Consider the following 72,089-nt stretch of genomic DNA (forward strand, 5'->3'; position numbering starts at 1 on the left):
CTTATTCATTTATATCAAAGGGTATCTTAGAGAAGTTAGGATTGAAAGAACCTGAAGAGATAGAAGTACCCATTGTGATACCAACCGGTGATATCGTGAAATGCACCAAGATCCATAGAAATGTACCTTTAACCATAGCCAAGACCATATTCTTGTCTAGCCTAATTGAGCTTGAGTTAGGAGATTTAGATGTGATTTTGGGAATGGACTGGTTGGCCATGTTTAAAGCTAAGGTTGACTGTAAGAAGCAGAAGATTCACTTGAAGTCTTGTCTAGGAAAGGTTGTATCGTATCGTCGTTTTGGGAAGCCTATGAGTGTAGGAATCGTCACAGCAATGGAACTCGTGAAGTTAATACACAAAGGGAACCCTGTTTTCTTATGCAATGTAAGAGACCTAGACCATGTAATGAAAGAGCAACCAGGGGATATTGCAGTGGTGAATGAATTCCTGGACGTGTTTCCGGAAGAGATCCCGGGAATGCCGCCCAATCGACCAATCGATTTTACCATAGATTTAGCACCCGGAACTGCACCTATTTCGAAAGCCCCATACCGGATGGCTCCAGCAGAAATGAGTGAGTTAAAAGGTCAGCTTGAGGAATTGCTAGACAAAGGTTATATTAGACCAAGTGCATCGCCTTGGGGAGCGCCAGTCTTGTTTGTGAAGAAGAAGGACGGTAGTATGAGACTCTGTATGGACTACAGGGAGCTCAATAAGGTCACAATCAAGAATAAGTATCCTTTGCCTAGGCTAGATGATCTATTTGACCAGTTGAAAGGAGCAGGAATGTTTTCGAAGATTGACTGGAGGTCAGGTTATCATCAGTTGAGAATGGCAGAGCACGATATACCAAACACTGTATTTAGGACAAGATACGGTCATTGTGAGTTCACAGTTATGCCATTTGGGTTAACCAATGCACCTGCAATCTTTATGGACTTAATGAACCGAGTATTCCATGCATTCTTGGACAAGTTTGTAGTGGTTTTCATAGATGATATTCTGGTCTACTCTAAGAATGAAGAGGATCATGCAGAACACTTAAGGTCAGTGTTGAGTACCCTAAGAGACAATCAATTGTATGCCAAATTCTCGAAGTGTGAATTCTGGCTGGAAAGAGTTGCGTTCTTAGGACATTTTGTATCCAAAGAAGGAGTTGCAGTGGATCCTGCAAAGATAAAAGCTGTTAGTGAGTGTCCTACACCTAAGAGTGTCACCGATATTCGAAGTTTTCTTTGTTTAGCGGGTTATTATAGACGCTTTGTGCAAGACTTTTCTAGAATCACCAAACCAATGACAACCTTAATGAAGAAAGAAGCGAAGTTTGAATGGAATGACCAGTGTGAGGAAGCGTTCCAAGCCTTAAAGACGCGATTGACAACAGCGCCAGTGTTAACTTTGCCAGATGAGAGCGGTACTTATGATGTATATAGTGATGCCTCTAAGAATGGTTTAGGGTGTGTGTTGATGCAGAACGGGAAGGTGATTGCGTATGCATCGAGGAAGTTGAAGCCATATGAATCCAATTACCCTACCCATGATTTGGAGTTAGCCGCCATAGTGTTTGCGTTGAAGATATGGAGACATTATCTGTATGGTGTGAAATGTAGGATATTTACGGACCATAAGAGTTTGAAGTACATTTTCACACAGAAGGACCTAAATATGCGCCAACGAAGGTGGTTGGAATTGATCAAGGACTATGATCTAGATATTCAATACCATGAGGGAAAAGCAAATGTAGTTGCAGATGCCTTGAGTAGGAAATCAAGTCATGGTGTGAATGCGTTAGTAGTTGCTAACGAGCTGTGTAAGGACATGCATCGACTGAATCTAGAAATAGTGAGTGGAGAATACCTTGAGAGTATGATGAATGCCTTAACCATCCAGTCGTCAGTATTTGATGAAATCAGGGAGAATCAGGCTGGTGATGTTAAGTTAGAGCGGATCAAGGAAAAGATTTCGCAAGGAAAGGAGATTGATTTTAAGATCCACGAGGATGGAAGTTTGAGGTATAAAGGACGATGGTGCGTACCTCAAAAGTGTAGTGAACTTAAAGAGAAGTTGATGAGAGAAGGTCACAATACGCCATATTCTGTTCACCCGGGAGGTGACAAGCTGTATAAGGATCTGAAGAAGGTCTATTGGTGGCCAAGGATGAAAAACGAAGTGGCTGAATTCGTGGCAAGGTGTTTGACTTGTCAGAAGGTTAAGATTCAGCATAGGAGACCTCAGGGAAAGGTCCAACCCTTACAAATTCCGAGTTGGAAGTGGGACTGTATCTCAATGGACTTTGTCACTTTCTTACCCAAGTCGAAAAGTGGAAATGACACCATTTGGGTAGTGGTCGATAGGTTGACTAAGTCGGCAGTGTTCATACCAATGAAAGAAACCTGGAAAATGGAACAACTTGTCAAAGCTTACATCAAGCATGTAGTGAGATTACATGGAGTTCCTAAGGATATCGTATAAGATAGAGATTCTAGGTTCCTTTCGAATTTCTGGAAAAGTATGCAGAAGAACTTTGGTACCACATTGAAAATGATTACAGCGTTCCACCCAGCCACAGATGGACAAACCGAAAGAACTATTCAAACCTTAGAAGATATGCTAAGAGCTTGTGTGATTGATTTCCAAGGTGGATGGGAAGATAGCCTAGATCTAATTGAGTTTTCATACAACAATAGCTATCATGCCAGTATTGGAATGGCACCATTCGAAGCCCTGTATGGACGAAAATGCAAAAGTACGCTATGTTGGAGTGACATTAGTGAAACCGTTGTACTAGGTCCCCAATGAAGGAAATAGTGCCCTTGGTCCAAGTATGCATTCAACGTTAAGTCTAATAAATGCGGTTCAGTATTAATTAACAAGTTAATAATTCAGTGAGATCAAGTGAGCTGAATGCCTAGCTAGAGGCCGCTTCAGTTCAAGTGGAATTAATGATATTAATCCACAACTTACTCTTGACTGAACCCGTAGGGTCACACAAATAGTACGTAAACGGATCAAGTATTTAATGGCATTAAATACTCCATCTATGGATATTCGGAATCGACGGATCTTGGTTTCAGTGGGAGTTGAGATCGTCACAAGCAAGAAATGAATACTCCGGAAACGATGATATTGCCGGAAACGGAAATATGGATCGTATCGGAAATATAAATATTATCCAAGTCGTAGATGTTGCCGGAAACAGAAACATGGTACGTATCGAAAAATATTATCGGAAATGGAAATATTGCCGGAATCGGAAATATTGCCGGAAACGGAAATATTGTCGGAATCGGAAAATAATTCCGGAAACGGAAATATTAAATATTTGTTCGAAACGGAAATTAATTCCGGAATCGGAAATATTAAATATTGTTCGTATCGGAAATGAATTCCGGAACCGGGAATTTAATCGGAAGCGTATCGTACGAATAAGCATCGGACGAGGCCTGCCGGACGAAGGCCCAGCACGAAGCCGGGCCATCGCCCAGCAAGCCAAACGCACACCACACGCCCAGCCAAGGCAGCGCCCAGGCCCACCGCAAGGCAGGCCCAGCGCGCGCCAAGGCCACGGATGTGTGGGCCTCGTGGCGTGGGCTGCTACTCGCACGCACGCGCATGGGCGGCCCTCGTGGCTGCCGTGCGTGTGTGTGTTTGTGTTCATGCACGATTCCTAAAGCTATTAGGATTTAGTATATGATTAAATTCCTATTCCTAAAAGGATAAATTAATTAATTAGACTTCTTATAGGATTCTAAGTTTAATTAATTCGTATCCTACTAGGATTTCAATTCCCTTTCCATACCTCTATAAATAAGAGCCTAGGGTCATAATTTATAGATACAATTGAAGTATTCAAAGGGTAAGTTTTTGAAAGAAAATTCAGCCATACACTTGCACTAACCTAGCCGAAAATTCCTAGTAACCTTAAGGGCGATTCTAGTTGGTCAATCTTGAGGCGGATCCGGACGTACTGTGGACTATCTACGGAGGGACGACACTTGGAGTCCTAAAGACTTGTTCTTGTGCGGTTCGGGCGCAGCTAGGGAGGGCACGCAACAAAGTGTATGCATCTAAACTATGCTAAATGATTATGTGTAAATAATATGCTTTCCTGGCTTTATGGTTTTTCCGCATGATTTATGTTTTGTCATATGAATCATAACCTAACACCCAATTGATAGAGGACACTATGAATCAGGTTAGGACTATTCAATCCAAAATCCAAGCCGCGCAAGATCGCCAAAAGAGCTACGCAGATTTAAAGCGTAGGGATGAAGAGTTCCAAATAGGTGACAAAGTGTTGCTAAAAGTTTCACCAATGAAAGGTGTAATGAGATTTGGGAAGAAGGGAAAGCTTAGCCCGAAGTATATAGGCCCATATGAGATCTTAGAACGGATAGGGAAGGTAGCTATAGACTAGCCTTGCCCATGGACTTGCATAGAGTGCATAATGTGTTTCATATATCCCAATTGAGGGAGTATGTTCCGGATAAGTCTCATGTACTGCAACCGGAGACCATAGAGTTAGACCAAAGTTTGACCTTTGAGGAAAGACCTGTCAAGATACTTGATAGTAAGGTGCGTAGCTGTAACGCCCCGACCTCTAATTCAATAATTAGCAGCGGAATTAACCTAATTGGTCGGGACATTACCTGCCGTAACTTCCTTTTCGGAAATTACAAGGCAAACATCAATCATAAGCCTTTAAATACTCCAAAATATATATAATAATCCGTTAATATTATTAAAATGAAACTACATAACTTACTAAGAGTCTTTAATTAAAACTATTAAACTATTAAAACTGTAAGCATAACTAGGTGGATGATAATAAAGTGAAACTCCTCGCCACTACTCGTGTCCATCATCCCCCGCAGTACCTAAAACGGAAAACAAAACGGTGAGCCGAAGACTCAGTAACGAACTATTCTAGCAGCGTAAATTTATTTCAATTCATTTTATTTAATAACACAGGGAGAATAGAATAAGTAAAACATTTAATAAAACATCATATTCACTTCATTCATAAACTTTGCAATTTAACATGCTAGTTGTCGGCAAGTACGAACCGTGAAGGAATTCTCCACTGGGCCTGGGCCCTGAGCCTGGGCTCATCATCGTAACATGGGCCTGGGCCCTGAGCCTGGGCTCATAAACCATGGGAGCCTGGGCTCGTAATCCATGGGTGGACAGGTGTCCGTGGTGCATGCATGACCGGTAGATAGGAAGATGGTAGTTTATATACCGCCAGACAAACCAGGTCTTTCACTTTCATTTTATCATGTTTTATGTAATTTTACCAAGCCTGGGCTTGTATTTCAATTCGAAATCACATAACTCTTTCATATCATAAAACATCATTTTGATCCTGGGATCAAATAAAACATCATTTCTTTCATAGCATTGCATAAACATCATTTTATGAGAAAACTCAATCAAATCATATTATAACGAATAATTCGATCAAATCATAATTCATTCCCACAATCCATAAAACATGTCAAAACATTTAATTCATAAATCCAATCATAACGTCATAATTTCATAATACATTTATAAAGGGATTGCGGGTACTAGCAATAGCCGTTACCTTACTTCCGCGATTTGCTAAGGGTTTTCGTTGGTTCGTTCGTCCTGAGCTCCGAGTCCAATTTCTTTCAAAATATTAAATTATTGAATTAGTATTAAATCGATGAATAATTATAAAATTAATATTTTATAAATCATAAATTTTATAACGAATTTTAATAAAATATAGTTTCGAAATTATAATTAATTGAATTTTTACTTAAAACACATATATATTTTATAATTGATTTTCATGTAAATAATATTAAAATTCCGTTTTTTGTTAATTCAGGCTAAGTAATTTATTTTAGTAAAATCGATATTTGATAATTAAACCTGGAAATAAAATCAATTTATTAGTAAATAATTATATCATAAAAACTATTAAAACATAAATATTGCTAAATTTAAAATCTGAAAATTCAGATTGGTCTTACCAAAGGCCCAAATGGTTAGTTGGCCCAATTAAATAAGGGGTTTGAGGAGAATAAAACAAGGCCAAAGAATCTGATTTTATTTTGTTTGGGGTTTTTGGGTTGAGGCACGAGAGAAACAGGGGAAGAGGGGAGGGGATGCACGACACAGGGAAGGGGAGGGAGGTGGCTGGCTGGGCGACGCGGTCTGACGCGACGGTGATGGTGGGCGGTGGTTCGCGGCGGAGCAGGTAAGGGGATGGGGGTGGTGATTTGCGAACAAGGGAGGGGGAAGGGAACGAACGAGGAGGAGGAGAAGGAGGAGGGAGGTGGCTGGGTGGCTCGGTGTTTTGGTGCGGTTGCTGGTGGTTATCGGAGGGATAAGGTGGTGCTGGTGGTGTGGTGGTTGCGACGCTGGTGGCGCGCCGAAGGAGGGGAAAGAGGAAGCAGGGGAGAGGCAGGGGGTGCGTGTGGTGGAAGGGAAAGGGTGAGGGAGGTGTGGTGGTCGAAGGTGGTTGCTGCGTTGGTGGTAGGTGATGGTGGAGATGGTGGACGGTGGTGGTAGACGGTGGTTGATGGTGGTGGTTGGTTCAAATCACAGAAAAAAAATCAAAGAGGGAGATTGGAATTGAAATGGTGTTTTTGTTGTTGAAATTCCATCAAAAATTCTGAATTTGTAAGTAGCTATACTTGGGGTCCAAGGATTGAATTTGGACTGAATTGAGGGAAAGGAAGGAAGTATTGACTTCCTGGTTTGAGCGTGGGGAGCAAGAAAAATAAAGCTGACATTTTCAATTTTTTTTTTTTTTTTTTTTTTTTTTTTAATAATAAATTCACAATATTTGGCCAAAAATCCAGAATTTGTAATAAAATGTTTAATTAAAATAATTCCTTAAAAATAAATAAATTATCGTTAACGAAATTAAATAATTTCGGTTTATAAATTTATCGTTTAAAATAATTCGTAAAAACGATTAAAATAACGAAATTCGATTATTCGTAATTTAATTAAAACGAAATTAAGTTAATAAATATATTTAATTTTAATAAATCGAATTTAAAATTCCGGGGTATTACATCCTTACCCCCTTAGAAAAAGTTTCGTCCTCGAAACTGGAGCTCAGTAGAACTAGCCATTCATAGAAATCATACAATTCATACTTATTCGTTCTATTAACTATACAAACATGGCAGAATAACATTATAACATAATCATTCAAATAACATATTAAAATTCATACATCTTATCGTTTCTAAACGAATAACTGGGGATATTTCGCTCTCATTTGCGCTTCGACTTCCCATGTAGCTTCAGATGTCAAGTGGTTAACCATTGGAATTACTTTGCTTCTAAGTCGTTTCTCTCTTCGTTCTAGAATTTTAATTGGTTTCTCCTCGTAAGTCAAATCGTTTCGCAACATCAAGGGTTCATGCGTAATCACATGGCTAGGATCAGGAACATATTTTCTTAACATCGATACGTGGAACACATTATGCACTTTTTCCAAGTCGGTTGGTAAAGCTAGTCGATATGCTACTGTACCTACTCTTTCTAATATCTCATATGGCCCGATGTATCTTGGGCTCAACTTTCCTGTTTGACCAAATCTCATTATTCCTTTTGTTGGCGAAATTTTCAAGAATACGTGATCTCCAACCTCAAACTCTAGTGGTCTTCTTCGTTGGTCGGCATAACTCTTTTGCCTACTTTCTGCTGCCATCATTCTTGATTGGATTAAACGAATCTTGTCAGTAGTTTCTTGAATCAATTCTGGTCCTATAACACGTGCTTCATCGATATCACTCCAACATAATGGTGTACGACATTTCCTTCCATAAAGTGCTTCGTAAGGTGCCATACCAATAGTGGCCTGATAACTGTTGTTGTACGAAAATTCAACCATAGGTAGAAACTTCTCCCAGGTTCCTTGAAAATCCAAAATACATGCTCTCAACATATCCTCGACAATTTGATTGGTACGCTCTGTTTGTCCATCAGTCGTTGGGTGAAATGCGGTACTGAAGTTAAGTTTCGTCCCAAGAGCTTTCTGCAATTCTTTCCAGTAGGTTGATTGATACCTCGTATCACGATCAGAAACAATCGAACTAGGCACTCCATGTAATCGCACAATAGTGTTCACATATAGCTCGGCCAGTTGATCTAAACTCGAATTACTCTTCATTGCTAAGAAATGTGCTGACTTCGTTAATCGATCAACAATAACCCAAATAGCATTCATTCCCTTGGTTGATCTTGGTAAACCTATGATAAAATCCATTGAAACTGAATCCCATTTCCATTCCGGCACATCCAGAGGTTGCAACAAACCTGCTGGTCTTTGATGCTCGATCTTGATTCTCTGACATGTCAAACATTTAGCCACATATTCTTCCACTTCTTGCTTCATGCTGCTCCACCAATACACTTGCCTTAAATCCTTATACATCTTATTTCCTCCAGGGTGAATCGAGTATGGTGAACTATGAGCTTCTTCTAAGATTCTCTTTTTCAACTTCTCATCATTAGGCACACATAATCTTCCCTGAAACCTTAACGTGCCATCCTCTTGAATGACAAAACCAGGTGACTTCCCATTTTCCACTTCACTCCTTATTCTTTCTAATTGCAAGTCCTTACATTGCGCTTCCTTAATCTCATCAATCAAAGTTGGTTTCATTACTAACACATTCAAGCAAGCATCTCCTTTGATAAACTTAATTTCCATCTTTTGTAGATCATCTCGGTTGACTCGGGAAAAAGTTAGGATAGAATTTAGGTGAGACTTCCGACTTAATGCATCTGCAACAACGTTAGCCTTTCCGGGATGGTATTGAATATCAAGGTCATAATCTTTAAGAAGTTCTAACCACCTACGTTGCCTCATATTGAGTTCTTTTTGGGTGAAAATATACTTAAGACTCTTATGGTCGGTGAAAATTTGACACGAAACTCCATACAAATAATGTCTCCAAATCTTAAGGGCGAAAACAACAGCTGCAAGTTCAAGGTCATGGGTAGGGTAGTTTTGTTCATGGACTTTGAGTTGGCGTGAAGCATAAGCTATAACCTTCCCGTTTTGCATCAAGACACATCCTAACCCATTCTTAGAAGCATCACTATAGATTACAAATCCGTCAGTTCCAGATGGAAGGGTAAGAATAGGGGCGGTGGTGAGACGTTTCTTAAGTTCTTGAAATGCACATTCACAATCATCATTCCACACAAATTTGGTATTCTTTCTAACTAATCGGGTTATGGGTAAGGCAACCTTAGAAAAATCTTGAACGAATCTTCGATAGTATCCAGCTAAACCCATAAAACTCCGTACTTCGGGTACATTAGTTGGTCTAGGCCATTCCATAATTGCTTTTATTTTCTCAGGATCAACAGATACACCTTTCTCAGAGATAATATGTCCTAAAAATGATATTTCCTTAAGCCAGAATTCACATTTCGACAACTTAGCATATAACTGGTTTTCAATCAACATATCTAACACTTTTCTCAGATGCTCCTCGTGTTCCTCATTACTCTTAGAGTATACCAAAATATCATCAATGAAAACAACTACAAACTTATCAAGGTATGGTTTAAAAATACGGTTCATCAAATCCATGAATACAGCTGGCGCATTGGTTAACCCAAAAGGCATCACAACAAACTCATAGTGACCATATCTAGTTCTAAAGGCTGTCTTTGGGATATCCTCGTGTTTAATTCGAAGTTGATGGTAACCTGACCTCAAATCAATCTTAGAAAACACTTTTGCACCTCGAAGTTGGTCAAACAAATCATCAATACGGGGTAAGGGATACTTATTCTTAATAGTAATCTTGTTTAACTCTCGATAATCTATGCATAGCCTCATAGTTCCGTCCTTTTTCTTCACAAACAAGACAGGGGCTCCCCAAGGTGAAACACTAGGTCGAATATATCCTTTTTCAAGCAACTCATCTAATTGTTTCTTTAATTCTTGTAACTCAGCTGGTGCCATTCTATATGGTGCCTTAGAAATAGGGGTGGATCCCGGAATTAATTCAATGCTGAAGTCTAATTCTCTTGGTGGGGGCATACTAGGTATTTCTTCTGGAAAAACATGTGGGTACTCACAAACAACAGGTATGTTGGTAATGGAAGGTCCAGAGGTATTTAAATCAATAACACTACACAGATAACCAGATAAACCACTCTCAATCATTTTATGTGCTCTCAAAGCATGGACAATTTGAATCGTTGGTTTTCTTACTAACTTATGGAATGAAACTCTATCTCCATCTGGCGTTATAAGGGTCACACTTTGCCTTGAACAATTAAGGTTAGCTTCATACTTAGTCAACCAATTCATTCCCAAGATTACATCAAATTCAGATAGGTCAAAAGCTATTAAGTCTGCTCGAAACTCGACTTTCTTTATTATAATAGGGCAATCCTTATACATGGTTCTACATTTCACAATTTCTCCACTAGGAAGGGAAACACTCATAGCATGAAAGTCACAACATGGTTTCAAATTTAAATACTTTGCAAACAATGGAGAAATAAAGGAATGTGAAGCTCCAGAATCAAAAAGAACATGGGCTGCTAAAGAATGGATAGAGAAGGTACCGGTGATAACATTATCATTCTCATCTGCCTCATCCTGTCTCATCACAAAAACTCTTCCAGCTGGCGGTGGTCGGGGTGGGTTGCGGTTTGAACCTCCTGTGTTGTTGTTGTTCCGACCACGATCGTTGTTAGTTGGAACTGGTCCTCTCGTGGTTGGGGTTACCTGCTTCGGACAATCTCTGATGTAATGATCATGGCTCCCACATCGAAAACAAGTGTTCGATCCTACACGGCATTCACTCTCGATGTGGCCTCTTCTCCCACACTTGGCACATTCTTGCGCCCTATTATTCTGGTTTCCACGATAACCTTGTCCTTTGTTTCCAACATCGTTCCTCCTTTGGTTTCCCTGATAGCCTTGGTTAGGCTTCTTTGCTCCTCCTTGACTCTGGTTTTCATTTCTCCTTTTATACCCAACATTCTTCGCTTCTCGAAGCAGTACCACTCTCTCTACATTAGCTGCGATATCAACCATATCCTGGTATGAAGTAAACCTCTGAGTGGACAACCTATCCTGGTACTTAAGGTGCAGGCCTCGCTCGAAACGGTTCATCCTGGACTGCTCTGTCGTCACCAGGTCTGGTGCAAACCTTGACAACTCCATGAACTTATTTGCGTATTCCAACACGCTCATTGTTCCTTGTTGCAAGTGTAGAAATTCATCTTCTTTTTGTTTCCTCAGGGATGGTGGATAAAACTTGTCTTTCATTAACTTTTGTAGCTCGTTCCAACCAAATCCAGACCCATTCTTTCGTTCCTTGTTAACTTTCCACCATAATCCTGCTTGACCCGTCAAGTAGAACACTGCGAAATCAACTCTCCATTTCTCAGGGCATTGCAGGGTTTCAAACAACTGATCAATGCGACTTATCCAATCCTCGAACTCAACTGGATCGGGCTTACCATCATAGGACGGTGGGTTAAGCGACGAAAGGTTCTTGAACATCGTTGCGCTCTCGTTCCCACTAACATCTTTCTTTTTCCGAGAATCATGGACTAATTCGGCCAACATTGCACTCACATTTTCCAATCGTTCCATCCTTTCCTCATGGCCATTAACATGGACATACTCCTCGTGAGTAATGTCGTTATCATCGTGAACATGATGCTCGTTGCGAGCTCCGTTGGTAACATCGTTGATAGCATCAATGGTCGACATTCTGCATAACATATCTTATCAGATTGAAGCGAAATAATAATATAAAATAATCCCTTTGATCCCGTTCCTACACTCACACTCATATTCATTTTAACTTAGCAAGATTTTAGAACATTCTTTTTAACTCATTCCTTAAAATTCTTCACTTAAAGCCTAATGAATTCTATTCGTGCCAAAACCCGTAAGGTTTAGCACTTATGGTCCAGAACCTTTGCTCTTGATACCAAACTGTAACGCCCCGACCTCTAATTCAATAATTAGCAGCGGAATTAACCTAATTGGTCGGGACATTACCTGCCGTAACTTCCTTTTCGGAAATTACAAGGCAAACATCAATCATAAGCCTTTAAATACTCCAAAATATATATAATAATCCGTTAATATTATTAAAATGAAACTACATAACTTACTAAGAGTCTTTAATTAAAACTATTAAACTATTAAAACTGTAAGCATAACTAGGTGGATGATAATAAAGTGAAACTCCTCGCCACTACTCGTGTCCATCATCCCCCGCAGTACCTAAAACGGAAAACAAAACGGTGAGCCGAAGACTCAGTAACGAACTATTCTAGCAGCGTAAATTTATTTCAATTCATTTTATTTAATAACACAGGGAGAATAGAATAAGTAAAACATTTAATAAAACATCATATTCACTTCATTCATAAACTTTGCAATTTAACATGCTAGTTGTCGGCAAGTACGAACCGTGAAGGAATTCTCCACTGGGCCTGGGCCCTGAGCCTGGGCTCATCATCGTAACATGGGCCTGGGCCCTGAGCCTGGGCTCATAAACCATGGGAGCCTGGGCTCGTAATCCATGGGTGGACAGGTGTCCGTGGTGCATGCATGACCGGTAGATAGGAAGATGGTAGTTTATATACCGCCAGACAAACCAGGTCTTTCACTTTCATTTTATCATGTTTTATGTAATTTTACCAAGCCTGGGCTTGTATTTCAATTCGAAATCACATAACTCTTTCATATCATAAAACATCATTTTGATCCTGGGATCAAATAAAACATCATTTCTTTCATAGCATTGCATAAACATCATTTTATGAGAAAACTCAATCAAATCATATTATAACGAATAATTCGATCAAATCATAATTCATTCCCACAATCCATAAAACATGTCAAAACATTTAATTCATAAATCCAATCATAACGTCATAATTTCATAATACATTTATAAAGGGATTGCGGGTACTAGCAATAGCCGTTACCTTACTTCCGCGATTTGCTAAGGGTTTTCGTTGGTTCGTTCGTCCTGAGCTCCGAGTCCAATTTCTTTCAAAATATTAAATTATTGAATTAGTATTAAATCGATGAATAATTATAAAATTAATATTTTATAAATCATAAATTTTATAACGAATTTTAATAAAATATAGTTTCGAAATTATAATTAATTGAATTTTTACTTAAAACACATATATATTTTATAATTGATTTTCATGTAAATAATATTAAAATTCCGTTTTTTGTTAATTCAGGCTAAGTAATTTATTTTAGTAAAATCGATATTTGATAATTAAACCTGGAAATAAAATCAATTTATTAGTAAATAATTATATCATAAAAACTATTAAAACATAAATATTGCTAAATTTAAAATCTGAAAATTCAGATTGGTCTTACCAAAGGCCCAAATGGTTAGTTGGCCCAATTAAATAAGGGGTTTGAGGAGAATAAAACAAGGCCAAAGAATCTGATTTTATTTTGTTTGGGGTTTTTGGGTTGAGGCACGAGAGAAACAGGGGAAGAGGGGAGGGGATGCACGACACAGGGAAGGGGAGGGAGGTGGCTGGCTGGGCGACGCGGTCTGACGCGACGGTGATGGTGGGCGGTGGTTCTCGGCGGAGCAGGTAAGGGGATGGGGGTGGTGATTTGCGAACAAGGGAGGGGGAAGGGAACGAACGAGGAGGAGGAGAAGGAGGAGGGAGGTGGCTGGGTGGCTCGGTGTTTTGGTGCGGTTGCTGGTGGTTATCGGAGGGATAAGGTGGTGCTGGTGGTGTGGTGGTTGCGACGCTGGTGGCGCGCCGAAGGAGGGGAAAGAGGAAGCAGGGGAGAGGCAGGGGGTGCGTGTGGTGGAAGGGAAAGGGTGAGGGAGGTGTGGTGGTCGAAGGTGGTTGCTGCGTTGGTGGTAGGTGATGGTGGAGATGGTGGACGGTGGTGGCAGACGGTGGTTGATGGTGGTGGTTGGTTCAAATCACAGAAAAAAAATCAAAGAGGGAGATTGGAATTGAAATGGTGTTTTTGTTGTTGAAATTCCATCAAAAATTCTGAATTTGTAAGTAGCTATACTTGGGGTCCAAGGATTGAATTTGGACTGAATTGAGGGAAAGGAAGGAAGTATTGACTTCCTGGTTTGAGCGTGGGGAGCAAGAAAAATAAAGCTGACATTTTCAATTTTTTTTTTTTTTTTTTTTTTTTTTTAATAATAAATTCACAATATTTGGCCAAAAATCCAGAATTTGTAATAAAATGTTTAATTAAAATAATTCCTTAAAAATAAATAAATTATCGTTAACGAAATTAAATAATTTCGGTTTATAAATTTATCGTTTAAAATAATTCGTAAAAACGATTAAAATAACGAAATTCGATTATTCGTAATTTAATTAAAACGAAATTAAGTTAATAAATATATTTAATTTTAATAAATCGAATTTAAAATTCTGGGGTATTACAGTAGCACTCGTACTAAGGATGTTAAGATCGTAAAAGTGTTGTGGTCTAACCAAGAGTCTGAGGAAGCTACCTGGGAAGCGGAGGAGGAAATGAGAAAGAAATATCCCGAGCTTTTTCCCGAGGTTAGTTGAGTTACGGGGCCGTAACTCCTTTTCTTTAAGGGGGGTAGAGTGCGGTAGAATTTCGCGCTTTTTACCTTATTTACCCAATTTATCCTTTAGGATATGCTTAAACCGTTGTTTCCAGTGAAGTTTCACTGTTTATTGTCATGTTGAATTACTTAAAGAGTACAACAACTAAAACTTTTTGCAAAGAAAACGCACTAAAGTCTCAAAATAGTCTCAAGTTAGTTTAAAATTGTGATTTCTGTGCCCAAGTTTCGGGACGAAACTTCTTTAATTTAAGGAGGGTAGACTGTAATACCTCGTATTTTTCTATAATTATAAATATATTTTATTATATTTATAAAGTATTTTGTTGTATTTTTACAAATTAATTTCATTCAATGAGAATTAAATGCGCGTTTATTTTTAATTAATTTAAATATTAATTATTTCGAAAACCGTATTTTATTAAATAAATTCAAGGAATTTATTTAATCGGGAATTGTTGGGTCGTATTTCAAAAACAAATTTAACAAACTTAAAAGCCCGGTCGTTTTGTTTTAATTAAACCCAACAAAGCTTGCAAGGAATTTAATGAACTAAGCCCGAAAGCAAGCCCAACTCAAAATTACCCTAACCTAGCCCACAAAGGAGAGGAACCTATAAATAAGACCTCATGTCAAACCCTCACAACAAAAAATTTCAGAAATCTCTCTCTCCTCGTCCCCTCTCCTTGCGGCACACTCTAACCCACACTCCCTCCTCTTCGTGCGCCCTTGCTTGCAGCGCAAGCCAGCCCCCTCGCCCGTCTCCCTCGCCCGTCTCTCTAGCCCCTCCCGCACCGCAGCGTAGCACTACGTGCCTGCGAGTTGCGTGGTCGTGCTCGCCCTCGTGCATCACCCTCGACGTTCCGCAACACAACAGCAGCGTTGTGTGTGCGGGTTGTGTGCCTCGCCTATGCCCAGCTCGTCGCCCCTCTCGTCCCTTTGTGCGCGCGCGCCCACTGCTGCTTGCGGTGCGTGTTGCGTGTGGTTGTTGTTGCGTTGATTGTTCGACGCACACAACACAAGTAATTATTGTGTGTGTGTTGTCAATTGGAAAAAAATCAAATTTTTTTTTCAAAAATATTAATTTTCAGTTTTAAAGTGATTTAATTATTGTGATTATTTAAATTATTGGATTGTTTAGATTAATTAAAACGGTTATGAACACCGTATTGGGTTAGTATTTTGTTTTAATTAAAGAGATTGGTTTTAATGATTGAAATTATAATTTTCAGATTTTATATGTTTATAAAGTATGGATTTTTGAAGTCAAAACATGTTTTCGGATTAAACTATTGCTAGGGTTTTGGTTTCAAATTGATTGAGCGATTGATTTACATAATTTAATGACAATTTAAATTATGGGAATCAATCTAAATTTTCAGAATGTTTATAAGCTTTAAAAGGTTGGTTTTTAAGGGTTTTAAAGCGAAAAAGTCAATGTTTTTATGCTAGGACTTGAGTTGACTATTTGAGACTATTAAATTGCCAATTAATGAGTGATTTTTAATTAAACTAAGGGTTTTAGTTTCTTAAATAGTTACTGGAAATTTAGTAAACATGGATAATAATTTACTTCTCTTATTTTGTTTTATAGGAGTTGATTTCTAGTTAGTCGTGATTCGCACAATGGCCCCCGTACTTAGGTATTCCAGGTACGTACAAGACTAGGGTGACCACCCATCCCTTGAGGACTTTATGAAGTGTATTGAATGCAAATCATGTGAACTTATATGTGCTATGAATTCATGTTTGATGATTGGGAATAATTATGTTATTATGGATTCATGTTTATTGTTGAGAACAAGCATGTTATTATTATTGTTGAATCTATGTGAACGAGCATGTTATGAATAGAATTATGCTTTATAGATTCTATTGAACTATCATGTTATGGACTTTTATAATCGTTGAATTATATCAAGCATGTTGTTCAAGTTGGTTTGCATGTATGAGTAGTGCGCATGCAAGTTGTTATTATTATTATGCTATATTACAGGATGTCTAGCATAATTATTGAGCCAGTCGAATATTGCCAGTGAGCAATATATATTCTGCCAAAGGGGTAGAATATGTTAGAGAGTCTATGTGAATTGAGTTAAGGACAATTCGTGCTAAGGGCACACCCCGCTTGTTAATAGGCAATGTCGGGTTATCTCAAACAGTGTTTTTGAGAAGGAACAATGGGAGTAATTTCACTTGAGTCTTGTTTGATCACAAGTCCTAAAGAAGTAAAATATTAAAGAGTCATTGTTGAATTGTTATATTATTCAATTGTTTGTATGTTGTGTCTTGAGTCGCCTTGAACATAATATACTAATTAACGTATAGTGTAACCCAAAGAGCTTCAAAACTCTTGGAACGTATATACCTTGAGTATGAACAATGGGGGGAGTCTTGCCGGAAAACTTGTACTCCTAGAATGATACAAGACGCTGTTTCATTCTCTTTTATGTCGTTGTGCATTGGAATTCCTGTCGGTATGGCCTGACTGTCGGTAGTAGCCCGACTTATTTTGGTGTATGGTTGGCTCCCATCACCCTTTTCTTTCCTTTTGAGGATACTTTACTTTACTCGTTCGAAGCTACTTTTTATTAAATTGTGAGTCAAGAGTCGTGTCTCGTGTCGAGTCTTGTCTCCATGTTTACTTGTTTATTTTATGGCTTTTGCATGTTGACTATTTAATTGTTGAGTGAAGCATGTTAGGATAGAATGTTATTCTAGCTTGTTGGTACTCAGCTTTTGCTGACTTCGTGCTTCATGTCTTCTGGTCATGGCCTTTACCTTAATGACCCTATGATGATCCATCAATTGCATTTGCATTGTTGGGGAGTAGATTTTCAATAAAGCAGGTTTGTAGAGATAACTTGCGGGAGAAGTTATCATGGGATTCATGTTGAGAGTTAATCTTCCGTAATTTATAAACTCTATTTACTTTTATTTATAGTCATGACTAATACTACTATTTCAGATAATGGATTTCAAACGGTTTGTTTTAGTTTGGGCCTCAACGGTTCCAACTTGTTTTAATGACCATTAACTATTTATTTAATACGTTTGAAAGTTAGTTAATTCCGCTGCGTAATTCTGGTAAATAGCCTTAGCCGTTATCACGGTGGCGGTAATATCTTGGTAATTCATGTGTTTTAAGTTGGAAAATGTTTTATAAAAAGTAAGGAATTATTAGGGTGTTACACGACCCGACTTTTAATCCAACTCGATTTGACCCAACCCGATTATAACCCGACCCGATATGCATCCGACCCAATATGAATCCGACCCGATACAACCCGATTAAACCTGTTTACAAACCAACCCAATATGACCTTACCCGGTTATATCCCGACTCGATATTAACACGAACAGATATGAACCCTTGCCAACCAACCCGAACCGATCCGTTAAATTTTCAACTCGACTCGATCCGACCTGATAGCCAAATGAACCCGTTTCAACCCAAACCGATAAACCCGACCCAAACCCAATTCGTTTATCCGAATTGACACCCCTAAAAAATATACTTCACATATAGTATGGTTGAAACTTATCCGAATTTATTATATCTTATTTAGTTTTGGCAATATGGCATTGAATAATCCAAATATAAATGCATGCCGCAGACACCATTTAGGCGAAAGTAGTAGAGTAAGTAGAAGCATCCTACTCCTATTGGCAACATCGGTAAGGAACTCATCTGTACTCTTCATTTATTCAACAGCAAAATGCCAAATTGCTATGATACTAAATCCCCAACCTCCCCAAAATTTACACACTCAACCCAACTAAAATTCTGATTTCATGCATCTCCATTTTTAAGTGCGTATTTCTTTTCTTTCTTTCTTTCTTTCATAATTTGGGTTGATTATGTGTTTTTTGTTCTGCATTTTACTAAAATTTGTTGCTTAATTTATGTGTAGGAATTGAAGCATGTACTAGCAGAAGTTTTCATCTTTGGAAAACAAAAATGACGGAAAATTCAGAGTGTAGTTATTGTAAGACATGGGAAGAAGAGATGTACTGGAAACATTTCAACCTCATGCATTTTCTCCAGATTTTAACCCCAAACTTCCATGATCATCTTGTAAGTTTCTTCTTTCTTTCTTTCTTTATTTTTTATTTTTTGAGTAGGTGGGTTCATGTAGTAAGTGATGTTTTTCCCAATTTTCCCACCCGGTCGAATTGTTATTGTGACGTTGATAGTGTAATTTACAGCTAAATCCGGAAGGAGGGAGTAATTTTGTTTCCTCAATTCTAAAATTGTTTGGTACAATGTGTGTTATTTCAGTGGTTTTATGCTTTTTAACGAGGTTAGAGAATTGTTAAATGTAGGAGGTGGATCATGACATTTTAACCTAATGTAAAATCATGGAATTTTATTTTTTTGGACATAGTTAAGATCATGATGTGGTTTTCAGGTTGAGGAGTAAAATATCTTAAAATTCTTTTTCAGATCTATTTGGTTTTACTGTGAAATTAGTTACCTTTCATTTTGGATAATTATGACTTTTGTTTTGGTTTTACTTGTAAGGGGTAGAATTCACATGCAATGTGGCCTTGTGAGACATTGCTTAATTCTGCTTACTCTCATGATAAAGTTTCTAGATTGGATAATCGGATCGGTTTTCGTCACGTCTGAATTACTTAGACGATGATAAAGGTCGCAAGTTGCGACAACATTTAGTTGTCGCAATCTTACGTGTCGCAGTTTAATTGGTACATATAGGTGCCACGTAGGATACACGTCATTATAATATTTTTACTATCAATGCAATATTTCTACAATGAAATATGTAAATAAGGTAGTCGATATGAATAAGGAAACAAATTAGAATATTAAGATTTTCCTACCTTTTTTTTATAACATGTATAATAGATAATATAAGTTAAATATTTTAATTTCCAATTTAAATCATGACACATAAGCATGCCATGTCATCATTGTGACACAGCTTAAAGGTCGCATGTTGCGACCTTTATCATTTTCGTTACTTATATACAGATGTTTTTAAGGTTTATATGATCTGATGGTTGTGATGTGCTTTATTTGAGGGTTGTGTGTGCTACTGCTTACTTGAAGAACATATAGTATGTGGAGAAATTTCAAAACAATCTCCTTGATTAGCATATCAAGTGTCATTCTCGTAATTATAATGAAAAAATATACAATTTAAATATTGCGATGGACAATATAGTCGATATTTTAAAAAATAAAAATAAAAGAAAATAATTTTAATATAAAAAAAGATTGTATATTTAAATACGTAGATCATATATTTTGACAATTTATTTACAAAAATACCCCTGATATGTTTCACTCGCCAATCATGGAGATTGATTGGGCAGAGCTCTATGTATGTGATATCCTAAATTGGCCTAATTGTTATTGTTACAATATGATATTTACCTTTGCATAGTCTTGAACTTGAGCTTCTTTTTAGTTTCTTTTTTTTTAATGTTATTGCAAATCAATCTGATTTGAGCATGTGGAATCAGGTACTGCCTGAGAAATTCACTGCACACATGAAAGCTCACTTGCCTGATAAAGTATCCCTCAAAGGGCCGAGTGGAGCTAAGTGGGAAATAGAGCTGCTGAAGGCGGCCGATGATATTCTATTTGTTGGAGATGGATGGAAAGACTTTGTGAAAGTAAACAAACTGAAAGAAAATTACGTGTTGGTGTTGAAGTTTAACAGGAACTCGAGTTTTGAGGTTCTAATCTTTGATCAAGAGACTTCTTGCGAGAAGGAAATATCCTATTTTGTGAAGAAGTGTAGTCATGTTAAGTCTGACAATGAAGTTCAAAAAAAGACTATTGCAAGAGAGGCTAGCACTGAGATTATTGGGGATGACGAAGGTGAAAAAGATTCTGGTTTTGAAGTATCAAAGAAGTCCAAAAAAGATGATCAAGTAGTAGCTTTCTCAGAACAGGTGAACACTCAAGCTTCAAGGAAGCGCGGGCCTTCAAAAGCTAGAGGCAAACCAACAAGGATACTGCCATGCCGATTGCCAGTTAAGCGTAAGTTTCAATCGGGTAAGCATGCATCCTAAAGTCATATTACTTGTAATCTTGAAATGTAAGTAAGGAAACTTGTAGAATTACTTCTTGACGTCTTGTATATGATTTGCTAGGAAAAAAGTCACTCGGAAATGAAACTGCCAAGGAACCGATTGAAATTTCACAAAGAGATATGCTTACGCCTGAAAATGGAGAAAGCATCCCCGCGAAAGGTCATTCTGACAGATTAGTGTCCCATTCTAGTAAGCATTGATATGTATAATGTGTTCCTATGAGAAGCTGACTTATTTGAACTTTTGAACACCTCTAAATTTCTTTGTGCTTTATCTGGCAGAAAAGAGTGTGAATATTGCCAAAAAAGTTAGTCAGAATTCAAGGACAGAGCTGATTCCCCCTGAAAATGGTGAAAATTCTGCAACGGCAGACCATTCTGAGAAATCGAAGGGACAATCTGGTATCCTGTAGTTGAAATGACAAAAATGTCTTATGTGAGTACTGGAATCTGTTCGAATAACTGACAATCGTGCTTTCATAATGTGGCAGAGGAACATGTAGCTGAAGAGCAGCCAAGTGGAAATCATATTGCAAATGAACCAAAACTGATTTCAGAGATGGACTTCGACACCACTGAAAATGAAGAAAGTTTCCGGGCCAGAGATCATTTACCTAAATTGAAGCCCCAATCTGGTCAGTTTAATTATGAAGATTATCTTCGACGAGCTGATATACGCATTTATGTTTAAGTACTTAAGTTGATGTTTTTGTATACATAATTTGGAAGAAATGAGGCCTAGCAGTAATGGAACTTCCAAGGAACCAAGACAGGTAGTAGAGAAGGAGCTGATCGCCCCAGAAAATGGCAAAAATTTCCCAGAAACAGACTGTTCCAACGGATTCAAGGGTCAAGCAGGTAAGCTGTTGTCTTCTTCAAGCACAGTGGTTCTTCATACAAATGTTCTGAACCTAGCTTGACAACTTATCATTGGTTTTAACTTATAATTTAGCAGAAAAGGAGCCAAGTGGAAGAAGAGGAATTGTTAAGGAACCGAGTCCGGTTTCTGGCAGGAAGGTGATTAGACCTAATTACAAAGATAATTCTTCAGAGGAAGATCATTCTTCCAAATCTCGTGGGAAAAGAGGCAGGCCAAAAAAGCAAGTGCTTCCAATATCTTCTAAGAAGCTGGAATTCAGAAGTGGTAATCCTCTATTCTTTGGGCATATTTTTATGTTATTTTTTCAATTATTACTTTCAGGGTGAAAGTAGAGTGTTAAACTTGAAAAAAATCTTACGACTCTTGGGTCTGTGTAATGATCCTAATAGACAATACTAGTAACCTAGTGGTGAATCCAAGAAACTTGCGTGCATCATATATTTTGTGAACGATATGGTAGTGGAGTTCATAAAAGAAGGAGGTCTAATCTACTCGGCTGCTTGAAACCAATATGATAAGTTGGGAGTTGATTAAATTTATTATTACCTAACTGTAAACTAAAGGGTGGATCTGCCACACGATAATACTGATTATTCTGGAATTGAGTTGTTAGTTTAATTCATTACTGAGTTCAAACTAGAGTATTGTACTAGCAAAATTTACGATTCTTGAGTCTGTGAACTGTTATGCATGTGCTATGTTCTGCAGAATGGCTTAACAAACTTCTGTTGTCTTCTTTTTTCACTATAAATTTTGCTGGGAAATAGTTTCAGATGAAAGGAAGTTCTCGAAGGAGTACATGTCAAATAGAAGGCCAGTAACTGAGGAGGAGAAAGAGCAAGCTGTGCAGAGGGCAAATCAGATACAGACTGAAAATAGCTTCATTGCAATAATGCGACCTAGTAGTGTTTACAATAGGTTTTTCTTGGTAATGATTATTGGCAATACTACCTTTTGAGTTTTGAGTTTTGAGTTTTGAGTTTTGAGTTTTGAGTTTCTAGTATATGTCTTGACTATTCTATTTTTGCAGAACATTCCTGCAAAGTGGATGCAGCAGCATCTTCCCTACCGAAAACAAAGAGTGATTCTTCGTGTGGGTGAGCGGAAATGGCACACTAGTTTATTTGTATATGCAAAGGGTGCAGGGATCTCTGCAGGGTGGAAGAAGTTTGCCCTTGACAATTTCTTGGAAGAGTTTGATGTACTAGTCTTCAACGTGGTTAGCCAGGAAGATGAGATCATTGTTGTGATGGATGTTGACATATGCAGGGTCGTCCAGAAAGTCGTTCCTCCTCTCCCTTTAATCTCTTAAACTAATAGGAGGGTTTTAGTTGTCTTAGAAAGTAGAATACTAGAATGTGTGCTCCAGTGTTTAACTGCATTTTGATAAACCTACAGTTATTCACTTGTTGTCAATATAACTCTTAACCTAAAACTTAACCGAGTGTACGTACGTACGTAGTATGTACTACATGGTATTATGAACCGAACCTATAAGATTTCCTAGGTATGCTAGATTGCCTATATATGGCTCAACGTAACTATGACTATAAACGTCAAAATGTTGCACAAGTGGTGATCTGCAGTATTTCATGTCTCTTATCTCTAGTATTTTACTTATTCCTTTCTAGTTCCTACTTTAGGTTGGGAGCTTTTTGTTTGTAAGATGCCAAACTATGCTGGACAACGGAAACCCGTAGTTAACTTTGTTAATATTTTAAAATGTCGTTAAGTAAACCTTAATCAGATAAGCATGGAAGTTTCAACTGTTTATTTTAATGCCCAAGTGAATACTAATTCGAATGAGCGGCTATAATATAGATATTAGCACTTCAATAATGTTGGTTTCTGGTGTTGTATCTTGGATGAAGCTCATCTTCTATGCTACTGTGTAGTAGACTTCTCTCTGATGAAATACAGACCTTGGAATTGGCAAGTCCCCCCCTCCCCCCTCAAAGGGCATGCCAAAGAGCTTCATCATTCAGATTTTAACACTTGTGGTTGGATTTGAGATATTGGGAAAGGAATAGATTTGGGACTTTTGCAAATCATAATACTCTCTTCGTTCCCTTACCTAGATGTTAATGGGGCGGGGTTCCTCCATTCCCATTCCCACCTAAAATTTTCTTGTAAACTAAAATCCATCCCCGCCCTACCACCCAACTGGGTATCTATCCCCGTCTTATTCCCGCTTCATACCCGTCTAATTTTTCTTATTTAACAAACAATTGTTGTATGACTTTAACATTTGCCCCCTCACCCATGGGGCAGGTTCAACACAAAATGCACACCCGTCCCCTCACCCATAGCGGGTATGATTTCTATACGGGCAAAATGCCTCGATGCGCTGCAGTCACTACTTTGTCTTGTAATCCAAATGTCCGATTTACTGCATCCCCATCCCCATCCCCATCTGTAGGGCTTTTTTTTCACGATTTAGGTATCACATTGTCTTTAAAAACTAATAAAGTTTATCATGCAGAAAACGCATCCCATTGGCAATTATCATAGCCTATACTATTTATTTGTCACAAATTACTAATTAAGATACTGCTTTAATTATCTGAAAAAGACACTATCGAAAAAAAAAGGGTGTTTCACTTTTCATTCCTTCAATCCAGCTTCTGGGTAGTGAGTAAAACTCTCCTCTTTTTCTCCGTTTTTTTTTTTCTTCTGATTATTAATTTTCATTTTTTTTGGTTGTGATTCAGTAGTTTGAGCAACAATGGAGGAGAAGTCAGATTGTGAGAATTGCAAGACATGGGAAGAGGAAATGTACTGGAAACATTTCAATTCCATGCATTTTTATCAGATCCTACCCAAAAACTTCAATGATCATCTTGTTAGTTCTATTCAATTTTTCCCCTTTTATGTTAATTTTTTTTTAATCATGATTTAGAAAAAAAAACAGAACCTCTTATTTCAAAATGTGCATGAAGATTATGGTATGTCTATGTTGTTAATTTTGATTTGCCGAGGGGGAAAAAGTGTGATTTGGACTTGATATTTGCCTATGTCAATGTTGTGCTAAAGTCTTTAGATTTCTGAGTTAATTTTGATTAATGTATTCAAGTTGATTTTTAATTTGCTATCTTGAAGCTGATTAGTCCCACAAACATGATTATTAGTTATGCTAGTACGTAAAATTGTTTGTACATTACTATAATGGTAAAATGTGGGTAGAATTGGTGGGGTGATTAAGCCCTGTGGTTTTAGTGAAGTTTTTGATTAATAGGTCAATTGTATTGTGCAAGCGTTAAGGTGAATTGAGAGGGAGATGGGAGAGATAAAACATGATGAAAGGTGAAACAAAAGCCTAAGGCCGCTAAAATCTTGCTTGATACAAATAAGTGTCGGTTCTTGAACAGTTTTACGAGGGGACCAGTAGAAGAGTTAGCAATATAGTAGGTAATTTATACAATTATATTAAAATTTTAGGGGGGGGAAGGAAAAAGACTACACTACAAAAAAATTCATTAAGAATATCCGCTATTGGATACAAGTACAATTTTATGTGGAAAGTGTCCGAAAATGCTATTGATGGTTGTCAGTTTCTTTAGGTAGGATAGGATTTGTTGATTGTGTGTAAGGTTAGTCCAATCAGTGGACGTGTATGGGTTTATATGACTGATGAATTTCCTATGTGTTATACACCTTAAGCCTCTTGTTTCAAGCTTGCCTTGTGATATTTTCTTCTGGTCACACATTGCTGATTCACCTTCGTAAGTTTAGACTATACTCCCTACTCCCTATTGGGTTAGAAGATGAGTTTTTTGGTGTCTTTCATCGTGTAATCTGAATTTTGATTTTAAAACAGGTATTGCCTGAGAAATTTGCTGCACATATGACAACCCATGTACCAGACATAGTGTCGCTCATAGGCCCGAGTGGTACTATGTGGGAAGTAGAGACTCAGAAAACCGATAACCTGCTGCTTGTTGGAGATGGGTGGAAGAACTTTGTAAAAACTTATGAGTTGGAAGAAAACTGTCTCTTAATGTTCAAATATAAGCGGAACTCGAGGTTTGAGGTCTTAATTTTTGACCAAGAGAGTTTCTGTGAGAAGGAATCGTGTTATTTTGTTAAGAAATGTAGGCACACAAAGTCTGAACATGAAAATCATAAAAAGAGAAGTGTGAGAGAGGTTCAAGCACTGAGGTAGTTGAAGATGAGAGAGGTGATGGTTCTGCGTTTGTTTCATCGAAGAAGTCTAAGAAAGATGTTGATAGGGAGGTCAACTGTGCAGAACGAGAGGAGAACACTCAAAATCCTAAGAGTCAATTGTCTACTGATATTAGACGTAGGCTAAGAAAGGTCCAACCTCGTAAGCATCCTTTTACTTGTGTTCATGAAAGCAGGATCTTCCTTGCACAAAGTGGGGAGCTTGTTGAACGTCCTATTGCAGAGGAAAAGCAGCCTAGCATAAATGTAGCTACCCAGGAACCGACTCAGATTTCACTGAGAGAAATGACCACCCCTCAAAATGGAGAAACTTCTCCAACTAAAGACCATTCTGACAAATTCAAGGATCAAATCGGTAAGAATTATGTTATTTACATCGTCTTCAAATGAGCTACTTTCTGCAATATTTGGAAATTATGCTACTTTGACTCTTCTATCTATCTTAAGCATCAACACCCCAACAAGGTCACAAGGGTATGGTATCCTTACCCGACACTTCAATTCTCACCCTGATATATCTTGATACACGTGTTGAGAAAAACTATAAAAATAAATGTTATATGTGTTGAAGTGGACTATATATAGATAAGAATTTTAACTGGATGTAGGAAATAAATAAATTGGAAATGTGTCTACTTCTATGTATTTGTAATGTGAATATATCTTGATAGAGAATTCATGAATCATATTTCTGATTATATGAATAAAATACTGTTATCACTTATCAGAAATATGTTTCATGAATGTTGTATACCTGCACCTATGTCTGAAATCTTGGTCTTGCGGTGTGTTAAACTTGGATGCTTACCTGTACTTAGTAACTATGTCCGAGTAACGTAGTTAGGAAGTTGATGAATTTTCCTTTTTATGTAGTTGATTTGGCAGAGAAGAGTCCAGGTGGAAATGACATTGGCCAGGAACTGAGTCCAAATTCAGGGAGAGATTGGAGCACCCCTGGCCCTGAGGATGAAGAAGATTCCTCAGAGACGAATCATCCTCACAAAGTCAACTCCTTATCTGGTAAGCATAAATAATCAATTATGTCGATTTTGGGAAGTTGGTAAATCTCCGCTGATTGTGTACAAAATTTGGCAGGAAAGGAGCCGACTGAAAATGGTACTGCTAAAAAAATGAGTCGATTTTTAAGCAAGGGGCCCATCGTTCTTAACTTTAGAGAATGTTCCCCAGAGGCAGATGATTCTCACAAATCTATAAGGAAGAGAGGTAGAGCTGGTAGACCAAAGAAGCTAGCACTTCCTAAGTCTTTAATTAAACAGGCGCCAAGAAGTGGTAATGTTGCTTAAGAATCGTTTCTATTTACAACTTCCCATTATTAGTAGTATAATTTCTCATGGATGAAAGTTTAATATGGTATCAGGGAAAGCTTATCACTTTCCACCTTGATTACAGAATATTAGTGAACAATAGTTCTCTTGAGCAAGACAAAAGATAATGAGAGTTTCTGGGTGTTGTTTGATTATTTTTAATTGTTAGCTTAACCTGCTCTTGTTTCCCTAAAATAGTCTCAGCTGGAAGAAAGGGTACCCCTGAGTACGTGTCCAATAGAAGGGAAGTGACTTTGATGGAGAAAGAGGATGCTTTGCAAAGAGCAAACCAAGAACGAACTGAAAACAGTTTTGTTGTGGTGATGCGACCTAGTAGTGTGTACCGGAGGTTTTACATGGTACAGATTCATACCTAAATTATCAATTCCAATCTATATACTCCCAACCATTTCTAAATAAGTATTGCTTATGCGTTTTGAGGTCTAATTAATATTGACAGGAAATTGCTCTTAGAATATACTGAAGAAATCATAATAGTTACTCCTATGTTGCTAGATTCGTATTTAAAATAACTTTCATATTGTTATCATCTCAAACTAATTATCATTGCATTTGAGAGAAGTTTACGTCCATATTCAAATCAAGAAACACAACACATATATAGTAAGAACAACTAAAGAAATAGTCTTGTACACAAATATGTTTTGCAGAGCATTCCTGCAGAATGGATGAACAAGAACCTAGCACTCCAAAGTCAGGAATTTGTCCTTGGAGTGGAGGATAAAACATGGGTCATCTCGTTTTATTACAATTTTAAAAGAGGAACGGGAGGACTCTGTGGCGAGGGGTGGAAGAAATTTGTCCGGGATAATTCCTTGGAAGAATTTGATGTTCTACTCTTCAAGCTTCCTAACCCAAATAATGCAACAATTGTATTCGATGTTGAAATATTCAGAGTGGTCCCAAAGATCCTTCCTCCTCTTCTTGTCAATTCTTCCATTTTGGCATGAAGATCATCTATATGCTACAACTAGTTAGTTAGTTAGTTAGTTAGTTAGTTAGTTAGTTAGTTAGTTAGTTAGTTAGTTGATCTTTGGCTTCGTTGTAATGAGAGAAGTATGTAGTATTCTGGACAGTTTAATATCTAGAGTTGGCGCTTTAATCTAGCTGGAGATGATCTATGAATCTATGATCTATGTAACATACTCCTGATTCCTCAACTATCGATCTACCTGCTAGTGTATGACGGGACATTATGAATGTTGCAGTCAAATATTTACTCTTCCTTACGGGACATTATGAATGTTGCAGTCAAATATTTACTCTTCCTTAATTTTGGATTATGATGGATTAAATTAAAATATCGCCCTTATTTAACTATTTGCGGATCATAATCTCATCAATCAGTACTACTGGATGATGAAAAACTCTTCCTTTTGCCCTTTATGTATTCACAAGTCACAACCATTGGGCTAACGTTTAAGAAATGGACTATCCAAGTATCCATTTCTTCTAGAATTAAATGGAGAGGACCTTTACTCTATCATATCATGCTTTAAAGCTTTTTTCAATTTAGTTCATCTTCTCTTTTTCTTGTCTTTATTTAATTTTTTTAATTCATTTTTAATAATTAAAATAAATATCACATTAATAATATTGTGTTCTTGTAATTGGTTTGGTTTGTTGCCATTGTTAGTAGCAAACTAGATTTTAGCCCGTGCGATGCACGAATTCTATTAAATTGTTTAGTTAAAATAAAACTCATATACGAAGTATATACCAACTGCTATATTTATATATTAGATTAGATTATTTTTTATTTTTTTATTGAATTTAATTTTAGATTTATTTTTTAGTTATTAGATTGTTTGATTTTGGATGAAATTGTATGTGCGTAATATTAATAATTAATTAAAAAAACATCTACGTGGCGCCTAATTATTTATCTACGTGGCGCCTAATTATTTATCTACGTGGCGCTCTAATATTAGATTAGTGTTTGATTTTAGATTGAATTTTATTTTAGATTAGTTTTTGATTTTGGATGAATTTTATTTTAGATTAGTGTTTGATTTTGGATGAATTTTATTTTAGATTAGTGTTTGATTTTGGATGAATTTTATTTTAGATTAGTGTTTGATTTTGGATGAATTTTTTTTTATATTTATTTTTTAATTATTAGAGTGTTTGATTTTGGATGGAGTTGTATATATTAGTAATTAATTTATTAAAATATCTATATGGCACCTAATTAATTATCTACGTGGCACTTGGTTTTTTAAATTCAAAAATAAATCAGAAATCTTATTTTTCATTGGCCGAAATCAATAGTAATCCTTGAAGGAAATAATGCCCTTGGTCCAAGTATGCATTTAATGTTAAGTCTAATAAATGCGGTTCAGTATTAATTAACAAGTTAATAAATTCAGTGAGATCAAGTGAGCTGAATGCCTAGCTAGAGGCCGATTCAGTTCAAGTGGAATTAATGATATTAATCCACAGCTTACTCTTGACTGAACCCGTAGGGTCACACAAATAGTACGTAAACGGATCAAGTATTTAATGGCATTAAATACTCCATCTATGGATATTCGGAATCGACGGATCTTGGTTTCAGTGGGAGCTGAGATCGTCAAAGGCAAGCAAGTGAATACTCCGGAAACGATGATATTGCCGAAAACGGAAAAATGGATCGTATCGGAAATATAAATATTATCCAAGTCGTAGATGTTGCCGGAAACGGAAACATGGTACGTATCGGAAAATATTTTTGGAAATGGAAATATTACCGGAATCGGAAATATTGTCGGAAACGGAAATATTGTCAGAATCAGAAATATTATCGAAATCTGAAAATAAATCCGCAAACGGAAATATTAAATATTTGTTCGAAATGGATATTAATTCCGGAATCGGAAATATTAAATATTGTTCGTATCAGAAATGAATTCCGGAATCGGGAATTTAATCGGAAGCGTATCGTACGAATTAGCATCGGGCGAGGCCTGCCAGACGAAGGCCCAGCACGAAGCCGGACCATCGCCCAGCAAGCCAAAGCGCAACAAACACACGCCAAGCCTCGACCAGGCCCAGCGCAAAGGCCAGGCCTAGCCAAGGCCTTGGGCGCGCGCGGATCAATGGAAGCGGCGAGCTGGGCCTTGCGCTGTGCGTGGGCCGTAAGGCCTGCGTGCGGTGCTTGTGCGCCACTCGTGTGTGTTACTCGAATCCTAAGGCTACCGGGATTCTTCATATGATTAAATCTAATCCTAGAAGATAAAGATTATTTAATTAGAGTCCTAGCAGGATTATAATTAAATAAACTAGTATTCTAATAGGATTATAAGTCCTTTCCATAAACTCTATAAATAGGTGTCTAGGGTCCCAGATTTATACACATCAATTGAAGTATTCAAAGGTAAGATTTTGGAACAAAATCAGCCAAACACTTGCAACCTCTTTAGCCGAAAATCCTAGGAACCTTAAGGGCGATTCTAGTTGGTCAAGCTTAAGGCGGATCCGGACGTGCTGTGGGTTATCTACGGAGGGACGACACTTGGAGTCTTAAAGACTTGTTCTTGTTCGGTTCGGGCGCAGCTAGGGAGGGCACGCTACAAAGTGTATGCATCTGAATTATGCTAAATGATTATGTGTAAATAATATGTTTCCTGACATTAAGGTTTTCCGCATGATTTATGTTTTGTCATATGTATCATAACCTAACAGTGGTATCACGAGCCTCTTATTATTTTCATAATCTAAATTGCATGAACATGGTTAAATTTTACAAATTTGCAAGGAATTAAAAGGGGTGATTAGTTTTCGTAATTAATTGCAAATTGCGTTTATTTAATTATATGTACACAGTTTTTCGGCAGAATATTCGTTACTCAACCAAATCGAGTGATTTTTGTGTCAATTTCGCATGTAAAAGGCATTCTAAAATTTTGACAAAATTAATATTTTTCGCCGAAATCCAGAATTCCCAAATTCGAAGCCTAACTATGAATTTTCGGAGGTTTTAGTTTTTCGAACGCAAAAGTTTGTAAATTTAAGATGTTAAATTGAATATTTGCGATTCTTGTTGATAAATCTTGAGTTTTTTATTGACCTACAGTATATGTTTAACAATTATGAATGCCTAGACTTGTTAATTATACAACCTAATTCGTAATTATGATTAATTTGTTGAAATTCGAATAATTTAGAATTGATTTGTTTTTCATAATTAATTAATAATTTAATTAGGTATCCATGATTAAAATCCACCATAAAAATTGTTAATTTATGTTAAATTTTAAATTTTTATGACCTAGATTTGAATCCATGTTAATCGGAAATTAATTGATTAATAAATTTTCGATTTTTCACCCTAAAATTATGAAATTAATATGTTTTATTAATTTGTCATTAATTTTAAGTTTAAAATTTAAAATTTTTATGAAAACGCCCATAAATGTTTCACGCACAAAGCAATGGAAGCTACGTGTTACCCTTAAGGGGTGTTGTATAGTGCGGGCACGAGACGACGAGTAAGGGAGCTCGTCGCCCGTACGGTACGAATGCAGCGAGCAACGAGCGTGGCATGCACAAGGCAATGTGCCTAAGGGCTGTGTGCTACGCATGTGGGCGATGGGGCAACGAGCGAGCAAGTGCAGCGAGCAAGGCAAGCACGCGTGGGCAGCAAATGGATGTTGCGCCACACATGCGTTGCCTCGCCCAACAGCACGCCAAGGCATGGGCCAAGGCAGCGACGAGCTGTGCAGCAAGCCATGCCCAGCAGCGCGCCAAGGCGATGGGCGAGTGGGCTGCGCGCAAGCGTGGCTCGCTGGGCCTGACGCATTGGTGCGTTGTTGCTTTGGCTTTGCGGTACGATCAATCGAGTAACAAGGGGTTTGTTGCTTGTTGGACTTGACGAGGTATGGGCGCAAGCCCATGGCCTTGTCTTGACCCGATTGGTTCGTCTTAATTTTAATTTGGAATTTTCAGTTCGGAAATAATTTTAATTAATTTTAAAATTAATAATTTAAATTGTTTTCTCGGATTTTAATTTTGAATATTATAATTATTATAAATTTTATTATACTAATTATTTTACTAAAATTAAACTTTGAATTAATTTAAATTCATTTAAATGAACTGAAAATAAATTAAATAAAATGGATTCAATTATAAACTTATATGAGCTTTAAATTTTAATTAAATTTGTATGTTTCCGGTTAGACTAGAAATACATTTTATGTTTAAAATTAGTAAAGCATATGAATTTATTGGTTTAAGTGGGAGCAAATTTAGTCATAAACTCTTGATTAGGTCTACAAATCCTTTAAGGTTAAAACAACTTGATTAGAATTAATAAGGACTGAATAATTGGTAGATTATTGGTGCCCTTGATTAATTGCTGCAAATATTTATGTGATGCATTACTAACCAGCTATGTGGGCCATTCATGATAATGAATGGGTGAATGGTATATATTGTATATGTACTGTTTTGCAGGTTATGAAGTAACTAGTATGGCCCAAATAGGATAGAAAATATGGTCTGCGTACCATTAATTTGAATGTAATTGGTCTAATGCACCAAATTTGTTTTTCAATTCAAATATGGTCTGCGTACCATCAAATAGTTGTAATTAGTTTAATTATAGCTGATCCTGTTTGAAGAAAATGGCGCCTCCCACGGTGAAATTCAAGACGGAGTTTTCAACCATTTTCAAGACGGACTTTGAAGTTGAAGCTTCAAGATGAAGTCGGGCCATACTAGATCACATTTATCTTATGCATGCTTTAAGTTATTTATTGCTTTTAAATATGTCTTAAATATGCATGAGATTGAAGCTTGATTATGTTGCATGATTAAGGACTTTAGTTCACTTTAAATCTAACCAACATAGTAAGAGCCTTAAGTTCCAAACTTACAAAATTGAGTTAAAAGGTGCCATGCCAAAATAACACTTACTTGGATAACCTTTACATCAATCTAGTAATAGTTTTACGCTCAGCGAGATGTTACTTATTGATCCTAAAGGGGTAAGTTACACAAATAATTGTGAGTACATGTTAGTTTTGGTGAAACTCAACGATATAAGTAAGGAGTCCTTTTATGTCGTGGCAAAATTGATAGGTTTACCTAATAAGCTCTTAGACGTACCTATTAACCAAGAGTAGTTTCTAGACTATTAGAAAAAGGCTTTTGCTTACCTAAAAGATTTTAGAATTGAGTCTAAATACATAATGTGCTTAATTCTTCAATGGATTTTAGGGTCTTGGAATCATTTTAGTCACACCTGCCGGAACACATAACTTGAATAAAATGCTTAATGAACATTAAATTATGCATGTATGCTAGAATTTAAGTTTATTAAGAGAAACTGTGAATGAATATTTATTTGTTTATTCTTTTTTTTTTTTATTGTAGTTTAACTATGGCAAACAACAATCAAAACACCATCATGGGTTCTGAGCTTATGGTCAAGCTGAACCTAACAAATTTTCTTGAATGGGAAGCTAAGCTAGTTGAAATAGTCAGACTCAATGGACTTGAGTATATGCTGTTACATCCCATGCCAAGCTACTATGCCAGAGACATGACCCCTGAAAGATTTTCTGCCTTGGATGCGGATCTCAAAAAGGTTATGAGTCTCATGCTGAACAATATCCCTGATGAATGGGCTAGAAGGTTTGTAGCTTACGAACCTTTTACGCTCATCAAGAATCTGAGGGATATCTGTCGTGGAAGCACGGAGGATAGGGACCTAAACGTCCATGAGTTGATTGAATCAATGTCTGGTCTAAAGGTTAGTTCTCCTAACAGGGGTTATAGGATGGAGGTCCAAGAAACACATGTTCAGCTCCTTCACACTAAACAGAGGGTAGGCGTCCCACTGAGGTTCCATGTGGAGCTTATGCTTTCATATTTTGATCGCTTGAGTCTGCTAGGAACACCAATAAGCGAAAGGATGGCAGTCTCTATCTTGCTCAATTCACTGCACAATGGGTTTGGTCGCTTCAAGCAACTATACCTAAGTGAACCTAGAGAAGAAGCAGTTGCAAAATTTGTTCACCTTATCAGAAAGGCTAAGATAATACTCGACTGTGAAGCCAAAGATTTACTCAAGGCTAAAGGGAGACCTTTCAAGAAAGGTGGAAAGTCCAAGGGCAATGATAAATCAAAGCAGGACAAGTCCACATCAAGCTGTCTTTATTGTGATGGAATAGGCCATTACAAAAGAGAATGCCCAAAGCTAAAGGAAGATCAGAAGAACGGAACAGTCGTTCCATCTTCAGGTATTTTCGTTATAGACTGTATACTTGCTAATTCAACTTCTTGGGTATTAGATACAGGTTGTGGCTCACACTTATGTTCCAATCCACAGGGACTAAGAAGAAGTAGAAGGTTAAGCAAGGGTGAAGTTGACCTACGAGTGGGAAATGGAGCAGGGATTGCTGCATTAGCTGTAGGAACTTATTATTTGTCGTTGCCCTCTGGGCTAGTTTTGGAACTGGAAGAGTGTTTCCATGTTCCAAGTCTTACTTAAAACATCATTTCTGTTTCTTGCTTAGATGCTAAGGGATTTTCCTTTTTAATAAAAGACAATAGTTGTTCGTTTTATTTTAAAGAGATGTTTTATGGATCTGCTAGATTAGTCAATGGACTTTATTTACTAGATCACGACAAACAAGTTTATAACATAAATACCAAAAAGGCCAAAAAGGATGATTCAGATCTCACCTATCTGTGGCATTGTCGATTGGGCCATATTAACTTGAAACGCATAGAAAGACTTCAAAAGGAAGGAATTCTAGAACCATTTAACTTAGAGGATTATGGTAAGTGCGAATCATGTTTACTTGGCAAAATAACAAAGCAACCTTTCTCTAAAGTTGGAGAAAGAGCAACTGAACTATTGGGTTTAATCCATACAGATGTATGTGGACCAATGAGTACAAATGCTAGAGGTGGTTTCAGCTACTTTATCACTTTCACTGATGACTTCAGTAGATATGGTTATGTCTACCTAATGAAGCATAAGTCTGAATCCTTTGACAAATTCAAGGAATTTCAGAGTGAAGTAGAGAATTAATTAGGCAAGAAGATTAAGGCACTGCGGTCTGATAGAGGCGGTGAATATCTGAGCTATGAATTTGATGACCATCTGAAAGAATGTGGAATTCTATCAGAATTGACTCCTCCTGGAACACCACAATGGAACGGTGTGTCGGAACGGAGGAACAGAACCTTGCTAGACATGGTTAGATCAATGATGGGTCAGGACGAACTTCCAATAGAATTTTGGTGACATGCACTAAATACATCTGCACTCACTATAAATAGAGCTCCGTCTAAAGCTGTTGAAAATACTCCATATGAGTTATGGTTTGGAAAGCCTCCAAATGTGTCTTTTCTTAAGATTTGGGGATGTGAAGTATATGTCAAACGATTAATTTCAGACAAACTTCATCCAAAATCTGACAAATGTATCCTTGTGGGCTATCCAAAGGAAACAAAGGGGTATTACTTCTACAATACATCTGAGAACAAGGTGTTTGTTGCTCGAGATGGTATCTTTTTGGAAAAGGGTCACATTTCCAAAATGACAAGTGGGAGAAAAGTAGACCTCGAAGAAATTCGAGTCGAACAACAAACTCTAGAGAATGCTCAAGATGACATTCAGGATGAAACTCAGAGATCTTTAGAAGTATCTGGTGAGAATCATGGTCAATCTAGAGATGTAACCCCGCGTAGATCGCAAAGATATAGATCTCAACCGGAAAGGTACTTAGGTATTTTGACGAACGAGAGCTATGATGTTCTATTACTTGAAAGTGATGAACCTGCGACTTACAAACAAGCTATGACGAGCCCTAGCTCCAAGAAATGGCAAGAAGCCATGCAATCTGAATTAGACTCCATGTCAGAAAACCAAGTATGGGATTTGGTCGATTTGCCAAGAGGCTACCAAGCCATTGGAAGCAAATGGGTTTTCAAACTGAAAAAGGACAAGGATGGAAAACTTGAAGTTTTCAAAGCTAGATTGGTTGCAAAAGGTTACAGGCAAGTCCACGATATGGATTACGATGAAACCTTTTCACCAGTTGCAATGCTAAAGTCTATTCGGATAATGTTAGCAATCGCTGCATATTACGATTACGAAATATGGCAGATGGATGTCAAAACCTCTTTCTTGAACGGCGTTTTAACAGAAACTGTGTTTATGACACAGCCTGAGGGTTTTGAGGATCCAAAGAATGCTAAAAAGGTATGCAAGATAAAGAAATCAATCTACGGATTGAAGCAGGCATCAAGGAGCTGGAATATACGTTTTGATGAAGCAGTCACTGACTTTGGTTTCATCAAGAACGCAGACGAATCTTGTGTATACAAGAAGGTCAGTGGGAGCAAAATTGCTTTTCTAGTATTATATGTTGACGACATATTACTTATCGGAAATGACATTCCTATGTTGAACTCTGTTAAGATTTGGCTTGGGAAATGTTTTTCGATGAAGGATCTAGGAGAAGCACAGTACATACTGGGCATCAAGATTTACAAAGATAGATCTAAAAAGATGATTGGACTTAGTCAAAGCAATTATAGCAATAAGGTGCTTGAAAGGTTCAAGATGGCAGACTCCAAGCGAGGCTACCTACCCATGTCTCATGGAATGACTCTAGGCAAGACTCAGTGCCCAAAAACACTTGATGAGCGTAGACGAATGAATGGGATTTCATATGCATCATTGATTGGTTCAATAATGTATGCTATGATATGTACACGCCCGGATGTTGCGTACGCACTCAGTCTACGAGCAGATACCAGTCAGACCCAGGAGAGGCACATTGGACTGCTGCCAAGAATATTCTGAAGTACCTGAAAAGGCACAAAGATGACTTCCTGGTCTATGGTGGAGATGATGAATTAATTTTTAAAGGCTATACGGACGCAAGTTTCCAAACCGACAAAGATGATTTCAGATCACAATCTGGGTTTGTCTTCTGCCTCAACGGAGGTGCAGTAAGCTGGAAAAGTGCTAAGCAAAGAACCATTGCGGATTCTACAACTGAAGCAGAGTACATTGCTGCACATGAAGCAGCAAAGGAAGCTATAAGGCTAAGGAAGTTCATAGGTGAACTTAGTGTAGTCCCCTCTATTAAAGGACCAATAGCCCTGTTTTGTGATAATAACGGAGCTATTGCACAGGCAAAAGAGCCTAGACACCACCAAAGAGTCAAGCATGTACTTCGTAGATTTCACCTTCTACCAGAGTTCGTTGAAAGAAAAGAAGTCGAGATAAGCAAGATTGGAACTGATGACAACATATCAGATCCATTGACTAAACCTCTGCCGCAGGCGAAGCACAGCTCGCATACTGTAGCTTTGGGAATCAAGCATATTGGAGAAGGACTTTGATGTCCTTGTTTAATGTTTTAAAGTTTTAGAGTTTAATACTTTGTAAAACATTATTGGTTAATCATTCACAATAAATGAATAGAATTCATTTTCCATTTAATTTGTGGTTTATTAAATGATGAGTCCCTTCAATTTGACGAAATATTCAAGATAGACTGTCAGGACCAGTCCTATGACTAAGAAATAACTATCAAGTGAACTTGAATGTCAAAAGTTGAAAATGGTCCCTGGTCGGAGTTTTCTATAAAGATGGACGCATAGAAAACATTAGACGACTAGAATGCAAGATGACTAGTAGTTCTGTTTCTTGAACTATGTGAACATGGAAATGTCGTAATCATTTGCATAGATACTTACTTTGGGAAGACTAGTATCGGACAAACCTATGAAAATCTGTCATAAGTAAATTTCATTAAAATTATTAGACACTAAATCCTCAATACCTGAGTAATTTGAGATTACGTGTTTGAGAATTGCTTACTTTGACGTTGACCAACCGTCACACTGTAAAAGGAGGCTATAAAGACAACACTCAGGTAATCACCTATCAAACGAAGTCTAATCTCAAGATCGCAAGATTGGGATTGTCCTCCCATAAATTGGGATGAGATGCTTAAAAGTTGTACAAAGGCCACTCGGAGAGCTAGAAACTGTAAAATGCATGGTCGTGCTCAGATGAATCATAGGCTATGATTATCTGTTTATTTGATCAGTTGAACTCTGAAACCGAGAAACACCTCTGGACGTAATAAGGATGACATCTCTTACCTTATGTTCAAGAGCAAGCATCAAGCGACAAAGGAATTAGGAAATGCACACTTGTCCCTAAGGACAAGTGGGAGACTTAAGCAAATAATGCCCTTGGTCCAAGTATGCATTTAATGTTAAGTCTAATAAATGCAGTTCAGTATTAATTAACAAGTTAATAAATTCAGTGAGATCAAGTGAGCTGAATGCCTAGCTAGAGGCCGCTTCAGTTCAAGTGGAATTAATGATATTAATCCACACCTTACTCTTGACTGAACCCGTAGGGTCACACAAATAGTACGTAAACGGATCAAGTATTTAATGGAATTAAATACTCCATCTATGGATATTCGGAATCGACGGATCTTGGTTTCAGTGGGAGCTGAGATCGTCAAAGGCAAGCAAGTGAATACTCCGGAAACGATGATATTGCCGGAAACGGAAATACGGATCGTATCGGAAATATAAATATTATCCAATTCGTAGATGTTGCCGGAAACGGAAACATGGTACGTATCGGAAAATATTATTGGAAATGGAAATATTACCAGCATCGAAAATATTGCCGGAAACAGAAATATTGTCAGAATCGGAAATATTATCGAAATCGGAAAATAATTCCGGAAACGGAAATACTAAATATTTGTTCGAAACGGAAATTAATTCCGGAATCGGAAATATTAAATATTGTTCGTATCGGAAATGAATTCCGGAATCGGGAATTTAATCAGAAGCGTGTCGTACGAATTAGCATCGGACGAGGCCTGCCAGACGAAGGCCCAGCACGAAGCCGGGCCATCGCCCAGCAAGCCAAAGCGCAACAAACACACGCCAAACCTCGACCAGGCCCAGCGCAAAGGCCAGGCCTAGCCAAGGCCTTGGGCGCGCGCGGATCAAAGGCATCGGCGAGCTGGGCTTTGCGCTCCGCGTGGGCCGTAAGGCCTGCGTGCGGTGCTTGTGCGCCACTCGTGTGTGTTACTCGAATCCTAAGGCTACCGGGATTCTTCATATGATTAACCCTAATTCTAAAAGATATAGATTATTTAATTAGAGTCCTAGCAGGATTATAATTAAATAAACTAGTATTCTAATAGGATTATAAGTCCTTTCCATAAACTCTATAAATAGGTGCCTAGGGTCACAGATTTATACACATCAATTGAAGTATTTTAAGGTAAGATTTCGGAACAAAATCAGCCAAACACTTGCAACCTATTTAGCCGAAAATCCTAGGAACCTTAAGGGCGATTCTAGTTGGTCAAGCTTAAGGCGGATCCGGACGTGCTGTGGACTATCTACGGAGGGACGACACTTGGAGTCTTAAAGACTTGTTCTTGCTCGGTTCGGGCGCAGCTAGGGAGGGCACGCTACAAAGTGTATGCATCAGAATTATGCTAAATGATTGTGTGTAAATAATATGTTTCCTGGCATTAAGATTTTCCGCATGATTTATGTTTTGTCATATGTATCATAACCTAACAATCCTAGGTGGCGCTCTAATATTTCAGCAAATGTGCCTCCTTTATATATATATATATATATATATATATATATATATATATATATATATATATATTTGATTTAAGGGTAACTACCTTGTTATTAGAACTTACTAGATTTTGATCATTGGGTCAGGGGAGATGATAGAAGTACACATGGTGTACAAAGGCCTCTTGTGCACCAAATCTCTTATTGAATGAAATAGCATCTTTAAAGATATCATCTTTTTAAACTAGTTTTATTTCCAAGTGATGGTGCGAATATAAAAAACAGATTTGTGTTATTACATTTAAACCTGAAATAACATGTAAAAAAATCTAATATAAATGTGACTCGTGCGAATATAAGAAGCATATAAGTTACATAGTGCAGAACGCATATAAACAGATTGATTAAAATGGTAAGAACTTATTTAAGGGCTAGATTGATTAAAATGCTTTTTTGGGTTTATCCTATTGGATTGGTTGTAATTATATTCTCTATTCTATAAGTGTGGAGGGTATTTTAGTAATCCAAGGGGACACCAAAAGTGGAGTTACTAAAATAACATCACCTCTTCACTTACTTCCTCCGTATTTTAAAAAGAGATATACTTTCCTTAAACGACCGTATTTTAAAAAGAGATACACTTTCCCTGTTTTGACATGTTTTGGTCTCCACTTTCAATCTAATATATATATATATATATATAAAGGGGAGCATGTCATAATATATAATTAAATCATATTTTAGGTTTATATATATAAAAAATATTAGAGTCTTGCCATGATTGAATTGGTATATATGATAAAGATAGATTCCAATAAAAAAATTATCATTAGAGTCTTGCCATGATTAAATTGGTATATATGATAAAGATAGATTCCAATAAAAAATTATCCTATTTCTCTTCTACCTTTTTGTACATATATATATATATATATATATATATATATATATATATATATATATATATATATATATATATATATATATATATATATATATATATATTCATGCTTACTTTTTTTATTCAGTTGAATAATCGTATGTGAGAGGTATATAAATTTAAAGGATGTTTAACGATAATTGCTTATGTATGGTCTAGGAGCACTGCATAATAAGCTATGGTGTCCAAACTAATTCCACGGCAGTAGAAAGGAGATGAAAGTATAAAGATCCTACCTTCAAATTTCTGATTCCACTTCAAATTGCTGCTGAACGAGAGATTGACAGGTTTCTTATGGTATCCTCCATTTATATATCTCATATAATTCTATGGGTACAAGGAAACGTCACAACTCAAAGTTCCATATGTTTTTTTTCCAAGAATGCCCATTGTACTTATTGATAATAAGTGGTGATTGTATTTTCAATTACATTAATAATAAGGATTTCATTTACTTTTTTAAGATCGATTACTCAACGCATGTTCAAGATTCATCAAGAGAGTAGGAGGAGTCCTATATAAACATGTCCGTTAGCATTCTAATCGGAAGATTAAAAAAATCATCAATATCCTCGCCTCCTGACGAGGTCCTTTTAATGTTATACGATGTTAATCATATAAAATAAAAACAATTTGTCACAATGAATTCACACTCCCTCGATAAATAAGACCACACTTGGCACATATGCTGCAATATATATCTCCATCATAAGAACTAAGCAGGTAATATTAAAGCTTTTGAAAATAATACAACATGAACTAAGAAAGTTACTCAAATATCATCATTTTCCTGTAACCGGGCAAAAAGAATTTAAAGATACACTTGTGAGTAATTGGGCCGGATGGTTTTAAGGTCTGATAACTACATTATTTATGATAAATAATGATGAATGATTTAAGCAATTGTGTCCAAAGTAAATACCCGGCCGAAAAATTTAGAAATGTAAATTTAAGTTTAAATCCCTTAACATTGAGTTATCTATAAATTGGTGAATGAAAATTTAATTAAAGTTGTTGATTTTCACAATTTCTGTTAAGCTATTTTTTTTTGGTCTAATGAATCCTCATTACTATAAATATTTAACTAATATTATTCAAAATTTTAAGATAGAAATAGATAAATAAGTACCGGATAAAATATATATATATAAGAGATGAATTTTGCTAGGAATAAAAATTATAGATAAGTACTAATTAAGTAAAAAGATAATAAGAGAAAAAAATACAAAAAGATAGAATTGAAAACAAAAAGAGTTATTTGAGGGATAGATCCTTCTAAGTATTTAATTTAAAAATATGAACCAAATACTTATTCTAACATAATATTTCCTAAAATAATTCTGACGTAATATATTCCTAATATTCTACACCATTGATTTTTATTTTTATTGATTTTTTTTAATGCTACGTTGAGCACATTATGAAAAGAAGAGAGGAGATGATATGATAACAATATTGATATACACAAGTTCCTAACCTACATTTATACTCCAATTTGAAAAGGAAACTATTTCAACATTTTATATAGATATACTTTATAAAACGGCTATTTGTATACAATGATATAATATATAAGACAAAAAATATACAAAAATTGTCAAACCCGTGCATCGCACGGGCTTCAATACTAGTTATACTAATATTTCTCTCTTTCTTCTGGTCCCTATACTTACTCACGTCATCTTTTTACTATAATAAATAATTCACTTACTACCTCACTTTCATCTTATTTTAATAAACTCAACTCACTCTCCTAAAACTACGTGCCGATCAAATTGTATCTCTTTTTAAAATAAGGAGTGAGTATATATAGAGATTCTTCCCAAAATTTTCAGAATAGGTTATTTGAATTTTAAATTTTAATTTTTTTAAAAAATGCAACTTCCAACAAAATAATTGATGCATAGTTTTTTTGCTGATATTTCTTTCTCCATTTTTTTTTCTTCTCTTGTTTTTTCACATGAGAGATAAACGTTGTTGTTTTTCATCTTCCCGTAAAGTTCCGGAAATATTAAAAAAGATTTTGACGGCTTTAATCAACTGTGTCGGTGGAGAAACAACAAAGGTGATTAAAAGACGATTAATTTAATCTCGTTTATTGTTGTTGTTTGGGCAGCGACTATAGACTTCCTAAGAACAGTAATTTCAGACTCCTAAGGTGATTAAACTGTAGAGCTTTGAACGACGCAGCTTTTGTTGGGTTGTAGTTGAGAAATCTCAAATTATTTTCAGATTTGATAAATTTGCAGTTGAGAAATCCCCAATTAAATTCGAATTTATAAACTAAAAATGTAATCCCAGTTGAAATCAGTTTTAATGAGAGAGAGTACTGTCACGTAGAGATATATTACCGCCTACAACAGGTTTATGACTTGTTGGACCCAATAAAAGTTGTTGGGTGTTATAAATATATTGTATTGTGGATGTCCATTATGCCCTTGACATCCTTATCCTATATAATGTACGTATGTGTACATATTATGTTAATGAGAATAAGATGATCGCCTGTTTTCTCTCTTCCTCTCTCCCCCTTTTCCCTAGTTATATAACACGTTATCAGCACCATTGCCAAACATTGATGGAAATCAAAGGAAACCGCGAGTGAACAAACGAGAAAATAACTACAAGAATCATCGTTATTGGTTAGTATCACTACGTATTAATTATTATATTATTTTGTGTTTACTCGTCTATAATCTTATAAACCGCGATGATAACCGTCAATTTCGCATTGTTTATTTGATTAACCGTTTGTGATAATTTTCCATATTTATTGCACTACATGCGTCTGATTGAGAAAGGGTTTTGATTTTATACTTGGAGTTTTGATTGACGGAAATCGATAGTATTAAACAAATTATGCTATCATGTGCCTACATGCATCTGTATACTATCATCCCATTTGTTAATTACTTTAAACTCATTGATCTTTATTTATTATATGTTGTAATTGGTTTGTAATTGGTCATATTACTGCTTATTTTGATCGATCATTATTTTGATCTTCATCATCATGAATTTGTGCTCGCATTAATTTCAATGCAACCGTTTTTCTTATTTAACGTATTATTCTCCATATGCTTATATGGAGTGAAGTGGTTGACTCGTATTATTTGTTGATACCATCTATGCGGTATTATTTGCTATATTAGTTTCTTTGTGGCGGTTTGATTTGATTTATTTGGTAATATCATATTGCAAGAATATTGTGCATTAGGACTGCCAATATTATGTTTCTCGATTGCAAGCAGTTACTCCGTAATTATCATTTTGATACCAAGTTTCTATTAATTTAATAAATTATTACGGTATTCACAATTCTTATAATTTGCGGTTACTATTTTTAATTTTGTCATAGTTTTGATTTTTTTTTTTTAGTTGTTCATCGTGAATTCTTGTGATAATGCGCCACTAGTCTGCTATTATCCTTGAAAAGGAAAATAGTCCGCCACTTGAATTCTAAGTATGAAACACCAATAGTTTACCTACGCTAATTGTGTTTTAATGTTGTGAGTCTTATGGTTATATTGTGATTTTATGTTTTTATATAAGTTAGACATTATATTATTTTGGGTGGTTTATATTATGATATATAAATCATGTTTGTAATTTTTGGAGAAATTGATTTTGGAACCATTTGATCATGGTTGATTTCTTGATCACCACTCCTGAAGAAAATAATTGGTTATTAAAGTTTATGAATGCCCCCTCATACATCAATGAGAATAATTATGAAGAGATGTATTTAGTGGGGAAAACAATATTTCTTACAATAGTTAAGAATATAATATATATAAAGATCAGTGGGAGATAGCTTTTTAGTTTAAAAATAGTGGTATATGGATTAAAATGATACATGGATGTTAAATGTGGTACTAGTTTTTGTTCATAAATCAATGACTCCTTTTATGAATACGAGTATGAGCTTATGATATTGATATCACCCCGAAGATGAAGAAAGATGTATATGTTTATTGAAATTGATATGTACCACATTTACAATGTATACTCCAGAAGAGTACACGCTATCTTTCCACAAGTTTTGTTAAATTGTCTTGCTATTAGAAATGAGTTTGTGTTGTTATATCACATCACAACATGTCCAAATTATAGTATTTTATAATTAAAGTAAGTGATCACTTAGGGAAGATAACCAGCAGTTATCGAACGAAATATTTTATATGATATTATATACGTATGATGTGATAATTTAGGCCATCCAGGTTTAAGAACACCCGTCATGAGAATTTGAAAATTCTTGTCAAATAAAAATTTATGTGCTGACATTCCCTCATATGTTGTATATATATTCAAAGGCAAGACAAATTGATGAGGTTGGGTTGTATTTCAATCGAATAGTTATAATGAATCGATTGAGAAAATAAATACAAGAGATATTAATAGCTTTGAAAACTTTTATAATGATAGGTGATATGAAGTTCACCATGATAGTAAGTGACCTGAAGTTCACCAGAATGATAGTAGGTGACTTGAATATCACCAAGAAGTTTACAAAAAATGAAACATGATAGTAAGTGACTTGTATAATGATATGATAGGTGACTTGAAGTTCACCATGATAGTAAGTGACCCGAAGTTCACCATAATGATAGTAGGTGACTTGAAGATCACCAAGGAGTTTACAAGTGTTTTGTAATTGATTTAAGTATCATAAATCTCTTGATTGGGGCGATCATACGTCAGCACGAAATGAGAAAATATGAAGAAAAAAATACAACTGCACAGTGTATCTACTCCCCTTGATCAATGTTAATCTCCAGAAGAGAACAAAAAATATGAAACATTTATTAAACGGATTTTTCACCAAATGCCCCTGAGGTTTACTTTAATGCACCAAATACCCCTAAACTTTCCAAAATGCACCAAACACCCCTGACGTATGCAATAATATCATTAAATGCCCTTTTGTCTGACGGACGTTAACCCTCCGTTAGGCAGTTAGTTCGTTAAAACATAATGCACCGAATACCCCTGAGGTTTGGTAAAAAGCACCAAATACCCCTGAGGTTTGGTAATTTTTTTTCCAAAAACTAGCCGTTGAATTTGAATAATATAGCCGTTGCAGTCACCCATACACTAATTTCCCTTATATATACCATACCCAACAACAACACCACACTGCCCTAAACCCCAATCCCCCCCAACTGCACAAACAGTCCACCCCAAACCCCCACCTGCACAACCAGAACACTGCAACAGGAGCACCAACAACAAGCAGAACCCTGCAACACCAGCAGCAGCAACAGCAAGAACAAACAACAACAGCAGCAGCAGCAACAACAAGAATAACAAGACAGCAGAGCAACAAGAACAAACACCAATAGCAGCAGCAGCAAGGACTTCAACACAGCACAACACCAGCAGCAAGAACAACACAGCAACAACAAGAATAGACAACACCAGTAGCAAGAACAACACAACACAACAACAACAATAACAAACAACAGAAGCAGCAACAACAGAAGCATCAACAACAGAAGCAGCAACAACAGAGCAGCAAGAACAACAACACAGCATGAGTTCTTGTTCCAATACATCATCATCCAATCTGTTTTCATACATACTTGTTCCAAACAAATGTTGTCCTATTTGTTCCAAAAAATGTGCAATAAAAAGCTCCGAGACATCCAAAAATGCACAGAGGCTATATTACAAGTGTGATCCTTGTAACCATTTTATGTGGTGCAAAGGAAGTGTTCTACACCAAAATCAACAACACCAACAGCAACAGAGCAATATAGAGTATGAGGGAACATCGGAAGACAACGACAATATAAGTGACGAACTGAAGAAACTGAAGAAAAGAGTGAAAGAGCTCAAAAAATTCCAAGCTGCAGCAATTAAAATAGGAATTGTAATGTTTTTGTGTCTAATGTTTGTAGTAAAGAAGTAATCAAGACAAACAATGATGGTTGTAATGGCACGAGCACATGAATTTCATTTATCAATAATATGCAAGTCTTTGAACTCGTAACTGAAATAGTTTGTTTCCAAAATAAACCGAACATCAAGTTGTGGGTAGCTTTACAAAAAAATGCCAAAATGTGCCACAACCTAAGTTGTTTTTCAAAATAAACCTAAGCTTTAAAACAGAAATACTCAACTGCCACTGTGTTTGCCAATTGCTCCTCCAAATCCCTTTGAATCTCATCCTCCCTTTCTAACCTTCTCCTTTCCTCTTCCCTCTCCCTCTCAAACTCCTCAGCTTTCCTTCTAAGTTCTGCAGCCTTCCTTTCCTTCCTATCCTTCCTTTTCTTAACTGCAGTCCTAAATTGGATTGAAGTTTCCTTCTCATTTGCCTTCTCTATCCATATTTCCACAGTATCTGTGCGCTTAAATAAACCCCACATGCCCATCAAACCAACATCATTCAACAATTCTACTCTTTTATTCGTACTAGGATTAACATAAAACAATCTAAATAAATCGGGAATCAGAACATCTTGCTTAATAGAATCATCAAACAAGCCATCAACCAAATCCATGTAGTTCGTTTCATCAGTATCTTGTACCCTCACATCAAAATTCCGATCATTATAATGACATAACAACCAAATTGCGACCATCCTATACAAACAATAAACACAACACAAAAATTCAAATTAATGAACTAAATCATTAGGCAAAACAACAAAGCACAACCAGACACTATGTTTTACCATTAACACCCCAAAATTCAAGTTAACCCATCTCATGGAAAAATCACGATTTTAGCAAAACCCTAACCCTAATCAAAGCAAAATTCGCAAAAAATAGCACCAAGAACAAGAAACGAATTGAGTGAACTAACCTTGACACAATTTTGATGAAGTTGAAGCCACAAATTCCAGTCCTTTGCTCTCCTTGCACCCACTTTTGTAGGACTCGCGAAAACTGCAGATTTTTGGACCAAATTGTCGATCTTTTCGTGGGGATTTACTTCGACTAACTATTGCGAGTTGTTTTACACAAATCCCAGCGAATTTCGATCTTTCTCTCTCTTTGGTTTGGTACTCAAGTGCTCTCTAATGGTGTAAGAGAACAGAGAGAAATGTCGAGGAAGAAGTTGGGAAGTTAGGTTTTGAATTTTTTTTTTTTTTCTTTTTTGATATGGCGCCAGAAAGGACAAGTAAGGGCAACAAGGTAAAAACATGGTAACGGAGGGTTAACGTCCGTCAGACAAAAGGGCATTTAATGATATTATTGCATACGTCAGGGGTGTTTGGTGCATTTTGGAAAGTTTAGGGGTATTTGGTGCATTAAAGTAAACCTCAGGGGCATTTGGTGAAAAATCCGTTTATTAAAATACACGCTGAAAAGTGTATTATTAGTTGGTGAAAGATTTTATGCCCCATAATATATTGAAAATATTTTCCCAATTTAAGGGGAGACGAGCTAGAATAAGTTGGCAAAATTGAAAGATAATATATTGATCCCCATATGAGTAAGTGTAAATGCCAACTATATGTCCTCGAAGTATGTTTGGACATAAATATCTATGACTTGATTATGTTAAATTGTTACATGTTCAGATGCATAAATGTGTATAATGGTCATAGTGCTCGATGTTACTATAATGATCTTGCCAATATTTATTTAAATCTCTGCACCTGAAGTGTAGATTATATATACGGTTCCAACACAATGATGAGCTATAGATTTATTTATATGAAAAGGGCAAGATAATGCAGTTGATGATATTATTGAAAAAGAAAGAAAACACTAATATATAGTGTATGAAATACCCTTGAAGTGGTATAGATATCTGAACTATAATAGATGGCCCGTGAAAAAGATGAATGGTACCCATTGAATAATTATTCAGATATCATTGATGAATAGCATGCAAAGTATATGTTGAAGAATTCTGATGATACTGGTATATGATGGAACCGAAATATAATGCATATGCGAAAAAATAATGGATTTTGAATAGGGGATTGTAAATCTATGTCTATTTCGATGTAGACATCATTATAATGATCAAATGAGCTCATGGACCCGAAGTCCAACAAGTTATGGTTATAAAATATCCACATTGTACAATGTTTTGCATTTTGAGTCTTACATTCACATATACATATGTAGTTAATAGGCAAATGCATCATTCATCATACGTTTAGTTTGTTTTATGTTTATCATGATATCATTTTCATTATACAGTTATATATGTTTCAAAACTATTATGATGTCGTGTATGAATATGCATCCAAAGAATGGTAAGACGGATTTGCAACTTTATGAATATTATAAGAGGAGTTTCTTACTCCAATGGGCGAATAGTTACGAAAGAAGTATATATATATAATGTTGATTTAACATGTTATGAATCATGGAAATAAGAAAAGTTCCTGAAGAACTTATACATGATGTTCTTAAACATCTAGCTCTTTAAGTTTTACATATGAATGTCATAACATTGATCAAATATTATCCAAACTCTTGAAGAGTGTTTTTGAAATGTCGTCTCAACCAGTAGTTTGAGTACCTGAGAATTATGAAATATACATATTAGTTTATTCACGGAAGAATTCTTATAGAAATATGAGTTGATTCAAAATTATAAGATAAGAGTATGCAGTGTCCTTACATTGAGTTTAATTTTATGGTCCAGAAGAACCATAAATCACATTATATTCTAAGTTGGACAGTGATATTATTATTTATCATGTATTGTCATGAAAGTATGACTAGAGAAATTTTGATCAACATTGATGATTTCTACTACTTATGACCTCCAGAAGAAGGTTTACATATGTCCAATACGAAAGCTAGGATACATTTTGTAATATTATATGCAAGAATATATATTTATTTCAGGTATTATTTTCAAAAGTTTGGTGATATAAATACTCACCTAGTGCATACAAGTGAAGATTTGAAAATTCAAGTCAAATGGTGGAGAATCAAATTTCAAGGAGCTACATGTTGATACATTTGAAAAGTTATCAACAATATTATATTCATTGAACTTGGAGATCTCAAGTGATGTATTAATCAGGGGGAGAAAATACGCGTTGCACTTTTTTTCCCTTAACCATGGTTTTGTCCCATTGGGTTTTCCTGGTAAGGTTTTTAATGAGGCAACATCCCAAGCGTATAATGATGAGTGTTGTACTCTTTTTTCTTCACTAAGTTTTTTTCCCACAGGGTTTTTCTAGTAAGGTTTTTAATGAGGCATCATCTCATGTATATTACTGGGTCATTGTATTATTTTAGATAATGGACATCCAAGGGGGAGTGTTATAAATATATTGTATTGTGGATGTCCATTATGCCCTTGACATCCTTATCCTATATAATGTACGTATGTGTACATATTATGTTAATGAGAATAAGATGATAACCGCCTGTTTTCTCTCTTCCTCTCTCCCCCTTTCTCCCTAGTTATATAACATTGGGTAGTAAATGTGGGGTTATTAAAAAAATATGTCGTAGATGATATTAATAAAAGAAAATCGGCCAAAAGTTGGATTAATATTACCAAATTTTCGTTAATATTTTCATAGTCCCCACAAAAATAACGAGTTGCCATAAAGTCATAGTTAAAATTTAATAAAAATTATTATTGTTTTGATTTCCTTATAACTGAGATGATATTAGTTAAAACTTTTAAAAAAAATCTTTTTGGTTCTAGCCAGGATTTGAACAAGAGTGGGAGCAAAAAGGGTAGATCAAGTAGTGTATTACTTCGTAAGTTCGTAGTGACCATTGTGGCAATCGGCACATCATCCTTTATAACGGAAATATTTTAATCTATGCAAACTGAATTTTATTTTATTAAAGTATTGAGTATAATTTTGTTAAAGGTGAAATAATCCCATATACACATTGTCAAAGTATTGAGTAGCGAGTGTTTTCTATCTTGGCGGTGGATTGTCATTTCGTGCAATAAAAGATGTAACAACTCAGATTACTTACTACCCATAAAAATATTAGGATTTACATATCTCATATGGACAATATATTACATGCGAAGTACAATTTACATAATTTATGCATAACATTCAATTCACGAAGTTACGATCTAAATAATTTATTATTCACAACATATTAGTTTTTTGGGATCGTAAAAAATGTTTCTACATATTATAAAGGGGCAAAATGTGTCATGAAAAATCACATAGCTCTGTGAAACCGAAATAGCTCCCATGACAAAGAGGGCTAAACGAGCTGCTTTTGGACGCTCATTTGATACCCTTGTGCTCACAGCACCGCCAAGGCCAATAGATATATCAGCAACCCATAAGCGAAAAGATTAGGAATCATCCAAAATCTAAAAATACGAGCACCCTTTGCAATGTCATGATCTTGGTGTGAAACAACAAGCATTTCAGTAGTGTAATACCAAAGAACAAACAAAGGAATGCTAAACACTAACAATATTATCACGGGTCGTTGAGTATACAAACCCAGTTTTTTATACTGTTTGGCCCCGTATGACTGTCCACATAGAGTCTCTATTGCACTACTCATCCCTAACAACACGTAGAAACCGGTAACGGAAGCGAAAGAGTTGGCTAAGGATGCATTAGAGAGACATAATTCATCAAGATGTCCTCAAACTTTGAGATCATAAAGCATTGAATTTAAACGCTCAACTTTACCAATGGTTAACAACCTAATATATTTGTCTATTTGATACTCGAATGAGTCTCGAATGAGTCTAGTCCATAGACATTCGAATAGATTGATGCTTAGAGAACTTTAGAAGCTTCTGAAAGATCATCTAGTTGAAGAAAAATATTCAACATAAATTAAATGGTAAGAACTTTGTTGGAGTGACATTGGACATGTCTAACAAAGTATAAAAGTCAACACTTGAGAAGTCAATTCTTATTAAGACCACAAGAAAAGGTACAAGAAATATGAAAACAAGGAACAAGTGAAAGGAACTTACGATTCCGTTTCTGCCTATAAGTTTATGTTTAAAAAAAAGTAATCTAACAATCAAACTTCCTTGGTATCATATACCGCTTGAGGTTCTTACTTCAGTAATAACTCAAACGATGGAAGCTAGGCTACACTAATGACCTACAAGTGGGAAATGAAGGATGGCAATGCTACATTAGTTTTAGGATCATCTAGTTTGTTTTAAGTCCTTTCAAGGCTGGAACTTAATGGCTATTTTGTTCCATAATCATCATACCTAAATTTCTGTTTTTAAACACAAAGAGACTCACATTCAAGAAAAACAAAAACAATGTTTTTTTGTTTATTTGAATGAAATGGTCATTTACGGGTTGAGTCAGTATGCTTGATTAAAACAAACAACTCTTTAAAAATAAAAACTTTACTAGGTTCAAATCAATCTCTTGATTTGAGTTCCACTAACCTTTAGCATTGTTGCTTAGACCATATCAACAAGGTAACATTCAAAAGCTCTATTTTGATGGACTTTTGAAAGCAGATTGATTTCTAGATCAATTCAAGACAAGCTATTTTTGCTTGTTGAAAGTAACAAAATATATGAACTATTGTTAGAACACCTAGACAATAGAGTTCAAAGCTAAAGAAAGATTTTATGACTTTATTATTTCACATGTTTTTGAGTGAATATGGATTTATTCATTCAAAGTGATATAAGTTTGAATCTGTTTGGCTAGTTCAAAGATTCATAGAAAAGTATAAAAACGTCCACTTGGCAAGAAATCATAAAGATCTAGTTTAGATCATGTTGATGATTACTTATACCAAGAATGATCATGTAACGCCCCGACCTCTAATTCACTTATTAAGGAATACTTAGCAGCGGAAACATCCTAATTCGGTCGGGACATTACTGCCGTAACTCCCTCTTGGGAATTACAAGGCAACCATCAATCATAAGCTATTAAACTCCAAAATTAACATAATAATCCTTCTCAATTCCTTAATCAAAGTACGTAACTTAATCAAGAATCTTCACTTAAACTTGTTACAACTTAACAGTAACTTAGGTGAACATAGTGAAATCCTCGCCACTACTCGTTTCCGTGGTCCCCAGCAGTACCTAAAACGGAAAACAAAACGGTGAGCCGAAGACTCAGTAACAAGTTACCCTAGCATCGTAACATCATTTCAATTCATTTTATTAATAACACAGGGAGAATAGAATATAGTAAAACATTTAATAAATTATCATTTCAGAAGCATCAATTCGAAAACATCATTTCAGAAACATAATTTTAGAAACGTCATTTCAGAAACATCATTTCAGGAACATTATTTCAGGAACATCATTTCAGGAACATCATTTCAGGAACATTATTTCATTAACCTTTTTCCTTTTAACAGTATTATTCTGGTCGTCAGGACTTTACAGGAAAACATGGTAGGACGTATCCTACGAACAGGGGAAGCCAGTGCTTCATAACAGGGGGAGTCAATGCTCCATAACAGGGGAAGCCAGTGCTTCATTTCAGGGGGAACCTTGGTTCCATATCAGGGGAAGCCAGTGCTTCTTATCAGGGGGAACCTTGGTTCCATATCAGGGGAAGCCAGTGCTTCTTATCAGGGGGAGCCTGGGCTCCATAACAGGGGAACTTGACCAGTTCTTACACTTTCATTTATCATGTTTACATTTCTTTTACTAGAACATTAATCAGGAAAATCTCAATCATTCAGGGTGGTTCAATAAACCATTAAATCTCGTTATTTCATAAAATCATTTCTTTCAGGAATAATAATTCATTAAATCAATACTTTGCATAAAGCTGCATTATCGTAAAATAATTCAATCAAATCATACTTGTAATCCCGCAATTCATAAAACATCATTATAAAATATCAATCATTCATAACATCATTCATAAATACATTTCGAAGGGAATTGCGGGTACTAGCAATAACCGTTACCTCAATTCTGCGATTTGCTAAGCCTTTTCGTTGGTTCGTTCTTCCTGAGCTCCGAGTCCGAATTCTTTCAAAAGTCAAATTGTTGAATTAATATTAAAACGATAAACATTTTTTTTTTTTTTTTTTTTTTAAAGAAAATTAATACTTTCTAAATAATATTTATAGTTTATAAGTTCATAAAATTTAAAATATAATTTAATCAAGAAATTAAAATCCAAATTTTAAGTTCTTAAATATAGCAATATTAAAGTAACTATCATTTTCTTTTTACAAAGTAACGTCACTTAAGAATGGATAAAAACTTTACTTATTATTATTGGGCTATAATAGTGTTGGGCCTAGAGGAGAGCAATAAGGGAGAAGAAAAATACCAAATTGTATTTTTGGTTTTTCACGTAAAAGAGGGAGCCGAAGAGAACGAAGGAGGGGGAGCAAGCAGCGGCACAAAGGAGAAGAAAATGGGTGGTTGGGCAGTGGCCGACGTGGGTGGTGTATCACAGGAGAGGCGTCGCAGCACAGCAGCGCAAGGGTGTTGTGCGGCGGTGGTTTGCGCGAAGAGGGAGGGGCTGGACGCAAGTGAGGGAGGAAAGCAGGGGAATGCGAGTGAGGAGGAGAAAGGCGAGGGGTGTGGGGGTGGCGAAGGAAGTGCTTATAACCGAAAATAGTAACTTTTAATGAGAATTAAATTATAATTCTGAAAATATACGTATATGTAGTGAAAATAAATATTTATCAACCAATTCCAATACTCGAATAATTTGTAAAAGTCATTTATTATATCAATCTCGTACTCTGAGCTCAGGAGAACTTCCATCGGAGGCGGCTTCCATGTTTAACAATTAGACTACTAGTACAATCATGCCATGTCAGCATAAACATAATCCATATCATAGAGACATAATTCATGTGAACATTTCAAATTCAACATAAGCATAACATCTAACACACGAGCATGGTTGACCATAACATAATCATTCATAGAAAACATAGTAATTCATACATCATATCGTTCATGGAAAAATAATTAGAGACATTTCACTTTCATTTGCTATTGGCCTCTTTGTTGCAGGAATGTTGTCGTTGACTTTTGTTATTTGATTCGTTTTGATTCCGATCTTCGATCTTTTCTTATGCGTTAAACAACTTCGTTGACTACGTTCGTTGCAGGGGTTCGAGTCCATTCACGTGACAGGAAATATATCGTAGACGTACGACATTCGCTACTTATCCTTATTGTCTTAAGTCGACAAACCTCGGATTTTGGCGGATAGTGCTAAACCATCAAGCGTGCCTTTATAAGAAATAATCTAGCTCCCAGAAAACTTAGTTCAGACTACCTAGTTTTGCAGACATGTCATTTTGTCGATTTCTTTTCTTCACTCCATTGCATTCCTCAATCATAATTCTTTTCGAACTTCATAACATTCATTGATATCATCAACCTCATAGACAGACTAATTCTCGATAACTTACATTGGTAAGATCCCCAAACTTTATGTAAGCTTAGTTTCATCTTTTCGATCACCATAAATCATGTTTTCCATCTAACATTTTGCAAAACCTTTATTCTCTCGCTTAGCTTTCTTTATGGAGATAATCAAGCATTCTTTCAAAAACAATCCCTATAAATGATGCGGAAAGGTATACTGAAAACACCATCAACTTTATTGACTGACTAATTCCTGATTACTTCCTTCGGTATAATCCTCAGAACTCCATGTGTAACCTCAATTTTATATTTTCACCATAAATCATGTTTGGTCTCGATCACATAATATTTTTGCATAACCTTTTTAATATTCTAGCTTAGCTTCCTTAACATATCTGAAAATACACTTAAGTGCTTATAACCACAAAACAATCATTATGAAGGGTGCGGGAAAATAACCCATAAATCAACCTTAATCATAACTTAAATGCTTTGAACCCTGAATAACCTTGATTTAAGCGGTGACTCACCTTTTATGAAACACAAACTCACACTCTTCTTGTACTATATCATTCATCCTTAAATACCAACTCATGCTCTTTCGATACTCTAAAAATCAACCTTAAATAATTCATAAACATAAAAGTTCCTTAAAACAATTCATATCCACAAAATCATGCTTTTATTAATTCTTTCATAAACTTCCTTGAGGACATTAATGATCCTTAAACATTTCATAACATGTCCTTGACAAAATATCTATGACATGATTCAAATCTAAAACAGGAAACTTAGGTTCAAACGTACATAAGAACTAAATTGAAATAGTATCAGCGTTGGCGTCATCTTCTTCGTCAGCTCTCATCATGTAAGCCTTTCCAGATATTGGTGGTCATGGTGGGTCATGATTAACCCTAGCATTGTTGTTGTTTCGTTCATGATTGGTCGAGGTTGCTCTTCCAGTATTCGTGGGAGGTGGTTTAGGACAGTCTCTGACGAAATGATCTTTCCCTCCACATCGATAACACGTTTTCGTTCCTGCACGACATTCGTTTTCAGTGTGGTTTCTCTTCCCACACTTGGCACACCATACGTTACGAGTTGCTCTATCGTTATAACCTTGGTCTCTACTATCGTTCCTTCTATGATTATGGTTTCCTTGGTTTGGCCTTTTAGCTCCTCCATGGTTTTGATTATCATTCTTCCTTTTATCACCAACATTTTGTGCTTCTCGAAGTAATACAACTCGTTCAACATTAACTGCAATATCAACCATATCTTGATAGGAAGTAAACCTTTGAGTTGCCAATCTATCTTGGTATTTCAAATGAAGACCTCGCTCAAAACGGTTCATCCTGGATTGCTCTGTTGATACCAGCTCCGGTGCAAATCTTGACAATTCCATGAACTTGTTTGCATATTCCATAACACTCATTGTTCCTTGTTGCAAGTGTAGAAACTCGTCTTCCTTTTGTTTCCTCAAAGATGGTGGATAAAACTTATCTCTCAGTAACTTTTGCAGTTCGGTCCAACCAAATCTAGGCTCATTCTTCCTTTCCTTATTAACTTTCCACCATAAACTTGCTTGACCCGTTAAGTAAAACACGGCGAAATCGACTCTCCATTCCTTAGGACATTGCAAGGTTTCAAACAACTGATCTATGCGGTTAATCCAATCCTCGAATTCTACAGGGTCGGGCTTGCCATCATAAGATGGTGGGTTCAGGGATGAAAACTTCTTGAACATTGACACATTTTCGTTCGCATTCGTCGATTTCTTTTTCTGAGAATCTTTGATTAATTCAGCTAACATCGTGCTAACGGTTTCTAATCGTTCCATCCTTTCTTTGTGATCTTCGATAGGTTGATCGTCATAGGGATCATCGTGGGCAATATCCTCGTAGATAGTGTCATCGTTGACATGGACGTTGTGCTCGTTGTGTGCTCCGTCGTTAATATCGTTAGTCACCACGATAGTCGACATTCTGCATAACATGCTCAATCAGGAAAACATACATAATAGGAAAATAATCCCCTATTCAGCCCGTTCCTACACTCACACTCATTTTATTTTAACTTAACATGATTTTAACATATTCTTTTTAACTTATTCCTTAAAAAGTCTTTGCTTAAAGCCTATTGAATTCTACTATGCGCAAAACCCGTAAGGTTTAGCACTTATGGTCCAGAACCTTTGCTCTGAATACCAAACTGTAATGCCCCGACCTCTAATTCACTTATTAAGGAATACTTAGCAGCGGAAACATCCTAATTCGGTCGGGACATTACTGCCGTAACTCCCTCTTGGGAATTACAAGGCAACCATCAATCATAAGCTATTAAACTCCAAAATTAACATAATAATCCTTCTCAATTCCTTAATCAAAGTACGTAACTTAATCAAGAATCTTCACTTAAACTTGTTACAACTTAACAGTAACTTAGGTGAACATAGTGAAATCCTCGCCACTACTCGTTTCCGTGGTCCCCAGCAGTACCTAAAACGGAAAACAAAACGGTGAGCCGAAGACTCAGTAACAAGTTACCCTAGCATCGTAACATCATTTCAATTCATTTTATTAATAACACAGGGAGAATAGAATATAGTAAAACATTTAATAAATCATCATTTCAGAAGCATCAATTCGAAAACATCATTTCAGAAACATAATTTTAGAAACGTCATTTCAGAAACATCATTTCAGGAACATTATTTCAGGAATATTATTTCAGGAACATCATTTCAGGAACATCATTTCAGGAACATTATTTCATTAACCTTTTTCCTTTTAACAGTATTATTCTGGTCGTCAGGACTTTACAGGAAAACATGGTAGGACGTATCCTACGAACAGGGGAAGCCAGTGCTTCATAACAGGGGGAGTCAATGCTCCATAACAGGGGAAGCCAGTGCTTCATTTCAGGGGGAACCTTGGTTCCATATCAGGGGAAGCCAGTGCTTCTTATCAGGGGGAACCTTGGTTCCATATCAGGGGAAGCCAGTGCTTCTTATCAGGGGGAGCCTGGGCTCCATAACAGGGGAACTTGACCAGTTCTTACACTTTCATTTATCATGTTTACATTTCTTTTACTAGAACATTAATCAGGAAAATCTCAATCATTCAGGGTGGTTCAATAAACCATTAAATCTCGTTATTTCATAAAATCATTTCTTTCAGGAATAATAATTCATTAAATCAATACTTTGCATAAAGCTGCATTATCGTAAAATAATTCAATCAAATCATACTTGTAATCCCGCAATTCATAAAACATCATTATAAAATATCAATCATTCATAACATCATTCATAAATACATTTCGAAGGGAATTGCGGGTACTAGCAATAACCGTTACCTCAATTCTGCGATTTGCTAAGCCTTTTCGTTGGTTCGTTCTTCCTGAGCTCCGAGTCCGAATTCTTTCAAAAGTCAAATTGTTGAATTAATATTAAAACGATAAACATTTTTTTTTTTTTTTTTTTTTTAAAGAAAATTAATACTTTCTAAATAATATTTATAGTTTATAAGTTCATAAAATTTAAAATATAATTTAATCAAGAAATTAAAATCCAAATTTTAAGTTCTTAAATATAGCAATATTAAAGTAACTATCATTTTCTTTTTACAAAGTAACGTCACTTAAGAATGGATAAAAACTTTACTTATTATTATTGGGCTATAATAGTGTTGGGCCTAGAGGAGAGCAATAAGGAAGAAGAAAAATACCAAATTGTATTTTTGGTTTTTCACGTAAAAGAGGGAGCCGAAGAGAACGAAGGAGGGGGAGCAAGCAGCGGCACAAAGGAGAAGAAAATGGGTGGTTGGGCAGTGGCCGACGTGGGTGGTGTATCACAGGAGAGGCGTCGCAGCACAGCAGCGCAAGGGTGTTGTGCGGCGGTGGTTTGCGCGAAGAGGGAGGGGCTGGGCGCAAGTGAGGGAGGAAAGCAGGGGAATGCGAGTGAGGAGGAGAAAGGCGAGGGGTGTGGGGGTGGCGAAGGAAGTGTGTGGTGGTATTGGGTGGATGTGGTGGCGTCGGGTGGTGATCGAGGTGCGGTAGTCACGGTGGTGGTGGTGGCGGTTGTCGGTGGTGGTTGTGGTGGTTCTTGAATTAATTAAAGAGGTAAATTAGATATCAAAAATCAAAAATCAAAATTCAAAATTGATATTGAAATTAAAATGTTTATTGTTTGTTGGTGGTTTGAGGTTGAAATTTCAGTCTAATTGGACAGCTATTTATAGCAATGGATTTGTTCATCTACGTAAGTGATGATCTCAATTGCAAAAGTTGAAGATGACAAATGTAGGAAAGTAAGGTGATGAGTAATGAAATCTAGGAATTTAGGGAAGTGAATAAGCAAGGCTACAAACATTAGATAGATTAGATGGCAAGCACCATGGCTGCCATTTGCCCAAATCACACGACAGAGAGAGAGGAGAAAGGAATGGTTGACTTGGTTTCCATGGGTCAAAAGGGCATTTTGGTAATTCCACAATGTTGGATAATTTTCAGAAAATTGGGGCTATTTTTAGGAAATTAATTAGAATAGAAATGTTTAACCAAGTTTTGAAATAATTATTTATAAAAAAAATATCGTTAACGAAAAATAAATATATATATAGTTTTTGAATAAAATAAGAACGTTTTGGATTTATTAAAAGTTCGAAATAAATTACAAAATATCTAATATTTAAAAAGTAGCTTAAGCTCGTAAAATTTGAAATTAAATCATAGGATCTGAAAAATAATAAATCGTGTAACAATATTAAAAATTCAAGCGAGGTAAAACTTCGTTAATTAAAATAAAATTCGAAATTAGGATTTAAAACGATTTTAAGCTAAATAAAAATAATTAAGCATAATTAATCGAGTTTTAAAAATTCAGGGTATTACATTCTTACCCCCTTAGAAAAAGTTTCGTCCTCGAAACTTGAAAATTAGATTTAAAAATGATTGATGAAATTGAAAACACTCGAATGAAAGTATGGTGTTTTATTTTAAAACCAAGATCTCACAATTTCAATTCTGACAATGTCTAGCCTTCATTCCGCCATCATCTTTTTGGATTCCGCTTCAACTCGAGACCCAAAATCGAAGAGTAAAGAATACAAAAGGGGCAAAATTATATATTAATCCTTAATCGTCATTAAGGTCAATTACATTCCGCCATCATCTTTCGTATCTCTACTTACTTCATAAAATAGGATCGAGGAGCAAAGAACATAAAAGGGGCAAATTGTTAGCTTAGACTAGGCTCCCATTTTACTTTGTGATATCTTGTTTGAAAGTATTTTCTACCGAAAATAGTAACTTTTAATGAGAATTAAATTATAATTCTGAAAATATACGTATATGTAGTGAAAATAAATATTTATCAACCAATTCCAATACTCGAATAATTTGTAAAAGTCATTTATTATATCAATCTCGTACTCTGAGGTCAGGAGAACTTCCATCGGAGGCGGCTTCCATGTTTAACAATTAGACTACTAGTACAATCATGCCATGTCAGCATAAACATAATCCATATCATAGAGACATAATTCATGTGAACATTTCAAATTCAACATAAGCATAACATCTAACACACGAGCATGGTTGACCATAACATAATCATTCATAGAAAACATAGTAATTCATATATCATATCGTTCATGGAAAAATAATTAGAGACATTTCACTTTCATTTGCTATTGGCCTCTTTGTTGCAGGAATGTTGTCGTTGACTTTTGTTATTTGATTCGTTTTGATTCCGACCTTCGATCTTTTCTTATGCGTTAAACAACTTCGTTGACTACGTTCGTTGCAGGGGTTCGAGTCCATTCACGTGACAGGAAATATATCGTAGACGTACGACATTCGCTACTTATCCTTATTGTCTTAAGTCGACAAACCTCGGATTTTGGCGGATAGTGCTAAACCATCAAGCGTGCCTTTATAAGAAATAATCTAGCTCCCAGAAAACTTAGTTCAGACTACCTAGTTTTGCAGACATGTCATTTTGTCGATTTCTTTTCTTCACTCCATTGCATTCCTCAATCATAATTCTTTTCGAACTTCATAACATTCATTGATATCATCAACCTCATAGACAGACTAATTCTCGATAACTTACATTGGTAAGATCCCCAAACTTTATGTAAGCTTAGTTTCATCTTTTCGATCACCATAAATCATGTTTTCCATCTAACATTTTGCAAAACCTTTATTCTCTCGCTTAGCTTTCTTTATGGAGATAATCATGTTAGGTTATGATTCATATGACAGTTCATAAATCATGCGGAAAAAACCATAAAGCCAGGAAACATATTATTTACACATAATCATTTAGCATAGTTTAGATGCATACTCTTTGTTGCGTGCCTTCCCTAGCTGCGCCCGAACCGAACAAGAACAAGTCTTTAGGACTCCAAGTGTCGTCCCTCCGTAGATAGTCCACAGCACGTCCGGATCCGCCTTAAGATTGACCAACTAGAATCGCCCTTAAGGTTCTAATATTTTCGGTTAGGTAGGCAAGAATATTGGCTGATTTTTCTGCTTAAAAATCTTAGTTTTGAATACTTAAAAACTTGTGTATAAATAATGACCCCTAGGCCTTTATTTATAGAGTTATGGAAAAGGAATCGTAATCCTAGTAGGATACGAATTAATTGAAATTAGAATCCTACATGAATTCTATTTAATTAATTTATCCAATTAGGAATAGGAATTTAATCATACACTAACTCTTGTAGATTTAGGAATCACGCATGAGCACAAACTCACACACACACGGCAGCCACAAGGGCTGCCCATGCGCGTGCGAGCAGCAGCCCACGCAGCGCGGCCCATGCATCCGTGGCCTTGGCGCGCGCTGGGCCTGCCTTGCGGTAGGCCTGGGCGCTGCCTTGGCTGGGCTTGTGGCGCGCGTGCTTGCTGGGCGATGGCCCGGCTTCGTGCTGGGCCTTCGTCCGGCAGGCCTCGTCCGATGCTAATTCGTACGATACGCTTCCGATTAAATTTCCAGTTCCGGAATTTATTTCCGATACGAACAATATTTAATATTTCCGATTCCGGAATTAATTTCCGTTTCGAACAAATATTTAATATTTCCGTTTCCGGAATTATTTTCCGATTCCGGTAATATTTCCGATTCTGACAATATTTCCGTTTCCGGCAATATTTCCGATTCTGGTAATATTTCCATTTCCAATAATATTTTCCGATACGTACCATGTTTCCGTTTCCGGCAACATCTACGACTTGGATAATATTCATATTTCCGATACGATCCATATTTCCGTTTCCGGCAATATCATCGTTTCCGGAGTATTCATTTCTTGCCTGTGACGATCTTAGCTCCCACTGAAACCAAGATCCGTCGGTTCCGAATATTCATAGATGGAGTATTTAATGCCATTAAATACTTGATCCGTTTACGTACTATTTGTGTGACCCTACGGGTTCAGTCAAGAGTAAGCTGTGGATTAATATCATTAATTCCACTTGAACCGAAGCGGCCTCTAGCTAGGCATTCAGCTCACTTGATCTCACTGAATTATTAACTTGTTAATTAATACTGAACCGCATTTATTAGACTTAACATAGAATGCATACTTGGACCAAGGGCATTATTTCCTTCAGTCTCCCACTTGTCCTTAGGGACAAGTGTGCATTTCCTAATTCCTTTGTCGCTCGATGCTTGCTCTTGAACATAAGGTAAGAGTTGTCATCCTTATTATGTCCAGAGGTGTTCCTCGGTTTCAGAGTTCAACTGATCAAATAAATAGATAATCATAGCCTATGATTCATCCGAGCACGGCCATGCATTTCACAGTTTCTAGCTCTCCGAGTGGCCTTGTACAACTTTTAAGCATCTCATCCCGATTTATGGGAGGACAATCCCAATCTTGCGATCTTGAGATTAGACTTCGTTTGATAGGTGATTACCTGAGCGTTGCCTTTATAGCCTCCTTTTACGGTGCGACGGTTGGTCAACGTCAAAGCAACCAGTTCTCAAACAAGTAATCTCAAATCACTCAGGTATTGAGGATTTAGTGTCTAATAATTTAATGAAATTTACTTATGACAGACTTTCATCTCTTACAGTAAAGTTTCATAGGTCTTGTCCGATACTAGTCTTCCCAAAGTAAGTATCTATGCAAATGATTATGACATTGCCATGTCCACATAGTTCAAGAAACAGAACTACTAGTCATCTTGCATTCTAATCGTCTAACGTTTTCTATGCGTCCAATTTTATAGAAAACTCCGATTAGGGACCATTTTCAACCTTTGACATTCAAGTTCACTTGATAGACATTTCTTAGTCACAGGACTGGTCCTGACAGTCTATCTTAAATATATCGTCAAGTTGAAGGGACTCATCATTTAATAAACCACAAATTAAATGGAAAAATGAATTCCTTTCATTTATTGTGAATGATTAACCAATAATGTTTTACAAAGATTTAAACTCTAAAACTTTAAAACATTAAACAGAGATATCAAAGCCATTCTCCAATATGCTTGATTCCCATAGCTGCAGTGTGCGAGTTGTGCTTCGCTTGCGGCAGAGGTTTAGTTAATGGATCTGATATGTTGTCATCAGTTCCAATTTTGCTTATCTCGACTTATTTTCTTTCAACGAACTCTCGTAGAAGGTGAAATCTACGAAGTACATGCTTGACTCTCTGGTGGTGTCTAGGCTCTTTTGCCTGTGCAATAGCTCCGTTATTATCACAATACAGGGCTATTGGTCCTTTAATGGAGGGGACTACACCAAGTTCTCCTATGAACTTCCTTAGCCATATAGCTTCCTTTGCTGCTTCATGTGCAGCAATGTACTCCGCTTCAGTTGTAGAATCCGCAATGGTGCTTTGCTTAGCACTTTTCCAGCTTACTGCTCCTCCGTTGAGGCAGAAGACAAACCCAGACTGTGATCTGAAATCATCTTTGTCGGTTTGGAAACTTGCGTCCGTATAGCCTTTAACAATTAATTCATCATCTCCACCATAGACCAGGAAGTCATCTTTGTGCCTTTTCAGGTACTTCAGAATATTCTTGGCAGCAGTCCAATGCGCCTCTCCTGGGTCTGACTGGTATCTGCTCGTAGCACTGAGTGCGTACGCAACATCCGGGCGTGTACATATCATAGCATACATTATTGAACCAATCAATGATGCATATGGAATCCCATTCATTCGTCTACGCTCATCAAGTGTTTTTGGGCACTGAGTCTTGCTTAGAGTCATTCCATGAGACATGGGTAGGTAGCCTCGCTTGGAGTCCGCCATCTTGAACCTATCAAGCACCTTATTGATATAAGTGCTTTGACTAAGTCCAATCATCTTTTTAGATCTATCTCTGTAAATCTTGATGCCCAATATGTACTGTGCTTCTCCTAGATCCTTCATCGAAAAACATTTCCCGAGCCAAATCTTGACAGAGTTCAACATAGGAATGTCATTTCCGATAAGCAATATGTCGTCGACATATAATACTAGGAAAGCAATTTTGCTCCCACTGACCTTCTTGTATACACAAGATTCGTCCGCGTTCTTGATGAAACCAAAGTCACTGACTGCTTCATCAAAACGTATATTCCAGCTCCTGGATGCCTGCTTCAATCCGTAGATTGATTTCTTTAGCTTGCATACCTTTTTAGCATTCTTTGGATCCTCAAAACCTTCAGGCTGTGTCATAAACACAGTTTCTGTTAAAACGCCGTTTAAGAAAGCAGTTTTGACATCCATCTGCCATATTTCGTAATCGTAATATGCAGTGATTGCTAACATTATTCGAATAGACTTTAGCATTGCAACTGGTGAAAAGGTTTCATCGTAATCCACACCGTGGACTTGCCTGTAACCTTTTGCAACCAATCTAGCTTTGAAAACTTCAAGTTTCCCATCCTTGTCCTTTTTCAGTTTGAAAACCCATTTGCTTCCAATGGCTTGGTAGCCATCTGGCAAATCGACCAAATCCCATACTTGGTTTTCAGACATGGAGTCTAATTCAGATTGCATGGCTTCTTGCCATTGCTTGGAGCTAGGGCTCGTCATAGCTTGCTTGTAAGTCGCAGGTTCATCACTTTCAAGTAATAGAACGTCATAGCTCTCGTTCGTCAAAATACCTAAGTACCTTTCCGGTTGAGATCTATATCTTTGCGATCTACGCGGGGTAACATTTCTAGATTGACCATGATTCTCACCAGATTCTTCTAAAGATCTCTGAGTTTCATCCTGAATGTCATCTTGAGCATTCTCTAGAGTTTGTTGTTCGACTCGAATTTCTTCAAGGTCTACTTTTCTCCCACTTGTCATTTTGGAAATGTGATCCTTCTCCAAAAAGACACCATCTCGAGCAACAAACACTTTGTTCTCAGATGTATTGTAGAAGTAATACCCCTTTGTTTCCTTTGGATAGCCCACAAGGATACATTTGTCAGATTTTGGATGAAGTTTGTCTGAAATTAATCGTTTGACGTATACTTCACATCCCCAAATCTTAAGAAAAGACACATTTGGAGGCTTTCCAAACCATAATTCGTATGGAGTCTTTTCGACAGCTTTAGACGGAGCTCTATTTATAGTGAGTGCAGCTGTATTTAGTGCATGTCCCCAAAATTCTAATGGAAGTTCGGCCTGACCCATCATTGACCTGACCATGTCTAGCAAGGTTCTGTTCCTCCGTTCTGACACACCGTTCCATTGTGGTGTTCCAGGAGGGGCCAATTCTGATAGAATTCCACATTCTTTCAGATGGTCATCAAATTCATAGCTCAGATATTCACCGCCTCTATCAGACCGCAGTGCCTTAATCTTCTTGCCTAATTGATTCTCTACTTCACTCTGAAATTCCTTGAATTTGTCAAAGGATTCAGACTTATGCTTCATTAGGTAGACATAACCATACCTACTGAAGTCATCAGTGAAAGTGATAAAGTAGCTGAAACCACCTCTAGCATTTGTACTCATTGGTCCACATACATCTGTATGGATTAAACCCAATAGTTCATTTGCTCTTTCTCCAACTTTAGAGAAAGGTTGCTTTGTCATTTTGCCAAGTAAACATGATTCGCATTTACCATAATCCTCTAAGTTAAATGGTTCTAGAATTCCTTCCCTTTGAAGTCTTTCTAAGCGTTTCAAGTTTATATGGCCTAATCGACAATGCCACAGATAGGTGAGATCTGAATCATTCTTTTTGGCCTTTTTGGTATTTATGTTATATACTTGTTTGTCGTGATCTAATAAATAAAGTCCATTGACTAATCTAGCAGATCCATAAAACATCTCTTTAAAATAAAACGAACAACTATTGTCTTTTATTATAAAGGAAAATCCCTTAGCATCTAAGCAAGAAACTGAAATGATGTTTTTAGTAAGACTTGGAACATGGAAACATTCTTCCAGTTCCAAAACTAGCCCGGAGGGCAACGACAAATAGTAAGTTCCTACAGCTAATGCAGCAATCCGTGCTCCATTTCCCACTCGTAGGTCGACTTCACCCTTGCTTAACTTTCTACTTCTTCTTAGTCCCTGTGGATTGGAACATAAGTGTGAGCCACAACCAGTATCTAATACCCAAGAAGTTGAATTAGCAAGTATACAGTCTATAACGAAAATACCTGAAGATGGAACGACTGTTCCGTTCTTCTGATCTTCCTTTAGCTTCAAGCAATCTCTCTTCCAATGCCCCTTCTTCTTGCAGTAGAAGCATTCGGATTCAGAAGTGGGTTGACTGACCTTTCTCTTTGCAGATTTGGCGTCAGTTTGCTTAGTTGGGCTGGCCTTGTTGCCACCTTTCTTAGCATTCCTCTTCTTTCCAGATTTCTTGAACTTGCCCCCACGCACCATAAGCACATCCTGCTTATCACTTTTGAGCGTCTTTTCAGCGGTCTTCAGCATACCGTGAAGCTCAGTGAGCGTTTTGTCCAGACAATTCATACTGTAGTTCAGTTTGGACTGATCATACCCGCTATGAAGAGAATGGAGGATGGTGTCTATAGCCATTTCCTGAGAAAATTGCTGATCCAGCCGACTCATATTCTCAATGAGTCCAATCATTTTGAGAACATGTGGACTTACGGGCTCGCCTTTCTTAAGCTTGGTCTCAAGAATTTGCCTATGAGTCTCGAATCTTTCGACTCGAGCCAGATCTTGGAACATGTTCTTCAACTCACTGATGATTGTGAAAGCATCTGAGTTGATGAACGTTTTCTGCAGATCCGCACTCATGGTGGCGGGCATTAGACATTTCACATCCTTGTTGGCATCAATCCAACGATTGAGGGCTGCCTGAGTGACCCCGTCGCCTGGAGCTTCGGGCATCGCCTCATCTAGGACATACTCCTTTTCTTCCTGCATAAGAACTATTTGCAAGTTCCTTTGCCAGTCAAGGAAGTTTTCCCGTTCAACTTCTCCTTTTCGAGAATTGATCGAATGTTGAATGAATTGTTGTTTGCCATATTAAAAACTACAATTGAAAAGAATAAACAAATAAATAACCATTCACAGTTTCTCTTAATAAACTTAAATTCTAGCATACATGCATAATTCAATGTTTATTAAGCATTTTATTCAAGTTATGTGTTCCGGCAGGTGTGAATAAAATGATTCCAAGATCCTAAAATCATTGAAGAACTAAGCACAGTTTGTCGACTTAATCCTAGAACATCTTAGGTAAGCAAAAGCCTTTTGCTAATAGTCTAGAAACTATTCTTGGTTGATAGGTACGTCTAAGAACTTATTAGGTAAACCTATCGAATTTGCCACGACATAAAAGGACTCCTTACTTATATCGTTGAGTTTCACCAAAACTAACATGTACTCACAATTATTTGTGTACCTTGCCCCTTTAGGACCAATAAGTAACACCTCGCTGAGCGAAAACTATTACTAGATTGATGTAAAGGATATCCAAGCAAGTGTATATTTTGGCATGGCACCTTTTAACTCAATTTTTTAAGTTTGGAACTTAAGGCTCTTACTATGTTGGTTAGATTTTAAGTGAACTAATATCCTTAATCATGCAACATAATCAAGCTTTTGATCTCATGCATTTTAAGACATATTTAAAACAATAAATAACTTAAAACATGCATAAGATATTTGTGATCTAGTATGGCCCGACTTCATCTTGAAGCTTTGACTTCAAAGTCCGTCTTGAAAATCTCCGTGGGAGGCACCATTTTCTTCAAATAGGATAAGCTATAACTAATTACAACTATTTGATGGTTCGCAGAACATATTTGAATTGAAAAATAACTTTGGTACTTTAGACCAATTACATTCAAATTAATGGTACGCAGACCATATTTTCTATCCTATTTGGGCCATACTAGTCACTTCATAACCTGCAAAACAGTACATATACAATATATACCATTCACCCATTCATTATCATGAATGGCCCACGTAGCTGGTTAGTAAAACACATTATGCATCACGTAAACATTTGCAGCAATTAATCAAGGGCACCAATAATCTACCAATTATTCAGTCCTTATTAATTCTAATCAAATTGTTTTAACCTTAAGGATTTGTAGACCTAATCAAGAGTTTATGACTAAAAAGCGCTCCCACTTAAACCAATAAATTCATATGCTTTACCAATTTTAAACATAAAAATGTATTTCTAGTCCAACCGGAAACATACAAATTTAATTAAAATTTAAAGCTCATATCAATTTATAATTGAATCCAAAAATTTAATTTAATTTCAGTCGTATTTAAATTAATTCATGATTTTAATTTTAGTAAAATAATTAGAATAAATAACATTTATTATAATTATAATATTCAAAATTAAAATCCAAGAAAATAATTCAAATTATTAATTTTAAAATTAATTAAAATTACGTGAACTGAAATTTTCAAATTAAACATTCAAAACGATCTAATCGTAACGCAAACACCCTACGCGTTGCACGCCCATGGGCCGTACGCACACAGCCATTGCTGGCCATGTGCGCGCAGCCCATGCGCTCGTCGCATAGCTGCTGCTTCCCTATCGCAAGCCTCCGCACGCATTGGTGCTCGCTGCGCGCGCCAGCGCTCATCGCACGCGAGCTATCGCTCGCAGTGCGCGCGCGCGACATCGCTCGCTGGGCGCGCGAGCCATCGCTCGCTGGGCGCGCGACATCGCTCGCTGTGCGCGCGAGCCATCGCTCGCTGGGGCACGACATCGCTCGCTGGGGCACGACATCGCTCGCTGGGGCACGACATCGCTCGCTGGGCGGGCGACATCGCGCGCTGTGCGCGCGAGTAATGCTGGGCGCAGCGCTCGTGGCACGCGAGCTTGCGCTCGCTGCGCGCGAGGCTGCGCGCTCTTGTGCGAGGCAGCGCGCGTTGTGGCGCAGCTCGCTTGCTGCCCACACGCGACTGCCTTGGCTCGCCCTTCGCCCATGCCCATTCGTTCATTGCTCGTGGCACACGACACAAGGCAGGGCTGCTGCCTTGTGCTCGTGCACTACGCCCTTGCTCATTGCATTCGTGCCGCACGGGCGACGAGCTCCCTTGCTCGTCGTCGCATGCCCGCATTATACAACACCCCTTAAGGGTAACACGAAGCGTCCATTGCTTCGTGCGTGCAAGTTTTATGAACGAATCGCATAAAATTTAAAATTTATATTTAAAATTAATGACAAATTAATAAATAATATTAATTTCATAATTTTAGGGCGAAAAAATCGAAAATTTATTATCCAATTGATTTCCGATTGATATGGATTCAAGTCTAGGTCATAAAAATTTAAAATTTATCGTAAATTTACAATTTTTTATGGTGGTTTTTAATCATAGGTTTCTAATTAAATTACAATTAATTATGAAAATCAAATTAATTCTAAATTATTCTAATTTTCAACAAATTAATCATAATTACAAATTAGATTGCATAATTAACAAGACTAGGCATTCAAACTTGTTAAACATATGCAGTAGGTCAATCAAAAATTCAAGATTTATCAACAAGAATCGCAAATATTTAATTTAACATCTTAAATTTACGAAATTTTGCATTCGAAAAACTAAAACCTTCGAAAAGTCATAGTTAGGCTTCGAATTTGAGAATTCTGGGTTCGGCAGAAAAATACTATTTTTGTCAAAATTTTAGAATGCCTTTTACATGCGGAATTGACACAAAAATCACTCAATTCGGATGAGTAACGAAGAAACTGCCGAAAAACTGCGTACGTATAATTAAATAAACGCAATTTGCAATTAATTAACAATTACGAAAATTAATCACCCCTTTTAATTCTTGCAAATTTGTAATATTTAACCATGTTCATGCAATTTAGATTATGAAAATAATAAGGGGCTCGTGATACCACTGTTAGGTTATGATTCATATGACAGTTCATAAATCATGCGGAAAAAACCATAAAGCCAGGAAACATATTATTTACACATAATCATTTAGCATAGTTTAGATGCATACTCTTTGTTGCGTGCCTTCCCTAGCTGCGCCCGAACCGAACAAGAACAAGTCTTTAGGACTCCAAGTGTCGTCCCTCCGTAGATAGTCCACAGCACGTCCGGATCCGCCTTAAGATTGACCAACTAGAATCGCCCTTAAGGTTCTAATATTTTCGGTTAGGTAGGCAAGAATATTGGCTGATTTTTCTGCTTAAAAATCTTAGTTTTGAATACTTAAAAACTTGTGTATAAATAATGACCCCTAGGCCTTTATTTATAGAGTTATGGAAAAGGAATCGTAATCCTAGTAGGATACGAATTAATTGAAATTAGAATCCTACATGAATTCTATTTAATTAATTTATCCAATTAGGAATAGGAATTTAATCATACACTAACTCTTGTAGATTTAGGAATCACGCATGAGCACAAACTCACACACACACGGCAGCCACAAGGGCTGCCCATGCGCGTGCGAGCAGCAGCCCACGCAGCGCGGCCCATGCATCCGTGTGAAGGAAATAATGCCCTTGGTCCAAGTATGCATTCTATGTTAAGTCTAATAAATGCGGTTCAGTATTAATTAACAAGTTAATAATTCAGTGAGATCAAGTGAGCTGAATGCCTAGCTAGAGGCCGCTTCAGTTCAAGTGGAATTAATGATATTAATCCACAGCTTACTCTTGACTGAACCCGTAGGGTCACACAAATAGTACGTAAACGGATCAAGTATTTATGGCATTAAATACTCCATCTATGAATATTCGGAACCGACGGATCTTGGTTTCAGTGGGAGCTAAGATCGTCACAGGCAAGAAATGAATACTCCGGAAACGATGATATTGCCGGAAACGGAAATATGGATCGTATCGGAAATATGAATATTATCCAAGTCGTAGATGTTGCCGGAAGCGGAAACATGGTACGTATCGGAAAATATTATTGGAAATGGAAATATTACCAGAATCGGAAATATTGCCGGAAACGGAAATATTGTCAGAATCGGAAATATTACCGGAATCGGAAAATAATTCCGGAAACGGAAATATTAAATATTTGTTCGAAACGGAAATTAATTCCGGAATCGGAAATATTAAATATTGTTCGTATCGGAAATAAATTCCGGAACTGGAAATTTAATCGGAAGCGTATCGTACGAATTAGCATCGGACGAGGCCTGCCGGACGAAGGCCCAACACGAAGCCGGGCCATCGCCCAGCAAGCACGCGCGCCACAAGCCCAGCCAAGGCAGCGCCCAGGCCTACCGCAAGGCAGGCCCAGCGCGCGCCAAGGCCACGGATGCGTGGGCCGCGCTGCGTGGGCTGCTGCTCGCACGCGCATGGGCAGCCCTTGTGGCTGCCGTGTGTGTGTGAGTTTGTGCTCATGCGTGATTCCTAAATCTACAAGAGTTAGTGTATGATTAAATTCCTATTCCTAATTGGATAAATTAATTAAATAGAATTCATGTAGGATTCTAATTTCAATTAATTCGTATCCTACTAGGATTACGATTCCTTTTCCATAACTCTATAAATAAAGGCCTAGGGGTCATTATTTATACAACAAGTTTTAAGTATTCAAAACTAAGATTTTTAAGCAGAAAAATCAGCCAATATTCTTGCCTACCTAACCGAAAATATTAGAACCTTAAGGGCGATTCTAGTTGGTCAATCTTAAGGCGGATCCGGACGTGCTGTGGACTATCTACGGAGGGACGACACTTGGAGTCCTAAAGACTTGTTCTTGTTCGGTTCGGGCGCAGCTAGGGAAGGCACGCAACAAAGAGTATGCATCTAAACTATGCTAAATGATTATGTGTAAATAA

The 72,089-nt window shown here is 36.7% G+C and overlaps 3 protein-coding genes across 7 annotated transcripts; all 3 read left to right on the forward strand.

The window, feature by feature from the left end:
- Positions 1 to 18,166: 18,166 nt before the first annotated feature.
- Positions 18,167 to 23,284, forward strand: LOC110789349 (B3 domain-containing protein Os03g0619600). Of its 3 annotated transcripts, none has more exons than XM_056843782.1 (10): positions 18,167 to 18,274; positions 18,511 to 18,674; positions 20,087 to 20,624; positions 20,723 to 20,851; positions 20,944 to 21,063; positions 21,153 to 21,296; positions 21,391 to 21,519; positions 21,617 to 21,805; positions 22,309 to 22,469; positions 22,572 to 23,284. In XM_056843782.1, the coding sequence occupies exons 2-10, from the start codon at positions 18,558 to 18,560 to the stop codon at positions 22,851 to 22,853; spliced, it is 1,809 nt and encodes a 602-aa protein (XP_056699760.1). In that variant the 5' UTR covers positions 18,167 to 18,274; positions 18,511 to 18,557; the 3' UTR covers positions 22,854 to 23,284. The 3 variants fall into 3 exon arrangements, with proteins under 3 accessions (XP_056699760.1, XP_021849698.1, XP_056699761.1); XM_021994006.2 differs by having other exon boundaries at positions 18,272 to 18,409; XM_056843783.1 differs by having other exon boundaries at positions 18,272 to 18,409; positions 20,723 to 20,821.
- Positions 23,285 to 23,909: 625 nt separating this feature from the next.
- LOC110789357 (uncharacterized) lies at positions 23,910 to 28,303 on the forward strand. Of its 3 annotated transcripts, none has more exons than XM_021994017.2 (7): positions 23,910 to 24,172; positions 24,253 to 24,383; positions 25,359 to 26,078; positions 26,597 to 26,743; positions 26,819 to 27,013; positions 27,247 to 27,407; positions 27,720 to 28,303. In XM_021994017.2, the coding sequence occupies exons 3-7, from the start codon at positions 26,009 to 26,011 to the stop codon at positions 28,017 to 28,019; spliced, it is 873 nt and encodes a 290-aa protein (XP_021849709.1). In that variant the 5' UTR covers positions 23,910 to 24,172; positions 24,253 to 24,383; positions 25,359 to 26,008; the 3' UTR covers positions 28,020 to 28,303. The 3 variants fall into 3 exon arrangements, with proteins under 3 accessions (XP_021849709.1, XP_021849711.1, XP_021849710.1); XM_021994019.2 differs by having other exon boundaries at positions 24,256 to 24,383; XM_021994018.2 differs by having other exon boundaries at positions 23,910 to 24,169.
- LOC130471499 (B3 domain-containing protein REM16-like) lies at positions 24,267 to 25,703 on the forward strand. Its single transcript, XM_056841678.1, has 2 exons — positions 24,267 to 24,383; positions 25,359 to 25,703. The coding sequence occupies exons 1-2, from the start codon at positions 24,267 to 24,269 to the stop codon at positions 25,701 to 25,703; spliced, it is 462 nt and encodes a 153-aa protein (XP_056697656.1).
- Positions 28,304 to 72,089: the final 43,786 nt, after the last annotated feature.

This window comes from Spinacia oleracea, chromosome 4 (genome assembly GCF_020520425.1).
Source record: "Spinacia oleracea cultivar Varoflay chromosome 4, BTI_SOV_V1, whole genome shotgun sequence".
Classification (NCBI taxonomy): domain Eukaryota; kingdom Viridiplantae; phylum Streptophyta; class Magnoliopsida; order Caryophyllales; family Amaranthaceae; genus Spinacia; species Spinacia oleracea.

Coding starts and splice junctions, on each gene's coding strand:
- LOC110789349 (XM_056843782.1), top strand. CDS start 18,558: ATGACGGAAAATTCAGAGTGTAGTTATTGTAAGACATGGGAAGAAGAG. Junction 20,625..20,722: donor TAAGCGTAAGTTTCAATCGG/GTAAGCATGCAT, acceptor ATGATTTGCTAG/GAAAAAAGTCACTCGGAAAT. Junction 21,520..21,616: donor CGGATTCAAGGGTCAAGCAG/GTAAGCTGTTGT, acceptor ATAATTTAGCAG/AAAAGGAGCCAAGTGGAAGA.
- LOC130471499 (XM_056841678.1), top strand. CDS start 24,267: ATGGAGGAGAAGTCAGATTGTGAGAATTGCAAGACATGGGAAGAGGAA. Junction 24,384..25,358: donor AAAACTTCAATGATCATCTT/GTTAGTTCTATT, acceptor ATTTTAAAACAG/GTATTGCCTGAGAAATTTGC.
- LOC110789357 (XM_021994017.2), top strand. CDS start 26,009: ATGACCACCCCTCAAAATGGAGAAACTTCTCCAACTAAAGACCATTCT. Junction 26,079..26,596: donor CAAATTCAAGGATCAAATCG/GTAAGAATTATG, acceptor CTTTTTATGTAG/TTGATTTGGCAGAGAAGAGT. Junction 27,014..27,246: donor TAAACAGGCGCCAAGAAGTG/GTAATGTTGCTT, acceptor TCCCTAAAATAG/TCTCAGCTGGAAGAAAGGGT.